Source organism: Helianthus annuus, chromosome 4, assembly GCF_002127325.2.
Source record: "Helianthus annuus cultivar XRQ/B chromosome 4, HanXRQr2.0-SUNRISE, whole genome shotgun sequence".
Classification (NCBI taxonomy): domain Eukaryota; kingdom Viridiplantae; phylum Streptophyta; class Magnoliopsida; order Asterales; family Asteraceae; genus Helianthus; species Helianthus annuus.
In genome coordinates this window covers 48,149,270-48,221,358 of record NC_035436.2, presented here as the reverse complement: position 1 = coordinate 48,221,358, position 72,089 = coordinate 48,149,270, and the positions used below count along the sequence as shown (strand labels likewise).

At 36.1% G+C, this 72,089-nt stretch overlaps 1 protein-coding gene and 1 long non-coding RNA gene across 2 annotated transcripts; one reads left to right on the top strand and one right to left on the bottom strand.

The window, feature by feature from the left end:
* Positions 1–28,968: 28,968 nt before the first annotated feature.
* LOC110934576 (ethylene-responsive transcription factor ERF021) lies at positions 28,969–29,906 on the bottom strand. The gene has a single exon (XM_022177526.2). The coding sequence runs from the start codon at positions 29,895–29,897 to the stop codon at positions 29,121–29,123; it is 777 nt and encodes a 258-aa protein (XP_022033218.1). The 5' UTR covers positions 29,898–29,906; the 3' UTR covers positions 28,969–29,120.
* Positions 29,907–34,750: 4,844 nt separating this feature from the next.
* On the top strand, positions 34,751–35,508 carry LOC118491269. The gene is made up of 3 exons (XR_004891036.1): positions 34,751–34,906; positions 35,057–35,363; positions 35,437–35,508. It is a non-coding gene; the product is annotated as an uncharacterized LOC118491269 (long non-coding RNA).
* Positions 35,509–72,089: the final 36,581 nt, after the last annotated feature.

Here is a 72,089-nt window from a genome sequence, read left to right as displayed (position 1 = left end):
ATATAGTACATGATTTCATTTATGCTTTGCTATGTATGTTGACTGAGCATGCTAGCACATTGATTTCATAAACATTTTTGCTTCATATGTTTACTCAGCATATGGGCGCATTGATTTTACTGAGCATGCTAGCACATTGATTTACATAACATTTTTGCTTCGTATGTTTACTTAGCGTACTTAGTACATTATTTTCACATAACATGCTTATATTTGGTATGACATTTGGTTTGTTTAACGAAACTAAAATACGTTCATTAACACTGATCATGCCGCTCGATAGTATGTAGTGGTACCATAGGAATTGACAACTCCCATTCCTGGAATCCTAGGTTTGTTTGGACGTAAGGAATGACAGAATCCGAAAACATTTTGATAAAACTTTAACTTGTTAAGGGTTTGTCCTTCAGTCTCAAGGCTTGGATGTATACGATAAACATTACCGCATAAATGTTTGTATCAGTAAAGTAGTGATTTTGCAAAACATAACTTTTGACTTAAACTATGATTTATTCAAATACATTGTTTTGTACATTTTACCTATGGGATTGAGTAAATACTTTTTATTCACCATACATAACATTTGATTACACATTGACATTATACATATGGTTTGAGTAGATACTTTTTACTTGCCATACATAACATTAGATTATACAAGACATGATTTACATTTGACATTATACGTTGTTTACACATAAACATTTTGACATTGGTTTAAACAAGACATTTTGGTGGTTATTTGGTAAGTGATTTATATAACGAGGCGTGTGTAATATGATAAAAGCATGGTGGATACGCCGCTGGTACTTCCTATATATAAGTGCTTTTATGATATTACACATCGTAGCATTATCTGAACCACTTCAATTTATACAAAGACATGATACATTACTTACAAGACATAGTTTTACAAAAGACATTTTCTATACAGAACCGTTTTTACTTGGTTATTTATTTAACCATGCCTTTTCTTTTATATCATCTGATTTCCTTATCGACTTTCGTATGATTTATAAAAGAAAACATTTTTATAAGGTTCATGACTACTTTTTGTTAAACATTTCTTTTAACTTACAAGTCATGAATCCTGCATCAACAAAACCTATGTATCTCACATGCATTTTTATGCTGACGTACCTATTTTCACATGTGTTTTCAGGAGCTAATGCATGATATGGATCGTGACACACTTAGGCGGACTCGGGCCTTAGTGACTTAAAAGATGCAAGACTAGTTTAACCTATGTTATGTTTCCTTTGTTTTAAGACAATGTAATCTCTTTATTTCAAATAAAACAAAACTTTAAATACCATGGTTGTGAAACAATAATTCTGTCACTCCACTCCCCAACGTTTCCGCCGCGGTTTGTTGATTTACGCGGTCGGGATGTGACAACAGCCACGAGGATAAGCAATTAAGTAGATCATATAACAAACTATTTCACCTTTACAAGTCTTGAACACAAATCTACCATGTCAGCAATTTCAGACCAAAACTACTAAACAAGGATTATAAACTGCGTTCAAGAACATGTAATCAACACTATATAATTCGTTAGAACCCTTACGTGCAAGAAAGCATTCCTAATCAAAATAAGATATATCTTGTATAAAACCAATACCCTGGTCCGGTTTCATGGTGTAAACAAGTCTACAAACAAGTGATTAATCAAGAAATAGTTACCATCCCACTAACCACAGATTCATTATCCAAGATAATCAAACATAATCAAGAACTCAACATCAATGAACATTCATTATATAATCATGAAGATTCAACATAAAAAGTACTAAAGATTCATACAAACAAGATTACAACATAAAGATTATTCAAGAAACAAGTTCATTACTACTATTACATAAACTAACATCAGCTCAATACTTGAATAATGATCAAAATACATGTATAAGAACAAGGAATCGAACCATAAACAAGCAAGGAATTGATGGGTTGGATCGGTTATGCTTCCATTCGGTCTTGAAGCTTCAAAGTGGTCTGATCAGGACTGCTTCAGAACCCATAAATCGCCCAGAAACATGGAGAAAAACCCAACATTTTGATTAGTAGCAAATGCTGCTATTTATAGGCAATTTTCAGTTTGGCACGGCCATGCCGTTGGATCGCACGGTCGTACACTGGCACGTTGTCAGGTGACGTCATGTCTCCGATTCGGAGTCAGACAAGTGGACTAGTGGACAAGTTTTCTCGGTCACCAAATTGGCATGGTCATGCTAATGGTCGCACGGTAGTGGGAGGTCATCAAAATCGTGATAAGAAAGTATGGTCCAGGTGGTGCACGGGTGTGCGGTTGGCTCGTACGGGAGTGCCGTTGGCTTGCACGGGGGTGCGGTTGAGATGCACGGCCGTGCGTACCGAGTAATCAGTGGCACACGCTCCTGCACTGGCAGTGCTTCCTGTATGTCCGGCTAGGAGGATCTAGTCGCCTAATCCTTGTATACAAACCAACCCGGTTGTGCGGAATCCAACCGGAAAGGCAAACCGAGATAGAACACGCAAATACACGACACGCAATATTCACCGATTAACACCTCTGTATTAATACGTATGAAAGGTTCGGTTACAAGCTCAATGTTTACAGATATATTCTATAAACTCTCTGAAACTCTCGTGTGTGTGTGCTCTCTGTTCTCTATGTGTTTTCTATGTTTTCTGTCTAACCACAGACTATTTATAGCACTACACACTACGAAACAGATCAGACTTGGCGAATCACAAATCAGCTCGACGAAACAAGACTAATATTGACGAAATTGGATCATGTTTGACGAAACAAAGTTGTTTCGTCAAGATCCTTTTTGTTTCGCCAAACTTGGGCTTGGGCCCAGTAGGTGTTTCGCCAAAACAAGCCTTAGCCCATGCATTGTTTTCTGATTGGCCCAAAGACTTGACACATGCACATCCATGAATTCCAACTTGTTTCTAATATGTGAAGTTTAGTCAAAGTCTTGACATCATCATGACATCATCATGATGATGTGTCAAGCGGGAAGCGTTCTCGGCTCTCCGTGCTTCGCGTGTCGAACTCTGGGGCGCACGACGGAGGAATGTCGTGACGTCGGGCTTGAGCCGAACCTAACCGAGTCGAACCGAGCCAAGTCGAACCGAGTCGAGTCGCGACCACATAATATGTATCAACAAACTCCCCCTTGGACGCTACTCGTGAGGTTCATCTTCCATGTCTTCCATGTCGGAGGATCTTCAATGTCTTCACGTCTTGAAAGTAGAAAGTGTATCAACAAACTACCCGTATCATGTAGGAAGTGCGTTGACAAACTCCCCCTTAACATAAGCTCCCCCTTGAGTTATGCTCGTGAATGACTTGATCTTTATAGCTTGAGATCCTTGTGGTGTTTGTAACACCTCGAAAAAATTTCGTCCAATAATGTCTTGACACATGTCATAAGGTTCCGTTATGTGAAAACATACTTTAGAGGGACTAAAAGTGACAAACAGTGAAAACTATGGAACGTAAGGGTCCAAAGTGTCAACAATGGATAAATAGACTCTATGATAACCCTACATAATGTTTATAACCTTAAACGGATGGTTCATGGATCATACGACGTGGAAATTGCACAAAAGTGAAGTATTGCAAACTATAGGGGCCAAAAGTGTCAACATGTTTAATTTATACCTCTGAGTGAACTTTTGGCAGACCCGAAGCTTTGTATAGCTAAAATATACTCACTAGAATATGTGGTAAAAATTTCATGAAGTTTCGTCAACGTATGAGAAAGTTATGGCCAAAACCGTACTTAAGGGACTAAAAGCGTCAACGTCGAATTTCATGGCTTTTCGGTTGAGCGCAAAGTTATCCGAGGGCATTACCATGTTGGTAAAAGTCCTAAGGTTCTTAGAAACCAAGTTTGGGGGTTTACGGGTCGAGAAAAGTAGCCGAAACATCGCGTACAAGTTCAGGGGTCAAAGCTGTCAATGTTTGAAACTTGTTTGGCTGAACCAGGGGTCAGGCGACCCGCCTGGGAAAGCCCAAGCGGGCCGTGTGGGTTGCCCAGCGACAGAATTCGCAAAAATGGATAGTTTGGCCCGAATTTGATGTTGGTAACAGCTGGTGGCACCTCCAATTGAACCAATAACATTCCTTGCATGGCTACTACAACAGTAACCTCGAATTTATGGCTTTAAATCAGATTTTGATCATAATTCTTGGACATTCACAAAGTAAACAAGGAGCTCTCTATCAAGAACCTTCAAGGCAAGCTTTCTGGAGATAATCTGATCAACAAGGCCGACTTCTAGTGTTCTCTAAACACCTATAGGACTCTTGTAAGCCTTCAATTCGTTCTATAATCCGTTTTTGCTTTGATTATTGATAAAAGTCAAACTGGGTGTTCATAACCTTTGACTTTCTGATTAAACGGATTTCTTTCAGTCATTTCTCGAATTGAAACTTGTTATAGATTGGTATTTATGTGGGAAACAAACCCTCTAAAGGGTACTCTCTGATTCCCACTACATGCATGCTAAATGTTGAGTCAAACCTATTTCTAAAAAGTCAACAGAAGCGATTTTTGTGAAAAATAACATGAATATTGATATAGATGACATGCAATCTGATTGATCATCATAAATAACTTGTAATACATATAAGAATGTGTTTTAATCATCATCAACTCGACAATCTATAGTATAGACACGAATCGGAACCGAAAGTCTTGTAAAACGATTATTCCGTAGACTATCGATTCGGATTCGTACATGCATGTTCGAGATCTGTATTGGAAAGTATTTTTGACTATTTTTATTTTAGTTAAACTTTCTGGAATTTTCTTTGATTGAGTCTATGCTTAGCCGATTCGAATGCATGCTTCCGATTTATGCATAAAGTTGACTATTTTGCCCTTTTTGATTTAAAACGGGATTTTTGGAAAAGTGAAAGGATAGAAATCTTTATTTCTAATATATGAACTTGCACCGAAAATTTTGGATCAGTTGGTGGTCCAGATTGTGAGTTATGGCCATTAGCGTAAAACTATATTATAAATTTACATAAACGGTCCTTTTCGCGTAGAACCCGTTTCTGGCCACGTTTTGATACGAAACTCTTTACCAACAGAAGTAATATAATATTCTTGGAATTTTGATGATTTTTAATTAATTTTTGGCTGAACGGATCCTAGATCGCCTAGTTATTTCGGGTTATGTCGGTTTTGACCGTTTAAGCCATAAAATGAGTTTTACACATCCTTTTGACCCGAAACCTTTTTCTACTGATTTTATATGATGAATAAACTATTTTAAGTATTCTGGAAATATAAAAATCTCAGATTTAATTTGAAAACCCGAAAACGCCCTTAAATCGCATATTTAGCGTTTTAAGCGCATAGTAAGCGTTATACTTGTTTTAAACATATAAGACCTATACCTACGGATGTGTTTAGCGTATTTTCATATAAAAACAGTAAGTATAAGTATATAAACTCAGACTTCCAGTTTTGGCACTTTTAGCCCTTGTGAAATTACTAAAATACCCCTACGGTGCATAGTTTGATTTTAAAATGATAAATTTGATATATGGGTCATACCCTACTGATATAATATGTTATATTAAGTATATTTACTGTATGAACCAGACCCGAAACTCAGATTTCTAATTTTACTCTTTTATTATCTTTTAAATGACCAAAATGCCCTTCTAAGGCATAAATTGGGTTTAAAATTATTCCGGGCAATATAGAACATAACTTACTGATATAATATCATATTTTAAGCATATTATCTCAGGGAACTTGCATTTGAATCATTTGTCTACCCGTATCGCCCTTTTCGCGTTCGGTTCGGTTTACGTAACTAGTTTGCGTAAATTGACCGAAACGGGTCAAACGATATCATTTTTGTTTCAAAATCCAGAATGTATCTAGTATACCCATATTATACAAGTATTCAAACTTGTCGGGCCTAAATCACATTCTATCCGGTCTTTCGCTTAATCGTGCGTAAACCGCATCATTCCTAAAACTAACCGGTCAAAGCTTAGGCTTAAAATAAAAGGCCGTTAGGAATCTAATAGGTTAATTATAAACCTTTGTTCCAGATTAGGAGGCCCGGTAAAAGCTACCAACACTTATCATTTGTGACTTATACTTGCTCAGGTAAATACATTTTGACTTATTTCCCTATACGGGCTTGGGGTACGGTATTTAAAATACCGCTTGATCGGGCGCACAAGTCCTGCGCCTTATAGGTGTACAGTCTTGAATAGCTTGTGCGACTTCGTTTAAACAGTTTTGTCTTACTTAAAGGCTTGGGGGGTTATTGACCGTGTCCCGGATATCCTTGGCATTATCTTACGAGATGGCCACGACCAGAGCACGGGGTGTAGGCGTACACCCGACGTGTATAACTCTTTAATGTGGTGTGTCATTTAATCTCTAGCCCGGACAGCAGATCCCGGGCCACCAGAGATACAAGTGCATGTAATTCGTTCACAAGTTTATATTATATAATTATCCCAAGTTAATAAAAATATTTATGCCTTGTGCATTTAAATCAATTTTCAATCATTTTCAAAATGAGTCAGTCGATTTGTATTTACCAGTGTAAACTGACGTATTTTTCCCAAAAGGTTAAGTGCAGGTACTATACGGAAATAGGCTGGTTGTTTCCTAAGAGCGTCCACTATAGTCTCGCAAGCTTGGACGACAAATATCTGTTGAACTATTTTTATCTTATTTTATTTGATCCGCCTGTGGATCCATTTCAACTACTGTGATAATTATTATTACACTTTATTTAAAAGTTGAAATGTTTCTATTCTGCTTCCGCTGTGCATTATCATATTGTGTTGATTGTCTATGACGATGCCAACTACGTCATTGTACCCCACACCGGGCCCACCGGTGACACGTGGAAATCGGGGTGTGACAGGTTGGTATCAGAGCCAACGCTGAGTGAATTAAACACTATCCTAATGTGTTTAATCTCAGTTACACAATTGCACATTCCTCGATTTTCGAGTCTAGACAAAGAACTTAGGAAATGTTCAACATTTCGTTTAATTTATTTTTATTATTTTGCATTGTCTTATATATTTTGTTGTGCAACTTGTTTGACTTTTGACAGGATCACTATGCCGCCACGAATGAGAGGTCGAGGAGGATTTGCTACAACCCACGACCATGAGGCAGGGCCCTCACATAGGCGAGCTCCATCCGCCACGCACAACACAGCCGCCAACGACCTTTGGAGGTCTTTCGCCGAGCCTGCTAGACACTCGGTGTCCGCCAGCACTTCACCGTCATTACCCCACTCGTTTGGGCCCCACTCGGAGAATGGGCCCCATGGTTCGCATGGATCCTACATACCTTTGCAGCAGTCACCGCACCAGTATCCAGCGCCAGTCTACCAGGGTTTGTATAATCCTGATGCTTTTGGGAATGAGCCAGTGGGTCATAACCCACTTGGACAGGAGGACCACTTTTCTGGTGGTCACGAGATGGACGTCGACGAGGATACGGACCCCTCGCTACCACCATCAGGTACGCCTAACCATCCGATTGAGATATCGGATGGGTCGCCATTTAGGGGATCACCCTACAATGGTGGGGACAGCTTTCAGGAGAGATTTAAGCAGCATGATTGGTATTTCACCCCCAGCCACAACTCTCCGATGCTTCAGTCTCACCAGGTTTCACCGGTGCACTCGCAGCACCACTCGCAGCAGCTTCAGCAGCAGCCGCCTCTACCGCAGGACCTATCTGAGGCCCTGTGGCGTGACGTGATCACTCCGTCACCACCGCCGCCACCAGTCTTACCTCCTCCGCCTCAGAGGCCTAGGAGGAATGCGCGCATGTCTACGCGCGGAGGGATTCGCATAGGCACCCCTCCACATGTTAGTAGCAGCCGCTACACGTCTCTTCCCGGGGAGTCCGAGACAGGGGAGTCTCAGCATCCCGTATCGGAGGTTACTTCTGTACCGATCCCGCCTCTGCCGCCGCAGAACTATGGAGAGCCGATTCCGGCTTATGCTAGTGCCGCTCAGTTCAACCCGTTCGAGCATGTATTCCCTCAGGGTTATGATTACACGGGAGACCCTTACTGGCAAGCTGTGAACTACAGCTCGCTTCCACCCAGTGGTCCATTGGGAGACACTTGGACTGCTGGGCAGTCTACTTTTGGTTACCCTCCGGGTTACCAGCAGCCACCGCAGCCGCAGCCGTACCAGCCGCCGCAGCCGCAGCACTTCCAGCCACCGCCACCGGCGCCTATGATGTCGCCGCCGCAGGTTCAGGAGATCCTGCATGGGATTGATAGCATGCGACGGGAGTTGCAAAATGATCGCCGTCACAACCGTGGCATGTTCAAGAAGGTATTTGACCTGCTCAAGGGTAAGAACAAGAGGGATCATTGAATCCTTCGATTATTGTCTCATGTACTCATGTCCCTGCGTGGACATCTATCCTTGTACTCTACCCCTACGTGGGTATATCTATCTTATTCTACCCCTGCGAGGGTATGCTGTTCTGTTGACCCCTGCGTGGGTTTGCTTTATTTTATTTTTGTTATTGATATTACTTGTTTAGCCCCTGCGCGGGCATGTTATTCATGTTATCCATGTTATTTCAAAGTCCCGTTTAGGGCAAATATGTACTGGTATTTAGTTGAAATTTGAGATGGTTAATTTAAATTTCTCATTTTATTTATATGCATGAATATAATATTAAAATAATGGAAAATATCAATTTTATTGATTTGCCCTTTTATAAGAATCTTAGTAAGGTATAACCTAGCTTGAATGCCTTATTAACAGGCCTGGCTGTGATGGTAAAACCTGGTTGAAAAGATTCAACTCCCTGTTAACATCTGAAAACATGTTAACATTCTTGACTAAGCGTGATTCGTAAAATCACCCACGTCACCCTTTTAATAAATTATCTACAGATTCTATCTGTATACAAGTCTATTAATGACTTGATACCTACGGGTTATGACTATGTCATATAGTGGCAGTTGTGGTTTATGACTCCCTGCCAAGAAATGAATTATCTACAGATTATATCTGTACACAAGTCTGTTTATGACTTGATACCTACGGGTTATAACTATGTTATATAATGACAGTTGTGGTTTATGACTCTCTGTCTAGTAAAGGATTATTTGTTTAATTATACAATTTATAATCCTATAAAAATCTAAATTTATAATTTAGTAATTGTCCGTTGTGACTAGGCCTATGGTGCCAATATATATATTTCATTCCTTGACTGCTAATAAGAGCCTGAATGAAATTTATTAAATTAACTGCTAAGGTTTTTGATACCATGGTTAATAAATCATCTAGGACGATAATACTGTTATGTTCTAAATTAGACCTTGTCCTTTATTGTAGCTTAAAGCTACGATGGCCAAATCGGAAGAAACCAACAGTCATTCTGGGGAACACTCAGATAATGCAAAGATTCACGTTACCGGTGCAGAATTGCAAGCACTGATAGATAATGCTGTCGCCAAGGCTATGGATCGGCAGTTCAAGGAATCTAGTGGTACTCGGAGTAGGACCCGAACAGAAACGCACGCAAAGCCCAAGACTCATTCTGAGGCTCATAGTAAGCCACCCTCTAAGAAGAGTGAGCCGAAGAAAGCTGAGGATGATAATCACTCCTCCAACCACAGCAGCGTCCCAAAGCAGGAGATTAAGCTGAAACATGACACGTACAGCAGGTCCTGTACGTACAAGTATTTTGTATCTTGCAAGCCCAGAGATTTCACTGGGGAAAAGGGAGCCGTCGATTGTATGACGTGGATTGACGAGATGGATACTGTGGTTGATATCAGCGGGTGTGCTGATAGGGACGTCGTGAAGTACGTGTCCCAGTCATTTAAGGGAGATGCGCTAGCATGGTGGAAGTCACTCCTACAAGCTGCCGGTAAGGCCACACTGTACGGTTTGTCATGGGAACAGTTTGTGGCCCTGATTAAAGAGAACTTCTGTCCGCAGCACGAGGTCGAGCGAATCGAATCGGATTTTGTATCCTTAGTTATGAAGAACCTCGATTGTCAAGCGTATCTTACTACGTTCAACACGTTGTCTCGTTTAGTGCCTTACTTGGTGACCCCGGAGCCGCGTAGGATTGCTTGATTTATTGGGGGTCTGGCACCGGAGATAAAGGCGAGTGTTAAAGCTTCAAGACCTACAACATTTAGATCCGTAGCTGATCTATCCCTCTCCCTCACTCAAGACGTGGTTAGATTAAGAGCCATGAAGAGCTCTGAGGAGAACAAACGGAAACGTGAGGATGACACCTCACGAAGATCTGAAAAGCGACATAGAGGGAACAACGACCACAGGAAAGGGTCGGGGTCTAGGAAAAGTGATCATCAGTCGGGTGAGAAACCCAGATGCAAGATCTGCAGGAGGCACCACTTTGGGAGGTGTCGGTTAGAAACAAAATCCCAGTCTTCGGAGAAACGATGTGGAATCTGCAAGTCCACAGATCATAAAGCTGTGGATTGCAAGAAAATGAAGGATGCAACTTGTTTCGGTTGCAACGAAAAAGGTCACATTCGGCCCAACTGCCCAAAGTTTGCAAGGAAGGCCGAGGAAGGGAAGAAGACTAATGCGAGAGTCTTCAGAATGGACGCAAAGGAAGCAGTCCTTGACGATAACGTCATTACCGGTACGTTTCTTGTAAATGATGTTTTTGCTAGAGTCTTGTTTGATTCAGGAGCTGATAAGTCGTTTGTAGATGATAAGTTTTGTAAATTGTTGAACCTTCCTGTTAAAACCTTAAGCATGAAATATGAGGTGGAATTAGCCGATGGAACCATAGAAACCGCCTCAACTGTTTTAGATGGATGTGTTATATCCATTAGGAATCATTCCTTCCCGTTATCCTTGCTTCCCTTTAAGTTAGCTGGATTCGACATAGTGATAGGCATGGATTGGTTGTCGAGTAACCAAGCCCAGATTCTGTGCAATAGAAAGCAAGTAATAGTTAAGACTCCGTCTGGTGAGTCACTTACTATTCAAGGAGATACCCAGCATGGATTGCCGGAGCAAGTGTCCATGCTCAAAGCATCCAGATGCATGCAGAAGGGATGTGTCATTTATATGGCACAAGTTACCATTGATGAGCCGAAGCCGAAGATTGAAGATATTCCTGTTATTTCGGAATATCCTGAAGTGTTTCCTGAAGAGCTACCCGGGTTGCCACCGGATAGGCAAGTAGAGTTTCGGATAGATATCATACCAGGTGCAGCACCTGTAGCAAGAGCACCATACCGATTGGCACCAACGGAGATGAAGGAGTTGAGGACGCAGTTGGATGAGCTTTTAGCTAAAGGTTTTATTAGACCTAGCTCGTCTCCTTGGGGAGCGCCAATCTTGTTCGTTAAGAAGAAGGATGGTTCGATGCGTCTGTGCATCGATTATCGTGAGCTTAACAAGGTCACTATCAAGAATAGATATCCGTTACCCAGGATCGACGATCTGTTCGATCAGTTGCAAGGAGCAAGTTACTTCTCCAAGATTGACCTAAGGTCAGGTTATCATCAGTTGAAAGTCAAAGAAGAAGATGTGCACAAGACAGCGTTTAGGACTCGTTATGGACATTACGAGTTCCTAGTGATGCCGTTTGGGCTCACTAACGCACTAGCCGCGTTCATGGACCTCATGAATCGCGTCTGTAAACCCTATTTAGATAAGTTCGTTATCGTCTTTATTGATGACATTCTTATCTACTCGAAGAGCCAAGCTGATCATGAGAAACACCTTCGTTGTATTCTCAAACTTTTGCATCAAGAGAAGCTTTATGCCAAATTCTCGAAGTGTGAATTTTGGCTTCGAGAAGTCCAGTTCCTTGGACATGTAGTAAGCGAGCGTGGTATCCAAGTAGATCCCGCTAAAGTAGAAGCAGTCATGAACTGGCAGGAGCCGAAAACTCCTACCGAGATCCGCAGTTTCCTCGGTTTGGCTGGATATTATAGGAGATTCATCGAGAACTTTTCAAGGATTGCTGCGCCCCTAACCTCATTAACCCGTAAGAAGATTAAGTTTGATTGGGGCCCTAAGCAGCAGGAATCCTTTGACATTCTGAAGCAGAAGCTGAGCAATGCGCCAGTATTGACGTTGCCCGATGGTATAGATGAATTTGTGGTGTATTGTGATGCATCACATACTGGCATGGGCTGTGTACTCATGAAGAAAGGCAAAGTCATTGCCTACGCTTCTCGACAGCTAAAGGTGCACGAGAAGAACTACACCACCCACGATTTGGAATTGGGTGCGGTTGTATTTGCATTGAAGCTATGGAGACATTACTTGTATGGAACCAAGTGTATAATCTATTCGGATCACAAGAGTCTTCAACATCTGTTCAATCAGAAGGAATTGAACATGCGTCAAAGGCGATGGGTGGAAACTCTCAATGACTATGACTGTGAGATACGATACCATCCAGGAAAGGCAAATGTGGTTGCCGACGCCTTAAGCAGGAAGGAAAGGGTTAAACCGATCAGAATCAATGCCAAGCGCATTGAAATAAGGAATAACTTGAATGAAAGGGTGTTAGCTGCACAGAAGGAAGCTGTGCTGGAAGCTAACTATCCTGCGGAAAAGTTGGGAGTAACTGAGGAGCAGTTATCCCACGACAAAGATGGAGTGCTACGCCTAAACGGACGAATATGGGTTCCAGTATATGGAGGACTTCGGGATGTTATCCTCCAGGAAGCCCACAGCTCTAAATATTCCGTTCATCCTGGAGCAGATAAGATGTACCAGGATTTGAAATCAAACTACTGGTGGATTGGTTTGAAAAAGTCCGTGGCCGAGTATGTGGCCAAATGTTTGACTTGTGCGCAAGTCAAGGCTGAGCATCAGAAGCCGTCAGGTTTGCTTCAGCAACCTGAAATTCCCAAGTGGAAATGGGAAATGGTGACAATGGATTTTATCACCAAGTTGCCAAAGACGAAAAAGGGAAATGATACCATATGGGTCATAGTAGACAGACTGACTAAGTCAGCTCATTTTCTACCCATCAAAGAGACGTATAGCTCAGATATGTTAGCTCAATTATACGTCGATAAGATAGTAGCGCTACATGGTATACCTATATCTATTATCTCTGATAGAGATACTAGATATACGTCACATTTTTGGAAGAGTTTCCAACAGTCGTTGGGCACTCGTTTGAATTTTAGTACGGCTTACCATCCTCAGACCGATGGTCAGAGTGAGCGTACTATTCAAACTTTGGAAGACATGCTTCGAGCATGCGCGATCGACTAAGGTGGTAGTTGGGATAAGAACTTACCACTGATTGAATTCTCCTACAACAACAGCTACCATTCCAGCATAAAGGCTGCGCCTTTTGAGGCCCTATACGGTAGGAAGTGTAGATCGCCCATTTGTTGGGCAGAAGTTGGAGATGTCCAGTTGTCTGGACCAGATATCGTCTTTGAGACGACAGACAAGATCGTTCAGATCCGTGATCGTTTGAAAGCTGCCAGGGATAGGCAGAAAAGTTATGCGGATCCTAAGCGCAAAGATTTTCACTTTGATGTGGGTGAAAAAGTGTTGCTTAAGGTATCACCTTGGAAAGGTGTAATGCGATTTGGAAAGAAAGGCAAGCTAAGCCCGAGGTACATAGGACCTTTCGAGATAATCGAACGTGTCGGGGCAGTCGCTTATAGGTTAAACTTGCCTGAAGAGCTTAGTGCTATTCATAATGTGTTCCATATCTGTAACTTGAAGAAGTGTTTCGCTGACGATTCACTGGTTATACCGCATACAGATATACACATAGACGAAAGTCTAAAGTTTGTTGAAAAACCTTTGTCGATTGAGGATCGACAGGTAAAGAAGCTTCGAAGGAAGCACGTGCCTATTGTTAAGGTCAAGTGGGATGCCCGTAGAGGTCCCGAATACACGTGGGAAGTGGAATCCACGATGAAAGAAAAATATCCCCATTTGTTTGAATAAATCTCGGGGTCGAGATTTCTTTTAAGGGGGTGAGGATGTAACACCTCGAAAAAATTTCATCCAATAATGTCTTGACACATGTCATAAGGTTCCGTTATGTGAAAACATACTTTAGAGGGACTAAAAGTGACAAACAGTGAAAACTATGGAACGTAAGGGTCCAAAGTGTCAACAATGGATAAATAGACTCTATGATAACCCTACATAATGTTTATAACCTTAAACAGATGGTTCATGGATCATACGACGCGGAAATTGCACAAAAGTGAAGTATTGCAAACTATAGGGGCCAAAAGTGTCAACATGTTTAATTTATACCTCTGAGTGAACTTTTGGCAGACCCGAAGCTTTGTATAGCTAAAATATACTCACTAGAATATGTGGTAAAAATTTCATGAAGTTTCGTCAACGTATGAGAAAGTTATGGCCAAAACCGTACTTAAGGGACTAAAAGCGTCAACGTCGAATTTCATGGCTTTTCGGTTGAGCGCAAAGTTATCCGAGGGCATTACCATGTTGGTAAAAGTCCTAAGGTTCTTAGAAACCAAGTTTGGGGGTTTACGGGTCGAGAAAAGTAGCCGAAACATCGCGTACAAGTTCAGGGGTCAAAGCTGTCAATGTTTGAAACTTGTTTGGCTGAACCAGGGGTCAGGCGACCCGCCTGGGAAAGCCCAAGCGGGCCGCGTGGGTTGCCCAGCGACAGAATTCGCAAAAATGGATAGTTTGGCCCGAATTTGATGTTGGTAACAGCTGGTGGCACCTCCAATTGAACCAATAACATTCCTTGCATGGCTACTACAACAGTAACCTCGAATTTATGGCTTTAAATCAGATTTTGATCATAATTCTTGGACATTCACAAAGTAAACAAGGAGCTCTCTATCAAGAACCTTCAAGGCAAGCTTTCTGGAGATAATCTGATCAACAAGGCCGACTTCTAGTGTTCTCTAAACACCTATAGGACTCTTGTAAGCCTTCAATTCGTTCTATAATCCGTTTTTGCTTTGATTATTGATAAAAGTCAAACTGGGTGTTCATAACCTTTGACTTTCTGATTAAACGGATTTCTTTCAGTCATTTCTCGAATTGAAACTTGTTATAGATTGGTATTTATGTGGGAAACAAACCCTCTAAAGGGTACTCTCTGATTCCCACTACATGCATGCTAAATGTCGAGTCAAACCTATTTCTAAAAAGTCAACAGAAGCGATTTTTGTGAAAAATAACATGAATATTGATATAGATGACATGCAATCTGATTGATCATCATAAATAACTTGTAATACATATAAGAATGTGTTTTAATCATCATCAACTCGACAATCTATAGTATAGACACGAATCGGAACCGAAAGTCTTGTAAAACGATTATTCCGTAGACTATCGATTCGGATTCGTACATGCATGTTCGAGATCTGTATTGGAAAGTATTTTTGACTATTTTTATTTTAGTTAAACTTTCTGGAATTTTCTTTGATTGAGTCTATGCTTAGCCGATTCGAATGCATGCTTCCGATTTATGCATAAAGTTGACTATTTTGCCCTTTTTGATTTAAAACGGGATTTTTGGAAAAGTGAAAGGATAGAAATCTTTATTTCTAATATATGAACTTGCACCGAAAATTTCGGATCAGTTGGTGGTCCAGATTGTGAGTTATGGCCATTAGCGTAAAACTATATTATAAATTTACATAAACGGTCCTTTTCGCGTAGAACCCGTTTCTGGCCACGTTTTGATACGAAACTCTTTACCAACAAAAGTAATATAATATTCTGGGAATTTTGATGATTTTTAATTAATTTTTGGCTGAACGGATCCTAGATCGCCTAGTTATTTCGGGTTATGTCGGTTTTGACCGTTTAAGCCATAAAATGAGTTTTACACATCCTTTTGACCCGAAACCTTTTTCTACTGATTTTATATGATGAATAAACTATTTTAAGTATTCTGGAAATATAAAAATCTCAGATTTAATTTGAAAACCCGAAAACGCCCTTAAATCGCATATTTAGCGTTTTAAGCGCATAGTAAGCGTTATACTTGTTTTAAACATATAAGACCTATACCTACGGATGTGTTTAGCGTATTTTCATATAAAAACAGTAAGTATAAGTATATAAACTCAGACTTCCAGTTTTGGCACTTTTAGCCCTTGTGAAATTACTAAAATACCCCTACGGTGCATAGTTTGATTTTAAAATGATAAATTTGATATATGGGTCATACCCTACTGATATAATATGTTATATTAAGTATATTTACTGTATGAACCAGACCCGAAACTCAGATTTCTAATTTTACTCTTTTATTATCTTTTAAATGACCAAAATGCCCTTCTAAGGCATAAATTGGGTTTAAAATTATTCCGGGCAATATAGAACATAACTTACTGATATAATATCATATTTTAAGCATATTATCTCAGGGAACTTGCATTTGAATCATTTGTCTACCCGTATCGCCCTTTTCGCGTTCGGTTCGGTTTACGTAACTAGTTTGCGTAAATTGACCGAAACGGGTCAAACGATATCATTTTTGTTTCAAAATCCAGAATGTATCTAGTATACCCATATTATACAAGTATTCAAACTTGTCGGGCCTAAATCACATTCTATCCGGTCTTTCGCTTAATCGTGCGTAAACCGCATCATTCCTAAAACTAACCGGTCAAAGCTTAGGCTTAAAAATAAAAGGCCGTTAGGAATCTAATAGGTTAATTATAAACCTTTGTTCCAGATTAGGAGGCCCGGTAAAAGCTACCAACACTTATCATTTGTGACTTATACTTGCTCAGGTAAATACATTTTGACTTATTTCCCTATACGGGCTTGGGGTACGGTATTTAAAATACCGCTTGATCGGGCGCACAAGTCCTGCGCCTTATAGGTGTACAGTCTTGAATAGCTTGTGCGACTTCGTTTAAACAGTTTTGTCTTACTTAAAGGCTTTGGGGGGTTATTGACCGTGTCCCGGATATCCTTGACATTATCTTACGAGATGGCCACGACCAGAGCACGGGGTGTAGGCGTACACCCGACGTGTATAACTCTTTAATGTGGTGTGTCATTTAATCTCTAGCCCGGACAGCAGATCCCGGGCCACCAGAGATACAAGTGCATGTAATTCGTTCACAAGTTTATATTATATAATTATCCCAAGTTAATAAAAATATTTATGCCTTGTGCATTTAAATCAATTTTCAATCATTTTCAAAATGAGTCAGTCGATTTGTATTTACCAGTGTAAACTGACGTATTTTTCCCAAAAGGTTAAGTGCAGGTACTATACGGAAATAGGCTGGTTGTTTCCTAAGAGCGTCCACTATAGTCTCGCAAGCTTGGACGACAAATATCTGTTGAACTATTTTTATCTTATTTTATTTGATCCGCCTGTGGATCCATTTCAACTACTGTGATAATTATTATTACACTTTATTTAAAAGTTGAAATGTTTCTATTCTGCTTCCGCTGTGCATTATCATATTGTGTTGATTGTCTATGACGATGCCAACTACGTCACTGTACCCCACACCGGGCCCACCGGTGACACGTGGAAATCGGGGTGTGACAGTGTTGATGATGGTCAGCGGCAACTCGATCATCTTCATCATTGGAGTGCCTTCACGTCGTGTCTTCATTCCGAAGCTTTGTCATCGACCATGTTCTCCTTGCCTTTAGAATCTGCACATGCAAGAAATCTAAACGCGTAATGAGAACAACTGCTTGGAGTATAGTTAGTATAAACAAATGACACACGTATGACCATGTTTCAATCAAACACCGTCCGACAGCTTGAAAGTTTAATAAATTTGTCAATTTTAGATTCTAACTTTCAAAAACTTGCAAATTTCGACCGTTTATGAAGATTTAGTCAATTCGGTTTTCAATCAGGTTTCAGGTAACGAAGACTCGAGATCCAACATCGTACTATCGAAAATAAAATAGAAATAAAATCTTTTTGGCTTTTATAAAGTTTATGTTAAAACACACCTAAAATCTTTTTGGTATTTTTGAATATTTCGAAATGTAAAGACTGAAAGCAGTAAATAAATATTTACAGACATTCTTTTTGCGAGTTTCGAGGGTAAGAGAATCATATCAGTGTACGGTCATGCCATAACGCTCTTGTTGTTCAGTTAGTTAACATTAAGATAAGCATCCTATAACAATTATCGGTATTGTTGTCCACTAAAGCTCAACTTATCAGATGTAATCATGGCGAGGGGATACGTTAAGGTATGATTTATACTTACCGACCGGTGTTCATCCACATCACGACACATTCCCGTATCAAGGTATGCACGAGGGTTCATCTTACCGGTGAGTATACTGATTATCATCTGTTTGACCGTATATGATGTGAGATTCTCACTTATTTTGTTTTGAAAACAAGCCCTATGTGATAGAATCACTTATTGATGAGGAACTTGATTTTCATATGCATGAGGGCACAGGAGCAAGTCCGTGAACAGGTCAGTACTTCCGTACAGCAGAGAGACGAACTTGACTCCCGGATAAATGTGATATTTTATCACTTATTTGATTGGACATGTGATTGTTTATCACTTATTAAGGTCGAATGCAATATGTACACGTATGTATAGTATCATGGAAGATCTAGACTTGCGTCCCTGTTATTTTTCGGTAAAAGATACAACCATGATACCCAGATGATAAGCAGCATAAAGACCGAATATCTCAGAACCTTGGCAATCTCTCAAAGGAAATTTCAGTACTAAGACCATATGCCAATGAATGGTTCCCACCTGGTCTTCAGTCGGTTTAAGATTTATATCACCCTGCACACTTTAAAATGATTGTGAGCCTACCGATACATCTTATATAGAGCTGCTTATCGTTTTTTAGTTTAGGTTTAAAGAGGTTTGGATAGACCACTGATGTACTATCATTTTCTCTTTTGCTCGCTAGGAAACTTATTTTTGCTTTTCTATTGTTTTTGTGTTTTTAAAATTTTTCGATGTTTTTGGATTTTCAAATTTTGGATTTACTCCACCTAAAATCAATAAACTAAGATAAATTTAAAACTCAAAGGTATTTACAAAAATGATTTTCCGATGTTGGTTTTACTCTTGCTTGGCCTTAATGCCGTTTACCAATAATAAAAAAGTCAAATCTTGATTTGTTAAATGCTTTGGTAAAAAGGTCGGCACGTTGGTCATCGGTGTGGACCTTAACAACATTGACGAGTTTCATAGTGAAACAATCACGTGTGAGGTAATATTCGAGATCAACGTGTCAGGCCAAGGAGTGCTGTATGAGATGATATAATTCATAAAGCAGCTTAAATATCGACAAGCATAGGAGAGATTAGAAATTCAAAACCGTATCCTGCAACTGCTTCGTGCATTGCAAGGAACCTGAGCACTCTCCCAAACTGGATATCCACCCGGTGTGGACTTCAAAGTCGATTTTGTAGCTACTGAAAAATCTCTTCACAGCAACACGATCAAAAACCTTTGGTTCCGTCTGGTCTTACACATTGCACCAGCGAAGGTCTCTGTCTTCCTCTTGTGAAGTAGTGTGTGGTTGTTCAATCCACGACAAGACATTCGCACATCCAGTGTAGTGCGTTCAACAAACACATTTTCTTTAATCACACCGCGAAGAAATATACACTATACGTCCATTTTGTTGATCTTGAACTTCAGACGTTCTGCAGGTGCGTACATTTCATTGGAATCTTTCCTGAGGACCCGATCAAAAACCATAACAACCAAATTTTGGCACGTTCTTCATTTGGTCGAATTTTGCAACTTCATTCAACCACATTCTTTCACCAAAATATTCTTCTTCTTTTTCTTTTTCTTTCCTCTCTCTCCATCAATGGCAAGAACATTCTCCTAGTTTGTAACAATATTTCGGAGCCTTATGTCGCCAATCTTGTGCATGGACGCTCCACTATCAACAATCCTAAGACTATCAATAGTTCCTCCTGGAACATCCTGCACACTCATTTAGAGATTAGTTGGAGAGGGGGACCCAAGCCTTCACAGACTTGGGTCGTCCGTCTTCATCGAGAATTGTAACATCCATTTCCCGATGATTCGGAATTGATATGGCTCCCCCTGAAACAGTTACCGATTTTGGTTTCCAAATCTGTTTCTGTTTTTCATGTTTAACATCCGATTTAACAGATTTTGTTTGGACAACCTCCGGTTTTTAACGCCTTTTCAACTTCCTTGACCTGTTGGCGTTTCTGTTTCTTCTCCCTTTCTTTTACAAGACGGGGATCTTGTTTTACAGAAACAGATCGCTTACGGTCAGTTTGGTCATGGGGAACATCAACTTTGCCTTTTTGTTTATGAAGATATGGACAATTTCGAATTACATGTCCAATTGTACCGCATTCAAAACATGATCTTCGTTCAACAAACCCCGAAGTATCATGTGGTCGTCTTGCCGATGATGATGAACTTTGTGATCCCGAGGTACTAGGTTTCGAACTGTTTGATTCATTTCTTTTCAACACGGTTGCTTTCTTATTAGATTTGTTTTCAAACGTTTCAATTTTGTCCGTTCCCTTTGATTTCACAAAGTTCACATTCTTGTTCTTTTTCTGATTCGACTTCTTTTCACCTTGAGCCGTTGGTTTTCCTTTGGGTTTGGCATGATTTTGCTGTTTTTGCACTGTTGGTAATTTCTTATTGCCAAATTGTTTCCGAATTTCGGTCTTTGGAATAGGAGGACATTGTGTAACTGTAACATGTGGTCCTGTCTTTCCCAAAAACTTACTTGTCGAATTTTCAAAGACTTTACTGATTAAGGATTGATTAACATTCTTAATAGGAAAATCTTTGTCTGAATAAATTTTATCATCACCAACAAGAGTGTACAGCAAATTCACACTCTCCGACTCTTATGCAGATGAGGACTTGATTGCAACAGTCTTAGCGGGTTTTGCAGGAGGATCACATAGAATATGATTCTCAAGAGGTTTGTCCTCTTCTTTGATTTCCGCATCAGACTTTGCTACATCAGTATCATCGGATTCATCATCAGAAGAATCAGCATCCTCAATAATGACTGGAGGATCCTGATTCAGTTCAGCAGAAGATACACATGTATCTGCTGATACGTCTGAATCTGATGATACTTCTTTCTTGTATCTGAGTCCTGTTGCAAATTCCTTAACATCTAGAGGAACAGATGGTTCAAAGAAAACTCTATCTTCCTCGTCAGGCATAGCATCATAATTGTGTCTCACTGGTGGTGGACATTTCTTGTAACCTATGCATGTGACATCCCGTTTCTCTTTCTGAATTCCGAATCATCAAATAACTGTCTAGCTTAAGCTGGATCGCCTCACTTTCAGTTTTAACACAAGCCATTTCCTTTTGCATTACCTCAAGGCGAGTTATATACAAATTTATATCAGTTTGTTTTCTGGAAACCATTTTTGTCAGCTCGGTTTTATCTTTCTTTAGTTTTTCGATTACCGACTTAAATTCTTTTTCATGGTTTTCATAAAACATGTTGGCTTCTGTGCACTTAGAAAGATCCACGGTCAACTTCTGGTTGTGGATGAATGTCACATCATACTTCTCTTGCAAAGCCTCGTGTTTGCTTCGCAATTCACACCACTTATCATTTAATGAAACATGTTTGTCTTGCAAGTCAAACAAACTAGCTTGTAAAGCATCATGTTTGCCTTGCAACTCAGACATGTTTGCTTCTAAATCAGCACATTTAACACGCAAACTATCACAGTTATCACAATTAACAGCAGTGGGTTCATCGACACATACCTGACTTGATGAACTGTCGACATTCGCCATAAAGGCTGAATGAAGAGAAGACGAAGAATAAGCAGCTTGATCCACCAAAATAGATCTTCTGTTTGTTCCTGCTGCAGCTTCCTTCAAAAGCTCATCAATATCTGCATCGACTGACGCACTTGATGTCTCACCCACATGATCATCGCCTGAACTCGAGGATTCTTCATCTGAACTTCTACTGTAACCAGAAGAGTCTTCATCCTCAGAAGATTCACCACCATTGGCGGAAGATTCTCCACCACTGGCGTGATTTAAATCCTTCACAACTTCAGCAAAACATGTTGTTCCATCTGGAGCATCACCACTCAACTGGATTGACCAATCACAACCTTCATCTACTTGAACCACAAGTGCCTGGTTGGCATTTGATGATCCTGCCTGACTTTGGTTGTTGACAGGTATCAACGTACGCTCATTGTTCCTGTTTTGATTCTGCTGGTTGCCTTGGTTTCTGAAAGGATTCTGGTTCCCATGCTGTGCTGGGTTTGTGCATTCCCTTTTGAAGTGACCCCGTTCACCACAGTTAAAGCACTTTACAGCTTGTTTATCGAACCCATACTTGGTGTCTTTCTTGCTTTCCAAGCTGGTTCTGCCAGTTCTTTCCATGAAATCCTTTGCCCTCCTCACAGCACTAGCAAAGGCCCACTTGATGTCCATCATCTCCATCTCTTCCTTGTCAATCTGCTGATAGTCTTCCTGTGTCAGATTAATGGTCCCAATCTGACCTTCCACTAACCCACAGTACGCGCTCACTAAGGTGTTAAGCAGCTCCATGTGTTCCTTTGCTACTTCCACACTGACCTTTGAAAAGCTTGAAGTGTCGAGCCGTACTGTATTTGGCTTAGATTGCTGACCAGCAGATGATGTACTTCCATAACATGCCTGTTGTTGAGCAGGAAGTGGATTCCCATACAAGTCTGTGGTGGGAGCTGGCTTAACAGGAACTTGTATCTGATTGCCATACAAATCGGTGCTTGTGACAAACGCCGTTTGAAGTGGAGCATGTGAACCGGGTCTTGCAGACGAAGAACTGGAAGTTCCATAATACATCTCAGGATTGCATGGCACAATGGATTTTGCAGAAGAAGTACTCGAAGTTCCATAATACATTTCAGGATTGTGTGGCACAATAGGTCTTGCAGAAGAAGTACTGGAAGTTCCATAATACATTTCAGGATTTTGTGGTACTGGAACTCTTTTTGCTTTTAAGGTTTCCTCCTGATCCTTGTTCTCTAAAAGCTGCACGAAGTCGTTGATGTTTGTAGTAGCCAAAACTCCGTTATACTTCAAAATCTCCAAGAAACTATTCCATTGGGGAGGCAACGCATCAGCAAACTTCTTCACCACCTCTGCTGGAGTTGTTACTACCCCAAAATTACCCAACTCAGTAAGCAAATGATTAAACCGACTTGTCATGTCTCCCAACGATTCCTTATCCATACATGTGAAGCCATCGAATTCTTTCTTGAGTAGATCATGTCGCAGTTGACGTGTTGCTTCATTTCCTACCCCTCTGGTCTTCAACGCATCCCACAGTTTCTTCGTTGTCTTGAAACTGACAAACTGATGGTAAATATCTTTGCTTAACGCCTGAGTAAGAATGGCGTATGCTTTCTTTTCCAGATCATACGTCTTCTTTTGATCTTCAGGAAGATCGGCAAACGTAGCAGCAGATGAAGCGGCAACCTCTATCGCTTGATCGAAATCTGTGGTGAAACGTAACCACAATTCTGTATTTTGCCCAAGCACGTATGTTTTGAACCTCTCTGCCCATCCTGGATATTCATTTAAGTGCATCAACTTTGGAGGTCGATTCAAACTTCCGGTTTCGCTTTTGCTCAATAAGATACTTTGAATGCTCAGAGTTTGATTTGATACTAATGCCCATTGACCGGTAGATATGGCATTGGCTTGTGAAGATGTCGATACGGGAGATTCGGCCCATGAGGGAGATAAACTTGTATTTGTATACTTTTCGCCATCCGGAGCCGGAGTACCCCACCATGAGGGAGATGAACTTGTATTTCTATACTTTCCCCCATCCGGAGCCGGAGTACCCCACCAACTTGGATTCATGTTTGATCACGAAAAATGATTACCTGAAAGTCACACCTCAAACAAACAGTTAAACAACACTTACAAACCTTCTGTTTAAATTTAACAAAGTGTTTCGACAAAACAATTTTCTACGAAACAGAAATTGTTTTGTTATTTTTTTACGAAACAAATTTTGGTTACTTTTGGGCTCCTAGACGAAACAAGCCCACTAAAATTGTTCGGTGAAACACATGTTTTGTGAATATGGGTTTGGTGAAACAGAAAAATCACTTTGGGCCTTCTAATTGAAGCAGGCCCACTCAACGAAACAAATTTCAGAATTACAATGACGAAACTGAAACTTGATTCGTCAAATATTAAATCCCAAACTTGGCGAAATGAAATTTTTTAAATTCTTGTGCCTTTACAGTTCACGAAACAAAATGAATTTTTTTTTTGTTTGGATTTTGACAGAGTGAATTTAATACTTGGTATTGGAACCCTTTGACGAAACTGACAAGTCCAAAATTGTTGACGAAATAGAATTTTTTTGTTGGGCTTCTCTTTTGGGCTTTAACTTGGCGAAACAAGAATGAGGCCCAATCAATGTGTTTCGTCAATTTGATGAAAGGAATTTTCTGTTTCGTCGTTACCCTTTTTGGCGAATCAGACTTGTTTCGTCAAATGTCTGATTCGTCGAAAAAGATGTCAGGGGTTGGTGAACTATTTGAGCTTTATCCTTTTCTGACACACAACAGGCCTACTTTCAGCTCAAGACATACCCATTTCACCAAACAGGTAAGGTTTGGATTATTTTAATCCTTTTTCAACTTCCAACACACAAACACTTTCACAAGTGATATTTCAAAGATCTAAAAGTTGTTTTAACGAAGAACACTTTGAATGTCACAAGAACACAATGAACTTTCCGGCAAAACTATGAGTTTTCCGGTGACCCGAAACTATCCGAAAACGTGATTTTGCTTGCAATGTTTAATAAAAACCAATATTTAGCATGTGGACATGAGTTTAACAAGGTTTTTAACAAAACACAAAGCAAAAGCACAAGATTAAACCCGATTTTAAAATTGTTTTTCCAGAAAAATATGAATTTTTAAGACCTGAAAAACACAAGAACACCTCGGTTTTAACAAGGAGAAGAGCCAAGGCTCTGATACCACTTATAGGTTCGGCTAGGAGGATCTAGTCGCCTAATCCTTGTATACAAACCAACCCGGTTGTGCGGAATCCAACCGGAAAGGCAAACCGAGATAGAACACGCAAATACACGACACGCAATATTCACCAATTAACACCTCTGTATTAATACGTATGAAAGGTTCGGTTACAAGCTCAATGTTTACAGATATATTCTATAAACTCTCTAAAACTCTCGTGTGTGTGCTCTCTGTTCTCTATGTGTTCTCTATGTTTTCTGTCTAACCACAGACTATTTATAGCACTACACACTACGAAACAGATCAGACTTGGCAAATCACAAATCAGCTCGACGAAATAAGACTAATATTGACGAAATTGGATCATGTGTGACGAAACAAAGTTGTTTCGTCAAGATCCTTTTTGTTTCGCCAAACTTGGGCTTGGGCCCAGTAGGTGTTTCGCCAAAACAAGCCTTAGCCCATGCATTGTTTTCTGATTGGCCCAAAGACTTGACACATGCACGTCCATGAATTCCAACTTGTTTCTAATATGTGAAGTTTAGTCAAAGTCTTGACATCATCATGACATCATCATGATGAGGTTCATGATGATGTGTCAAGCGGGAAGCGTTCTCGGCTCTCCGTGCTTCGCGTGTCGAACTCTGGGGCGCACGACGGAGGAATGTCGTGACGTCGGGCTTGAGCCGAACCTAACCGAGTCGAACCGAGCCAAGTCGAACCGAGTCGAGTTGCGACCACATAATATGTATCAACACTTCCGGGGCCGTAGGTCACGCACGGTTTCGGTAAAAAACGCTTAAAACGGAGTAAATTGTGGGATAAAAACATGTATAATTTAACGTATATCAGTATTACAATTCATAACGTGATAAAAGCTTAACAAACAATCGGTATTATAATTCATAATGTGATAAAAGCTTATCAAACAAACATGAACAATGCCACGTTACATTCGGTATTACAATCCATAACGTCTAAACTTAATATGAGTCCAAACTCCAAAATTATAGTGAACTGTCAACTATATAATAGGCGTAACAAGTAGACTAATTCATTACACATGCAAATATTCTCACCATATTCGATACTATCTTAAATATAAATGTCGGTGGCAAAAACCACGGACCACTACTAGATTTAAATGTTAACATTCTGCAAAACTCAAAGGTGGGCGCTTGGTTATGTGTGATGGTTGAGTTTGGAAATCGTCAAGCTTGGATTTATTTTTCAAGTTTTCTCCTTTTCTTTTTGTTTTGTTTCTTATATATATATAGAAAAAGTATACCGTACATTACGGCTTAAGTACTTCACGTACGACAACGTGCGTGATTTGTTTTATAACATGCGCGATTAATGTTTTTAATATGCGTGATTATTGTGTTTCAACATGCGTGATTTTGGATTTTTGAGTTATAACGTGCGTGATTTTAAAATGAATGTGCGTAATTACCTGTCGTATGTGATGTACGTTAGGACGTAATGTACGTTAACCTTCCTCTATATATATATATATATATAAAACGGGATCAGGAGAGAACGGTGAAAAGTGTGAGAACGGTGAGAACGGATCCTGGCCCAACACGTGGCTGGGAGCGCTAATTGTTATGCCGGGGTACGATTGTCATTGTCCACTTCCCGCTAAACAATGGCGTTTTGATTCCTTTGCCCAAAAATAATTAAATATATATGGCATTTTTATCTTTATGCTAGTTTACATTGCGTTTTTTTAAAGTGTATTTTTTACGAATGACGTTTGTGTTTTAATGGCGTTTTCATCTTTATGCTTGTCTTTTCATGGCGTTTTTTTAAAAAGTATTTTTTTTTACGAATGACGTTCATGTTTTAATGGCGTTTTATTGATTTCATATAGATTTGGCGTTTTTGTGTTTTCTACTTGTCTTAATTTAGTTTTTTTAACCCTTTTTTTTAATGTTGTTTATGTTTTAAATGGTTACTCTTTGTTAATTTTTCTAATCATGGCGTTTTATTTGATTTGCCCAAATACCATAGTAGATCACACAACAAAACATGTAAATGTAATAATCAAAAGAGTAAAACATATTTTGGCGTTTTGGCAACAAAGTATGAAAGTGTGTTTTTACATCACGAAAAGTAACATTTGTGTACCATGTCCTCTTGTTGTCTTCTTTCGTTGCTCATTCGTTTTTTGGCGTTTTGGAGCAGATGACTCTTCCCTTTCCCCCTTGTAGAAACTGCAAATTTTTGTTAAAATTAGAACGCCAAAGCAGCATAAACTAGCCCAATGTAAATCAAAGTTAACTCACTATGTTTTTTTCCTCTGGATCTCGTTTAATCTTTCGACGCCATAGTTTTTGTTGTTTCGCGTTTTCTAGGGTTTTCACATTTTACGTTGGTTTTGGGGAGCTTTTTCTAGGAAGTATATATGTTTCCGTCAGGCTTTGATGTGTTTTGTATATGGAGATTTACATTTTTGCCCTTATGGAAGCGCTCCACACTAATAAAAGTGATGTTATTTACGAAAATGCCACCGCGTCATGTAGTCCATAGATTGTTTTGATCTGACGGTTCCTAATCGTTCTCACCGTTCTCACACTTTTAGTCGTTCTCTCTAAATCCTGACCCCATATATATATATATATATATATATATATATGGCGTCATGTAGTCCATAGATTGTTTTGATCTGACGGTTCCTAATCGTTCTCACCGTTCTCACACTTTTAGTCGTTCTCTCTAAATCCTGACCCCATATATATATATATATATATATATATATATATATATATATATATATATATATATATATATATATATATATATATAGTGAAAGTGTAAAATACAATATCCCTTAACGTACAATATGTACGATATTGTGAAATGCATGTTATAAAAAAACATGTTGGAAATCGCATGGTGGTTTTTTTTTTTATGAAATCGCATGTTTTTTTTTATGAAATCGCATTTTGTTTTATTTTTGTAACAATTCCGCATGTTGGTAAATATGATATAATTGCATGTTGGTATATAAAGCAATTTCGCATGTTGGTTTTTCAGCACAAATCGCATGTTCAAAAGTGAAATCGCACAAGATCGGACGGCTGAGATGATCGCGTACATATTGTACGATAAGGGCATTTGTACGTTAACCTAACCCTATATGTATATATATATATATGTGTATATATGTGTATATATATTAGTTTAAATTACTTTATTTAAATTATTAGGTCGCGTACATATTGTACGATAAGGGCATTAGTACGTTAATCTAACCCTATATATATTAGTTTAAATTACTTTATTTAAATTATTAGGTCTCAACGTGCGTTTAAAAAAAGGTCCAATTCGTGTTTCGTAACAATCGTTTCTCCAATTCAAATTTTCCGTGACTTTCAAATTTTTTATCCTAAATTTCGGTTTCCATAACATAAGTTACTAAACTTCATACGTTTCTTTCTAATTGCCTAGCGATGTTGATTTCACAACCGTAATCCGGTTCCCGACAACGATGATGTTGCTTTTGAAGTTTGAGAACGTGACCTTTAACACGTTAATGTCGACGTAAGACCCCACCGGAACGCATGAGAGGTAATTAGTGTCTTTCGTTTAAAATACTTTTTAAAATTTATAAAGCCGTAGCGTGTGAGGAATAATATGGTTTTAATATGTTTTCATATAAATTCAAGTTTGTCTACGTTTCAACGTAATCTTGGTGTACGCTTTCGTGCTTTATTTTGTATGTTTCCTACGTATGAATCGGGTAGCATATAATAAGTTATGACTTGACAGTATAAACTCGAGTTAGTCTGGTCGCAAATAACACGTCATGATTGTAAGGTGTAAATTTTATTTACTTTACGTTTTGATCTAACTGCAATGCTTATATAAGTTATATTGAGTTCAACAGGATACGTACGCAACACAATTTTTCATATGTTAAAATAGGCACCACGTACTAGTTATATATCTTAAAATAGGCACCACACTTGTATCATACCCTATGTAACATATCAGAACACATATCATGTGATCATATCTATATATTTATATTAACTTTCTATTCCCTTTCTATCATATAAATACTACTATAACTATTTGAGTATGTTTTGTGCCACGTGCACCGACGAACTAGAAACCAATCTTTTCCGACGATTAAATGCATGATCATCGGTAACAGATAATCACACCATTAAGATGGTTCAATTCAATGCCAATTGTATCATCGAATGCCGATGCACTGATCCCAGGATCAATCGCTTGCGATTGATAGTCCATCGTCGAAGCCGCCTCCGTCCACAAACCGGAGTCGTCGAACTCCGGCAAGTTAGTGTTCAGGTTAAAGTTCAGGTTGCCGGTTGATGATTTCTCGATGTCAACGTCATTTTCTCCGGTGACTTCACCGTAGTTTCCAACGGCGTACCCGTTAAGATCCGGGATCTCCGGTATCATTGCGGTTTCGACTTTGATCATTTGTGGTTGCTGATGCATGTAAATTTGCATCTGCCGTTCGAACTCTTGTTGCTTTTTCATTTGCTGGACTGCGCGGTGGTACCGGGCCTCTTTCGCCGCCTCCGTGAGAGCTGGTGGAGGCGGCGGAGCGTTGTCAATCTCCTCAGGGAGATTGACATGGGCATCGGGTCCGTAAAGCCTCCTGGCAGCCGCGTCATACGCTATCGCAGCTTCCCGTGCGGAACTGAAAGTTCCGAGCCAGACGCGGCTGCCGCGGTTGGGCTCACGAATCTCCGACACCCATTTGCCCCATGTCCGTTGGCGGACGCCTTTGTAAGTGCACGAGGCGTTCTCCGGACCGCCTTTGCCTCTCATGCATCCTTTTCTTGAACTCGCCTGAGTCGCAGTTTTCTGGTCTTGTTTCCTCCGGCCGCCGCTACCACCACCACCACCATTGCCATTGTTTCCGGCATTGATCACAGAACTCCACATTGTTATCACTTGGGTGTGGTTGTATAAAAAATCAGAAGGAAATGAAGATGAATTTATAGGGCACAAGTGGAGTGGTGGATACGTGTGTTTGTGTGTGTGAAAGGGCACGTGTCTTTGTGGAAAGAGAGTGACATGGCAAAGTTTGGTGTGGACACGTGTATTTAGGGTTTTGACATGTTTTTGATGATCACACCACTTTCTATATTTAGAAGAGAAGAGATAGAATTTAACCTACTTTCATAGTTCAGTGTTTCTCCTTCTTGTTTTCAGACTTCAGGGTCAATTATGTCATTTCATTGGTAGAAAGTTATATTCTTGGCCAACAATGGAATATAATTGTATGGTATATTTACTAGTCAAACCGGTTAAGTCGAATTTACAACCAAAACAAGTCATAATTTTAAAATATTAAAATATTATATAGAATTTAATATGTTCGTTAAATTTAAAAGTTTAAGAAAAATATATTGTTATTTAATAAAAGAAAAACAAAATACCAATTAAAGAGATTTTTCAAGATGGATTATTTCATTTAGCTATCTTAGCTATACAAAATATATGAAACAAAAATGGCCGTAGGCTATCTAGAAATTCTCATAGCTATATAAAAGATGTTGGTGCTCCTTTAGTTGAGTTCAAAGTTCGAGTGATGTCGAATACGGATTTTGTATATTTTAAGACGTTCAAAAAACATCTAGAAATATAATGCAATATATCTATTTAGTGGGTAAACAGTAAACTATCCCAAATTCAATAGTTCAAAAATAATGTTCATATAGAAACCTATTTAGTGGGTAAACAATAAACAGTATTTGATTAAATTTTTATATAAAAACCTTCTAACACAATAAGGGTGGAAGGAGTGCAATCGGGAACGACTCGGAGATGGGTTTTATTGATCAGGGTACGGCCGTCGGTGTTTGTGCGGTGAGCGGGGAGGGTTGTAGTCGGTGAGTATTTACCGAATAGAAAAGATCCGTTAAAGGGTGAGGTGACCGTTAGAAATATAGCCATTACCCTTTTTTTATATAAAAAAAATTACAACTTCTCTTCTCCATCCAACACCATTTTTCACTTCTATTCAACCTAAATCCTTTCTTTTACATTCAAAAAATTTAACCCTATTTTCTAAATAATGGCGAATGACATACCACCGCTATTCATTCCATTTGATATTAGTGAAAACGATAATTCTTCCTCAAGCGATAGTAGGTTACTTTTTTCCAAAATCTTATTAAGGAAGCCGTCGCACTGGAAGACACGGGTACTTCGAGAAAAAGGAAAGCTATCCGTCGAGATCAAGAGAAAGGTCACGAAACCCTTATTGCAGATTGTTTTGTCGAGGAGCCTAAATTCAACGAAGATTTTTTCGTCATAGGTTTCGTTTGTCAAAAAGGTTGTTTTTAAAAATTGTGAGTGACGTGCAATCGAATAACTCGTGGTTTCAAGAGGGCGTGGATGGGAGAATGAAGAATAGTGTTTACACCGATGCAAAAAGTTACGTCGGCGTTCAGCAACTTGCAACTGGTAACCCTCCAGACGAGAACGACGAGTATTTAGGCCGAAAGGACTTCCCGTGAGTGTCTAGATTATTTTTGCAAAACGGTATGTAATTTATACGCTTCCGAGTTCATATGTAGACCAACTAGCCACGACGTTGCGCTCTTGTATCAAGCTCATGAGGATAAACATCACCTTCCTGGGATGTTGGGTAGTCTTGATTGTACACATTTTGTTTGGAGAATGTGTCCAACAGAGTTGCGGGGCCATATATGAGGGGGGATCACAGATACCCGATAATTATGCTTGAAGCGGTGGACTCTCAATGGCATGTTTTTTTGTGGTCCACCAGGTTCACAAAACGACATCAACGTGCTCCAACAATCTCCGTTATTTCTTACTCAACAAAATTGAACTGCACCAAAATGCTCATTTTACTTGAAGAACCACTTGTACAAGCGTGGACACTATCTTACCGATGGAATCTACCCTACTGGTCCGGGTTTGTGAAATCATTTCCGTATCCTTATTGTGAAAGAAAAGAAGTTCAAGAGGCAACACGAGACGGCAAGAAAAGACGTGGAACGGGCTTTTGGTGTTTATAAGGCAAAATGGGTGGTACTTAATCGACTGATGCTATGAATGTAAAAAGATTAGGAATGTCATATATGTGTGCATTATTATGCATAACATGATTCTAAAAGACGACGGAAACACGATTGCACCGGTACATATTCGGGATCCTCTAGTCGAGCTCATTTTCGATAATACTGTTTATAATGAGTTCATTGATGAAGATACGTATTATAGACTAAAATATGATCTTGTGGAGTATCTTGGAGAACAAGATTTACCCCACCGTTTAGCGGATTCCGACGACGAATAGTTAAATTAGCTTTAGTTTTAAAATGTCTTTTTATATTTTAATGTCCTTTTATTTATTTCCGTATCCTCACATTGTAATATTTTATTAATTAAATGTACTTTTATTTGTATATAATATGTTTTATTTATTAATGCATAATTTCTAGAAATAAAAAATATACAAAAAAAAAGAAATAGATTCCAGTAAGAATGCTTCATTTTACTATTTGATATATATATATATCTATACTACTTTAATAAACATATGTGAAGGACAAAATGGTAATTGAACAAGGTGTTGAAAAAACACTTAATGCACAATGTACAACTGTTAAGGCACAAGAAAACACAAACCCTTTTACCCTTTACAAGGGTATACATCTGCCGTCCAATTGTTAAACTTTCTCACACGGATCAAGATCGGGACCGTCCATTTGACTTCACACGGATCACCATATGCTTTCTCTCTCAATGCTCACACATCTCACAAAACAACATCAGATCTTCTCTCTCTCTTCTCTCTCTCTTCTCTCTCTCTTCTCTCTCTTCTCGGCGATCTAGGGTTTCATGAGATCTATCACCAGATCCGTTTGAATCTATCACCAGATCCGTTTGATGAGCAGATCAAGGGTTTTATGAGATGTTCTGGCAAGGGATCCACAGATTTGAACAAGGGATCCGTTTTATCTGGCAAGGGATCCACAGATTTGAACAAGGGATCCGTTTGATGTTCTGATAAGTTGCTTTATCTTTAATCTTGATGTAGATTTGTTAGTAGATATCTTACCATGTTCTTTTGTGATTCTTACTTTTCAGGTGAAGCGGTTGACGGATGTTTGAAGGACGAAATCTGAGGTTTACGAAGGATTTTCTCATGTGTTTTGTGATGAATCGACTCAGGTTAGGTTCTAAATGTTGATTTATCTTTAATCTTGATGTAGATTTGTTAGTAGATGCGGTTATTTCAAATTAGGTTGAAAGTTTTGTGATATTTGAATTTGTATTTTTGGTGATGATAGTTAGCTTAATTTCAGATATGACATAGTGAAAGGATAAATTGTTTTTGTAGTTTTGATTTTACTTTGTTCTGTTATATTTTGATCTTTTCCTTCATTTTTGGGACTGATAAGTGTCATGGTTGTGTGATAATTATGATATTTAGGTCATTTAGATATGGAATAGTGAAAAGATAGATTGTAATGTATTTTTTATTTTAGTTTGTTCTGTGGGATGCTCGATGAGCAGATCTAGGGTTTCATGAGATGTATCACAAGCTTTATCTGGCAAGGGATCCACAGATTTGAACAAGGGATCCGTTTGATGTTCTGATAAGTTGCAATGAGTGTTATATATCTTACCATGTTCTTTTGTGATTCTTATCTTTAATCTTGATGTAGATTTGTTAGTAGATGCGCTTATTTCAAATTAGGTTGAAAGTTTTGTGATATTTGAATTTGTATTTTTGGTGATGATAGTTAGCTTAATTTCAGATATGACATAGTGAAAGGATAAATTGTTTTTGTAGTTTTGATTTTACTTTGTTCTGTTATATTTTGATCTTTTCCTTCATTTTTTGGGACTGATAAGTATCATGGTTTTGTGATAATTATGATATTTAGGTCATTTAGATATGGAATAGTGAAAAGATAGATTGTAATGTATTTTTGATTTTAGTTTGTTCTGTGGGATGCTCGATGAGCAGATCTAGGGTTTCATGAGATGTATCACAAGCTTTATCTGGCAAGGGATCCACAGATTTGAACAAGGGATCCGTTTGATGTTCTGATAAGTTGCAATGAGTGTTATATATCTTACCATGTTCTTTTGTGATTCTTACTTTTCAGGTGAAGCGGTTGACGGATGTTCGAAGGACGAAATCTGAGGTTTACGAAGGATTTTCGCATGTGTTTTGTGATGAATCGACTCAGGTATGTCACTCGCAACTCGCAAGGAAACCTTTTTTTAGGATCTGAATTTAATTAGTTATACCTTTGGTTAACGACTGTCACGATCACTATTATTACAGAACAAGCTCACTCCGATCTTCTGGCTGCCGGAGAAAGTGTATCTGCTTGGAGAGTCTCGGAATTGGCTTTGGCGACGCTGAACGCTGCTTCATTCGAATCGATGGGGGCTTCATATGCAGAATGTTCCCTCACTTAGTGGTCTCATGCTCACTCAAGCAGAGGTAAAGTAAAGTTTATCATCATTCATCAATTTTCTTTTCTTTTTTTTTATAAGCTAACTATCATCACCAAAAATACAAATTCAAATATCACAAAACTTTCAACCTAATTTGAAATAAGCGCATCTACTAACAAATCTACATCAAGATTAAAGATAAGAATCACAAAAGAACATGGTAAGATATATAACACTCATTGCAACTTATCAGAACATCAAACGGATCCCTTGTTCAAATCTGTGGATCCCTTGCCAAATAAAGGTTTTTATATTTGCAACTTGACAAAATGTGATTTATATTAAATTTATTTTAAGTTAATAGTGTACTGGTTATAACTAATATCAAATCTTTACTAATACTTGATTTCTTTTTATGATGGTTGACTTTGCGAGAACTAACGGAGCATTAGTGTCAAGAATGGGCTGAGATTCGAATTCAGTCGGTTTTTCGCTCTTTTTTGGTAATTTCTAAGCCTTGAATATTAATTTTTAACATGCTATGCTACTGAGAGAATATAAACTTGACTATATTTTGTGTTTTATGATGTGTTTTGTTATTTTTATGCTTTTTGTTTTTTAACTGATCTTAACCCATTTGACTTATGCTACAGACAAAAAGGGATCAAGATCGGGACCGTCCATTTGACTTCACACGGATCACCATATGCTTTCTCTCTCAATGCTCACACATCTCACAAAAAGGGATGCCAAAAGCAGGGAAGTACAATCTACAGGAAAAAGCAACACTTTACTTTTGTGTGAAAGACAGCTTGCTTGCTGCAGTCTCTATAATATATCAACACTCTTCCATACACTGTTTGAAAGACAGCACTGCTAGCTTCAGTCTCTATAAATAATCCAGAGATATCTACACTCTACTCACACTTTACAAACTCTCAACTACACTCAACTGAAATTGTAAGTTTATCTCAGTTGAATAATCCTACTTTCAAAACATCAACTTAACAACTTCTATTTACTTCGATTTCAGAATATATCAACTCTTTGCATTCGGAGGGTATGATGCATAAGCTGAGCCTGTGAGGGTATGATGCATAAGCTGAGCCTGTGAGGCTATGATGCATAAGCTGAGCCTGTCGTCTCTATGATGCATAAGCTGAGCTTGTGTTCTTAATATGTCTGAACTGAAACTGTTAAGGCTATGATGCATAAGCTGAGCCTGTGAGGTTACATATGTGTTTCTTGTGCTTAAAACAGCTGTACATCATGCTTTAAAGGTTGTTTAAGTTTAGTGGAAAAATACTCTTGTACATCATGCTTTAAAGCGGGGTTACATAACACAATAGACTGTGATGATGATTGTATTTTGAGGGTACATAGAAGATCCGAGTAGCATCTTGGCGGGGCAATATCCAGGTTGCATAGTTCTCACTTTGCAACCGTGTGTTGCAGCCATGGCTTTACCCGTAGTTGTGTTCATCTCTCAATTACATGTCTGAGTCTTCCAGTTGTAAAAGTATTATCACAGATTCACAGATCTAAAAGTACATGTCTGATCCGTGTGATAAAGTTAAAAAAATGGTAATTGAACAAGGTGTTGAAAAAACACTTAATGCACAATGTACAACTGTTAAGGCACAAGAAAACACAAACCCTTTTACCCTTTACAAGGGTATACATCTGCCGTCCAATTGTTAAACTTTCTCACACGGATCAAGATCGGGACCGTCCATTTGACTTCACACGGATCACCATATGCTTTCTCTCTCAATGCTCACACATCTCACAAAACAACATCAGATCTTCTCTCTCTCTGGCAAGGGATCCGTTTTATCTGGCAAGGGATCCACAGATTTGAACAAGGGATCCGTTTGATGTTCTGATAAGTTGCTTTATCTTTAATCTTGATGTAGATTTGTTAGTAGATATCTTACCATGTTCTTTTGTGATTCTTACTTTTCAGGTGAAGCGGTTGACGGATGTTCGAAGGACGAAATCTGAGGTTTACGAAGGATTTTCTCATGTGTTTTGTGATGAATCGACTCAGGTTAGGTTCTAAATGTTGATTTATCTTTAATCTTGATGTAGATTTGTTAGTAGATGCGGTTATTTCAAATTAGGTTGAAAGTTTTGTGATATTTGAATTTGTATTTTTGGTGATGATAGTTAGCTTAATTTCAGATATGACATAGTGAAAGGATAAATTGTTTTTGTAGTTTTGATTTTACTTTGTTCTGTTATATTTTGATCTTTTCCTTCATTTTTGGGAATGATAAGTGTCATGGTTGTGTGATAATTATGATATTTAGGTCATGCTTTAAAGGTTGTTTAAGTTTAGTGGAAAAATACTCTTGTACATCATGCTTTAAAGCGAGGTTACATAACACAATAGACTGTGATGATGATTGTATTTTGAGGGTACATAGAAGATCCGAGTAGCATCTTGGCGGGGCAATATCCAGGTTGCATAGTTCTCACTTTGCAACCTTGTGTTGCAGCCATGGCTTTACCCGTAGTTGTGTTCATCTCTCAATTACATGTCTGAGTCTTCCAGTTGAGTGTAGTTGAGAGTTTGTAAAGTGTGAGTAGAGTGTAGATATCCCTGAATTATTTATAGAGACTGAAGCAAGCATGCTGTCTTTCAAGCATGCTGTCTTTCAAACAGTGTATGGAAGAGTGTTGATATATTATAGAGACTGCAGCAAGCAAGCTGTCTTTCACACAAAAGTAAAGTGTTGCTTTTTCCTGTAGATTGTACTTCCCTGCTTTTGGCATCCCTTTTTGTGAGATGTGATGTTGTTTTGTGAGATGTGTGAGCATTGAGAGAAAGCTGAACTGAAACTGTTTGAGGCTGTAAAGTGTGAGTAGAGTGTAGATATCCCTGAATTATTTATAGAGACTTAAAGGTTGTTTAAGTTTCGTGGTAAATTACTCTTGTTGTGTACTCCGGATTTTGTGTTCTTAATCTGTCTGAACTGAAAGTGTTTGAGGCTGTGATGCGAAAGCTGAGCTTGTGTTCTTAATCTGTCTGAACTAAAAGTGTTGAGTCTATGATGCATAAGCTGACCTTGTGTTCTTAATCTGTCTGAACTAAAAGTGTTTTGAGGCTGTGATGCAAAAACTGAGCCTGTGTAATCTATCCAACAACTCAAGCAAATGTTTTCTTTGCATTTTAGGGGGAACATGGGTGCTTCTCTCCCAGGGCATACAAAACATAGGTTATTGGCGGCAGCTCGCCATATTTAACATATAAAAAAACTTTATATGTTAAATTTGGCGGACTGCCGCCAATGACCTGTGTCTTGTATGCCCTGTGGAGAGATCCACCGATTCGAGGCAAACGGCTCACTTATAAAAAGAGTTAATGCCTGATTTGCCAAATGATATCCTTAATAAACATATGTGAAGGACAAGATGGTAATTGAACAAGGTGTTGAAAAAACACTTAATGCACAATGTACAACTCTTAAGGAATAAGAAAACACAAACCCTTTTACCCTTTACAAGGTTATACATCTTCCGTCCAAATGTTCTTAATCTGTCTGAACTGAAAGTGTTTGAGGCTGTGATGCGAAAGCTGAGCTTGTGTTCTTAATCTGTCTGAACTAAAAGTGTTGAGTCTATGATGCATAAGCTGACCTTGTGTTCTTAATCTGTCTGAACTAAAAGTGTTTTGAGGCTGTGATGCAAAAACTGAGCCTGTGTAATCTATCTGAACTGAAAGTGTTTTGAGGCTGTGATGCAAAAACTGAGCCTGTGTAATCTATCCAACAACTCAAGCAAATGTTTTCTTTGCATTTTAGGGGGAACATGGGTGCATCTCTCCACAGGGCATACAAGACACAGGTTATTGGCGGCAGCTCGCCATATTTAACATATAAAAAAACTTTATATGTTAAATTTGGCGGGCTTCCGCCAATGACCTGTGTCATGTATGTCCTGTGGAGAGATGCACCCATCTTCCCCCTAAAAAACATAGAAAACATTTGCTTGAGTTGTTGGACCGAGCGAACCTTGCATAATGCGTCAAGGGAAACTATTGGTCGAGCGAGACATTTGTTCAGGTATCCTTATTTCATGATAAAATGATTATGAATAGCTGTGCATAAACTAATCGCAAGTTTGTTTGGTATATGCAGGGTAAAAGGGAACAGCAGTGTTCAGCACTGTGTCATTCTTGCTTGGTGCCATCACCTCAGTTGTCTCTGGCTTACCATCCGTGTACTTTACTAAAATTTGATCGGTGCAGTGAGCATGCGAGCGCAACAAGTGCAGCCGCAGCGGCGCGGTGAGGGCAGCCGCAACGAGCGCAGCGGCATGGTTAATAAAAAAATAAAAAAACTGCCACCTCTAAGTAGATATGTATCAGAACGTACAAATTCATATTTATTGTTTTGTTTATGCGTTTAATCGTTTGATTAACGACTCGATTGATTTGTTTGTAACCATTTGTCTGGAAACGAACTTATTTATCTTACTTTAATTTTTGTATTAAGCATCATCTATCGCGCCTTTGCTGACTGACTTTTATAGATCACTACTTTAGGGAGAATGAACAATTATCCAAATATGGAGATACTAAATCTGCTCGAGGTATGATGCTGGTTGAACTTAAGAAACTAATTGAAGGAAATCCTTTATTTTGTGACAAATTTCAGTTCCAAACCTTAGGAATTCAAGATTAAGGACTCTTACAAACCTAAGACTGTTTGGGAAATTTTTGACTATGTTTTGTACATCTTACAATATAGTAGTTAATGTTAGTTATTTGTGAATTTGTATCACAATTTGAACCAACAAAAGCCTAGGTAGTCCGTCTATTTCAGGTAACATAACTAGAATCAAACAATTTTCTTTGTTTTCTCCTGAGTCGCACAATAACCACCAAACGCCATCACGAAACCACCAATCGCCGCAAATTGCTGATTCTCGCCGCTGAAGAAGGCCTCAACCGACCATCACATTCTGCTACACTACCACCATCGTCGTCACAAGCCACATTGGAAACTACATCCCCGTAGATAGCCCTAAACTCACCAACCTAAGTGATACCACTCCCGCCGCATCGCGCGGGTAAGTGACTAGTATATATATATATATATAGGAGAGGGTTAAAATGAGAAGAAATTTTTTGTAAGAATAAAAAAAAGAAATTTCAACCAATAATAATGCTTCATTTTAGTACTTCATTTAATTTTTGTATTTAATATTGATATAATGGTATATTGGTAAACTTAGATGGATCATTAATTGTTAGTCTTCCTTTTTCATAGCTAACTACATCAAATTTGTAATTTATTTTAAAAAAAATATATATTTTCAAAAAAAAATATATATATAATTTAAAGTGTAACATAAATTATGAGGTCTGTAGAATGAATTACGAACTGTGTAGAATAATTTTCAATATGTGTAGAATAAATTTCAAACGTGAAGGATAAATTTTGATGTGTGTAAGCAAAAATTTAAGTGCGGAGGATGATAGCGTTTATGACTAATTAATTAGTTAAAGGTAATTAATAATAAATGAGTTGAGAGAAAAACTATTTAATGTTTTACATTTGTACCATTTGTTCTTTTTCTTCTTAATTTAATTTTCTTTTCAAATGAACATTCCCATATATATATATATATATATATATATATATATAATTTGCAACGTATCTATGCATTATGATTTGTAACATAATGCTTATTGGGTTGTATCCACTAAAGACAAATTTGTATTTTATTTAAATACTATAAATAATTTTGCGATTTAACACAACGCAACGTGCATGTGTGGTTAAACGTTTTTACGTCGTTTATTTTTTCCATTTGATAGGTTCATTGTAACGCTTGAGTCCTAAATCGACTTAGTAATTTTTTTATTTTTTTACGTTTCGTTTTATTTATTCACACTAACACAAAGACAAATTTGTATTTCATTTAAATACTATAAATAATTTTGCGACTTAGCACGACGCAACGTGCGTGTGTGGTTAAATGTTTTTACGTCGTCTACTTTTTCCATTTGACAGGTTCATCGTAACGCTCGGGTCCTACATCGACTTAGTTATTTTTTTATGTTTTATGTTTCGGTGGAATTTCTTCGCATTAACACGCTGCAACTTCAATATTGGTGGTCACTGGTAGTAGTGTGACATTATGTTTGCTCCCACCGCAACACAGTGTGCTTAATACTAGTTTTCATATAAAAACCTTCTAACACAATTATTATTTTATTATAAAATAACGAAATGGTTTTGTGGAGGTCTACAAGTGAGAAAACGAAGACCCTTGTCTATAGATTGACCTCAGCAACTTTGAATTTTGACTATGCCTTAAATGCAATTTTCTATTTATATGATTGGACCGCCAAATATTGCTTATTATAGCAATCGACGTATGAGCCTCATTTAATTGTACACATAGTAGGTTTTGCCCCGCCCACGTTACGGGGCACTAAAATGAATATTTCTCTCTCATAACATCATAACATGTACGACTATGTTTCTGTTACTTGTACATGCTACTCATAACACGATCTCAAAAAAAAATGCATCGAGTCAACTAATTAAAACAAAACACTACCATACGTTTGTTAAAAAAAAACTAAAAGATAGAAAAACTAAAATTTTAAACTAGGGGTAAAATTGTAATTTTTCAGGACAAATGAGAGTGTGCCAGACAGCCATCTGACACAAATAAAAATTACACCGAGTCAACCAATTAAAACAAAATACTACCATAGTTTTGTAAAAAAAAATCTAAAACGATGGTATAACTGTAATTTTACACCGGTGAGAAAATCGTAATTTTACAGGGAAAGAAAACAAAAACGATGGTAAAACTGTAAATTTAAACTGGGGGCAAAATCGTAATTTGGTTGGGCGGAAAAAAAAAACAAAACCAATGGCAAAACTGTAAATTTAAACAGGGCAAAATTGTTATTTGGTTGGACTAATTGTGAACTGTCAGGCAACTGCCTGGCACTATTTCCCTCCATGGAAAATATATTGTATATAAATATCTATACTTTCTATAAAAGAAGAAATCCCAATGACATAAGAAAAACTGATGTGTCAGCAGGAGAGCATGTCCAACAAGGCTTTTCTTATGTCATTATTATATCATAAAGCCTAATATATAAATCACTTTAAAATACATTTAATGTTCTATCAAACCACTGCCTTGTGTATTTTCAAATGTTAAAGGTCTGGCCCACATTCCAAAGGGCAAACCACTGCCCATCTACGAGAAAGTAGCAGTTGGTTCCTTTGGCAAACGTATACTTAGCAGCAGCAGTTGTTGTTATCTTCCGTAATGCTTTTAGATCAGCAGATGTTTAACGCTAATTACCGGGAAATTCAAATTCAAATATGCATAGGAATAAGTAATTAGCAATTAATGCATGTCACTCAAAAACTCCTGTCAATCGTCCTTCTTATATAAGGCTTTTCTTCTCATTTCCCTCTTCATATTTCATCACGCTTTCATCTTCTCTGATTTTGAAATTTGAAATTTAATCACAATCCGAATTCCGAATTAGAAGCATGACAATATCAGTTGACAGTAATAATCTTAGTTTTGTTAACGATTTGAATCCTGGGAAGGATATGTGGAACATGAAGGCGAGAATTCTTCGAAAATGGAATCAGGGTTACAAGATGGAGATCATCTTCATTGATGAGAAGGTAATTTGTATCTCTGCTTTTCCGTTTTATTATTATTTTAGAAAATGTAGTGTTGTATGCTAAGAAGATACTTTCTTTAAATGTTCTTCAGGGTGCTAAGATTCAAGCAGGTATTAAGAGTCATCTGATACCTGTTTTTGATGGACAGCTGCAAGAAGATGCTGTTGTGATTCTATCGAAATTTGTGTTGGTGAGAATAAAGACTTATATAAAGTAGTAGTGCAGCCTTATAAAATCAACTTTTATAGATGCACAATTGTTACTCCTATGAGAGATTGGCAAGGTGTTGAGTATGGTTTCAATTTCAGAGCTTATGAAGATATTCTTCAAGGAGAGGCATTAAACGCTTTGAGTGTTGGTAGTGTATATTTTTGTAATCATGTCTTGCTTATATAATATTAGAGAGTTTTACTTATATTCTTGTATAATGTGATCATATAGATGTTGCTGGATCTGTGATTTGTTATGGAGATCTTGAAATATTTGATCGACCTCCAAAGGAGACTAAGAAGATGAATTTCGAGATTGAAGATTTGGAGTAAATTGTTGTTTATATGTTCAGTTATGTACTGATCATTAAATGTATTTAATGATGTTAATAAATAAGATGAAGAATGGTTGTATTTAATGTGGGATCATCGTAATGGTAATAAATGAGATTTATAGTGTTTGTATGTAATGCTGAATCATGGTAATAAATGAGGTCTACAGTTTATTCTTAGTGAATATGGTAGTTAATTTATGGCTCATTTGCTACTTTAATAAATGTTATAGCTTTCCTGATTGATTTTCTGTTTTTATTCATTCAATGTTGTTTTGATATGAATATTCTTTTCATGTTGGGGTAAGGTTTTGTGGTGTACTGTGTGGAATGATTATGCTCTGCAGATTAAGGACTTCATTTCTAAAATCCCACCTCATGAGCATGTGATGGTTGTTATACAACATGGAAAGTGTAAGGAATGGAAAGGTATTTTTGTTACTTTCTGCAAATCATAACTATACTGTTTATTTCTGGCAATATAAAGACAGGTATACATTAAATATCTATATACTTTTCCATGTAGGTGAATATAATGTTCAAAGTGATAAGTTTGCAACACGAATTTCTTTGAATGAAGAAATTGATGAAGTTGATGAGCTAAGGAGGAGGTAATTTCTCAATGTAATTTCTATTGTATATAGATGTTCAAGTCAAATACTTGGTTTCATGTAATTTGTATACTAATTCTAATCATTTGGGGTATTCAAAAGGCATATACTGAAGTTTGGACAAGGGAGTGGTTCTACTTCTCAAACGATACTATCGTCTCAGAGTGTTTTTCCATTACATAAAGAATTTGTAACTGAAGGTGTGAAGAAACATGTTGATGAGATTAGCGAAATAGAAAAGGTTTCACATCTTTGTATATAGTTTGGTTATTTGTTTGGTTTGTCACCTGCGTGTTTTTACAGGAAGTGTCTTGTGTTTTTACAGGAAATGTCTTGTGTTGTGGTTGCGACAATTAAGATTGTGCAAGAAGAGTATGGTTGGTTTTATGCTGCCTGTCGTAAGTGTTTCAAGAAGGTGATGAGTAAAAGTGAATACTTGCAGAATGTTGAAAATGTTTCAGATGATATTCTTCGATTGCTTGCGACTTCTTTGGTTTGTATCAGATGTCATACTGAATGTACATCGATCACCACAAAGTAAGCAATGATGATTATTTAGCGTTATATTTATATAAGTAACATTCTAAGACTGATATTTGAATACAGTTTTGCAGTTTACTTAGTTAGTTGTGTATATTTCAGGTTCAAGGTGCAAGTGCGGGTGCAGGATGAGAGTGGTATTGTTTCTTTTGTTATGTTTGATAGAGATATTCAGAAGCTTCTTGGATTAGCGGCGAGTGACATAAAAGAGAGGCAGGTTAAGGCCAATGATACTGGATTCCCTCATGAGATATTTCGATTGGTTGATAGGAAGGCTGCTTTTAAGATTGATGTTTCACAGTTCAATCTTAAAAATGACTATCGTGTTTATACTATGCAAAAAACATGTGATGATCCAGTAATAATTGCTGAGTTGGTTGGTGGAGATGGTAATGGTGATGAAAATACTGATGAGGTAGCATATAAAATTACTCTTTCAATCTATTTATTTTTCTTTTGAGTTTTAAACACTGGATTCTGTACTTTTTTATATGATATCATATATTATGATCCTTTAGGTTACTCAAGAGGTAGCCGACGTTAAAGACGTTAACCTTTCAGACTCTTCCCAGGTGTCTGCTGAACGAACTTCAAGGGTGAGTATTTATTTTTAAAGTATGTTTAGTACGTTTAAAAAGAGTTCATTATTTTATTAAATGAGATCAATAGTTGTTTTGTGATCTGTTGCAAGGATGTTGTCTCTGTTACGGCCGACTCTTCAGCCGTTGAAGTTGAAAAGGATTCTAGATCAAGTCCCAATGGAAAGCGGATGGCTCGAGATGCTGATGTTGTCAACGTTGGTGAGCTATCTACTACTGTGAGAAGAACCCGGAAGAAGCTGACTAAGGTTAACATCTAGATGCTTATGAAAAACAATTCTTATGAGAGATAAGTAGAAACCATTTATTTTTGAAGAATCCTTGTGGTTTTTATTTATGTCTGTTAACTGTTGTTTTAACAAACTGTGGTTGAAAGTTTGGTTTGTAAGGGCTACGATGATGAAAATGATATGTAATGTCTATGGTTTGAATATCAAGTAAGGTTAACCTTTTGTTTGTTATATAATATAATATTGTTATTATACATTATATACATTTTTGGTGATATTGTTGGACTGAATAAGTAGTGGGGTTGTATATTATTGTTAGATTGGTGAATGAAAATTTAATCAATTGGTTAGTCGGAAAACTGTTGGGGTCTGAGATACATTAACATCTGTAAGAGGCTAAGCACTGTTATAGTGTGCAAACATCTGTTAACCCCTAAGCACTGTTAAAAGATCTGTTAAAGGCTACGCACTGTTATATCGTGCTTCAACAGACCTTATGAGCTGTTAATCATCATCTGTTAAAGATCTTATATTATAGATCTTCTGTTGAATTGTGTAATATCTGTTGGTGAACAGCAGGACTTAGGTTCATCATATATTTTACTTCATCGGCAGAGGTTCTCTTTAGCAGACCTTTGCTTCAGCAGTCTTTGTCTTAACAGACCTTTTGGTTCATCAGCAGAGTTTGTTTGGCTATTGATGGACTGGATAAGTAGTAAGGTTGTATATTATTGTAAGATTGATGAATGAAAATTTAATCAATTGGTTAGTCGGAAAATTGTTGGGGTCTGAGATACATTAACATCTATTAGAGGCTAAGCACTGTTATAGCGTGCTAACATCTGTTAACCCCTACGCACTGTTAAAGATCTGTTAAAGGCTAAGCACTATTATAGCGTGCTTCGACAGACCTTATCAGCTGTTGATCATCATCTGTTAAAGATCTTATATTATAGATCTTCTGTTGAATTGTGTAATATCTGTTGGTGAACAGCAGGACTTAGGTTCATCATACATTTTACTTCATCAGTGGAGGTTCTCTTTAGCAGACCTTTGCTTCAGCAGTCTTTGTCTTAACAGACCTTTTGGTTCATCAGCAGAGTTTATTTGGCTATTTATGGACTGGATAAGTAGTAGGGTTGTATATTATTGTTAGATTGATGAATGAAAATTTAATCAATTGGTTAGTCGGAAAACTGTTGGGGTCTGAGATACATTAACATCTGTTAGAGGCTAAGCATTGTTATAGCGTGCTAACATCTGTTAACCCCTAAGCACTGTTAAAGATCTGTTAAAGGCTAAGCAATGTTATAGTGTGCTTCAACAGACCTTATGAGCTGTTGATCATCATCTGTTAAAGATCTTATATTATAGATCTTCTGTTGAATTGTGTAATATCTGTTGGTGCACAGCAGAACTTAGGTTAATCATACATTTTGCTTCATCAGCAGAGGTAAAACCACAAAGTTTTGGAAGTATATGCTAAGACTACATAACTTCATTCTTAAGTTAGTTTCCAAACAAGAAATTTGTCCATCAAACATGTCAACTAAAACATAAATTATACAAGGCTGAAAAGGTGTTCAAAGATCATGTCAACAAACTTCAAAGTGTATTTTTTTCTCCTCTTACACTTTTTTCTTCGACTGTCTCAAACCTCAGCTTTTTCCCCACAGATATTCCCGTTTCATCCATGATATGCTGCCAGTCTGTATGCATCACTAAATGGTTGTTGTCGTCAGGTCTTTTAGGATCTCTCCTAACAACCAGCTGTACCAAAAACTTCACATGACCAAATGACAGCATAGCTCTACGGTAATCATTTAGCTGGTGTTCTCAAACAAAGTTCCTCAGTATTGCCTATAAAGGAAAATTCTTTCTTAAGTTATTCATTCAAAACATCATATACTTTAAGTAATAACAGATAGATCCAAGATTATAAGTAAAATCAACCATATTAAAAGTAGATATGTAAATACCAAGCTGTGTGTCTCTAAAACATGGTATTCAAACTGTTTTTTATAATGTGGACGCCTTTTGCGGTGTTGGTGATTGGTACGGCTGCAGTGATGTTTTGTCTCCTCGTGAAGTGCAATCCCATCTTTGTTAAAAACCTTCACAGTGAAGTTAAAGTCGTCTTCAGGAGTACTTCCCATCCATTGAAACAGCAGTTGGCAGCTTTCCTCAATGTCATTTTCGAAGCAAAAGTTGTCCATCATGGTACCATAAAACCAGCAGCTAATCCCTTTTTGTTTTCAGGAGAGAAAATATAATGCACATCAACTTTACTACTCTGCTTTGGTCCATGTACTTTGGCAACCAAATTATCAATTTTTAATCTCCTTTGCGACAACAGCTTCAGCAAATCGTGTGGTAAATGCTATAATTTTCATATATTTTAGAAATGTCATATTAGATTTTATATAGGATACAAAATATAAATTAAAAGTTTTTCTAACAGTCCAAAAGATACACTGGTAAGATATAAAAATAAGTAGCAGTTTTTAACCTGCTTGCAGTATGTTTCTTCTTCAGCCTGTATCAAGCATCCATGAACATAATCTCTGTTCGAGCCATCTTTTCTAATCTCCAATCCCTCATTGTTCAAAACATTTATCTCAAATTTTGCTTCCTTCAATTTTTTTAAACACAGCTTGTCTATGTTATTATTTCTATAAGTTTAAACAAACCAGGTCCATTCTGGCCCGTTTATCCTCTTACTTTTATGACTGATACTCTGTACTGCAATCTTATACTTAAAACCTGTATAATCAACCAACTTTATCACTTCACACTTTCTTGGTAATTGGTTAGCCATTATCTTTGGAAGTACCTATGTATATAAAATACACAACATTTAATATATCTTTAATTTTATAAACACAGTTTTTAGCATACAATTGTGATTTGAGCTAATTTGTTCTAAGAATATAGCTTACCAATCCCTTATTTAAGTCTGCCAATTAAGAGACGTTGATAATTATCATAAACTCCATCTGAAAGTAAAAAATACAATAACAGTTAAATACTAAAATATAAAATCAATTGTATCTGAAAAGCATTCTATTTAAGGTATAAAAAAAATATCCAACACCCTGTAGGACCAAACTTATATGTTGTGTACTTCAATATGGTCCCTACAACCAACATTATGAATCTAACACTGTGTAAGATCAAATTTTTGTTCTTGTATAATAAAAAAATATTATATGGCAATAAAGTTTTCAAATATCCATGTTTGTGTCAACTTCAAACTTCAGTTTTTTAGCAGACAAGGCTATATTCACTTACAAATCAGACATATGAGTACTATAAACTGATTGCAGAATATTTTATCAAAATTAATATTGATAGAACAAATGTATCAATACTACATGGCAGTTCATATAATAATTCTAAAACCATTGTAAAATTTACAACGAAATATTTATGAAACAATAATATTTCAGATTGTTATTTAAATGGAATGAATCAAAATGTAACTAAATAGGTTGATATAAATCTTATTATAAAATAAAGAAAATAAGTTCATATAAGTTTATCTATTTTAACATCAGTAGATTATGATTTTGATGTTTATATAATTTGAAATGAGAAAACTGAAAGGAACATGTCAAAGCATACCTATAAAATACACAAGAGAACAAAAAAATACCTGATCTAAAACTTTAAACTTCTGATCGTCAAGTCTGAGGAAGAAGAAACTGTAGAGTTTTTTCGCCGGAGAAGAAGAGGTGAGATTGTATTGGGATTGTTGAAAATAAGATATTTATCTATTAACTTGTAATAGTTTATTTATTTAACTTATAATAATCTTTAATTTCGGGATTTAAAAACTATTTTTAATTATATAAATATAAATATATTAAATTAATAGATAAGTTTTTCGTATTTAAAATTTTAAATTTATATTCAAACAGTGGTTATTGCTGTGCAAAAATTGCGATGTTTTAATGTAAAAGGGGGTAAAGTATAAATTTTACAAAATTTAATTTCAACCAACCAGTGTAAATGTAACATCTGTATTAACTCCATTTAATATACTTTTCATCTCCATTATTGAATATAAGCTCCAGAAAACATATTCGGAAGTTTTCTCAAATAACTTTCTTATCAAAATCGGCAAGGTACTATTGCGTAATATAAATTACACGCTATAAAATCAAATATTGTTTCTTTGAATTTATTGTTTGTATTATATATGTTAGATTAATCATTATTTGATGTTATGAGTATGTGTTTGTCACTGACGGCGTTTCATATTCTCTCTTGAAGCAAATAATAGTTGTTGTGGTATTTTTATTGATTAAGTACTGCATTAACTTAAATGAAGTTACTGATAGCATTCTCTGTCACAATTTGTGCATGCATCTTCATGATGTTGTCTTCTCCATTTTTTTTATTTTTATAAATCAACCATATAATTTTTGGTTGATGCTCATTTGCTTAATTGTTATGAGAGATGATGATTTTCGTTTTGTGCTTTGTTTTTATAATACCTTAAGTGTGTGAATATACCACTTGATTTTTATAATAACTTGTAAGTTTAAATTGTTTATTGCAGATATGAATCTATCCAATCAAACACCATCCTTTTTACAATTCCTTAATGAAGATGATTTTATATTTTTGGTATGTTTTTTAACTTTCTTGCTACTATTAGGATTCTACGTTAATTTTTGATGTAAGATGTTTGTTAACTACTGTTGCAGAATATACAACTTGATTTTCAGACTCTGTTGTGGGGCAAGGAGGTCCCGTATGGGCGAATTGTAGAGTTACTTGATGGTGACAAATCATGGTTAGTACGAGTAAGGAAGAGAGATGATCATTGTATATTTACGGATGGATGGACAAAGTTTGTTAGAGATTGTTGTTTGAAAACGAAAAATGTTGTATTGGTGAAAGCTATTGGACGTTTGTCGTTCGTTGTCTCATGTTTTAAAGAAAAAGTGTAGGAGAACTCTTACATTTCAGCAAATATTAGCCCTGAAGTTGGCATGACTGTAAGTAACGATATATTATTTTGTTACTTACTCTAAATATTTTATGCTATCTCAACAGCTTGCTAACATCTATTTGCCCTATTAACGTCTGTTGACTTATAATCTTAACATCTGTTGACTAACCTTTTTAACTTCTGTTGACTAAGTCTTTTAACCTTGGTTGACTAACATCTGATATTTAAGATCTGTCCACGTTGCAACCTCTGCTGGACATAATGGATGACAGTTGTTACGAAACCTCTGTTGGATAGCAACAGAGGTATGTAATAGTTGATAGCCAAACAGTGGTTAGGTTGTGTGTAAATACTGTAACTACTGTTGACTAACCCTGTTGAGTAATTCTCATTTTAACTTTTGTTGACTAATCCGTTGTAACTTCTGTTGCTCATTAGTTCATATCAAATTTGTAAGTCTGCGCTAAATATTCCTTTGCTTCTTCTATAGCTAATTTCTGACAAATTTTGGAAACAATTCTATGGTAAAAATTACGAGTATCGGATGGCAACTATCTATGTTGGCGAAAGGTTTTGGAATGTGATGATGAAAGGATGGACTGATGGATGCAGATTTACTGATGGATGGTCAAAGTTGATTGAAGAAGTTCCCATACCAGTTGAATCTTGGTTGGTTTTCACCATGATTGCATCTAAAACGTTTGAGCTTTCCGTTTTCCATTCCGAGACTGGAACTAAGGTTTCCTTCAAGAAAGCTGATGTGGTTGTTTTGGATGATTCAGTTTATGGAGATGATGGGTTTGATTTATTGGCTGCAGTATAAAATTTTGATGATATAATACATTGTTTGATAACATGACGGTGATAAGTAACTTTTATTATATTATGCTAATAACTTTTGAAATCTCATTTTGTAGGCTAAACACAAACAGCTTCTGGATTCCGGGGAAGTTGCTTTGGATAATGAGGATGCTGGAGCTTCGGTTGGTAATTCTAAGCAGCGTACGAGTTTTGAGGATATTTTTAATGTATATATACACATGTAATATTTATATATTATTATGATTTAAAATATGGTTTCTTATATATGATCCTTCTTATAAATATAGTTTGTTGATGATGGACTATTTGATTCAAAGATTGCGTGTCTGGTTGATGAGTCAGATGTTAAAAATGCTGTAAATTTATAATTTTCTACGCATATATTTTATTGTATTATAAGTATAAGAAGGTTTTTTTAAATTTTTTTGTAGCCTGAAGATCATTCTGTAAAAATAGCTGATGATGTTAACGATCGTCAACTACAGTCTAATGATTTTCCTGTTCGTGACATTTCTGCCTCTTCAAGTGTTGTATCTAATGTAAGTGTTTATTAGTTTTATACTGTCTGTTTTATTATTGTCTCAATATATTGATATTCTTCTGTATGATTGAGTCTTAAACTTCAAAGTTGAGTTGAGAAGATAGTTTGTGTTGATAAAGAAAGTTATAAAATTTCAAGAATTTAGAGTTGTTATATTCTAAATTAATTTACTTAGGTGGAAAAGATGCGCAAACTTCATGGCAAGACAATTGTAGAGGATAATAAAACTGTTGATAGACCATGTAAAGTTCGAAAGGTTCGTTTAGTATCATCCACTTCAGAATCAGTCTTACACTTCACCACACATGCTGAAGACAGCCTTGTAAGCTTTTGCAGTCGTTGCTTTGTTTCGTTATTTCAACAATTTCAGTTATATATCAATATTTTATAAAATTCACTATTCAATTTTCTGTTTTTAGCAACTGCCATCAGATGTATCTTCTGCGTTGAATTTGCATACTGATAATCCTAAGCTTATCAAGATCCAGAATCTCAAATGTGAAGTCCAGGAGCTGTTTACAACATCTCAAAAAAAACCAATACTGGATTCAACTATGCTATTGTTGGATGGTCTTCTTATCTGAGATCTTGCAATATTGCTTTTGGTGATGAACTTTCGTTAGAGTTTCACAAGTCTACTCAATTGCTGAAGTTAAAAAAAGTTGTGCATATCATGACAAAGATAAAGTCCTCTTAGTTTCATGTCATGATTGTTTGTGGTTGTACATTTGGTTCGTTGCTGGTACTAATTTTGCTTCTTAGACATGTTCTATATGTAGTTATGTCTATAAACAAGTTTCATTGTCAATGGGTGGGTGCTACTTTTTTTTGTGGATAGCACAATGGAAATACTCATATGTATCTTATATATTAATTGATGATGCATGTCTATAGTTGTCTTTTAGCAATAATAGATAACACGATTTGGTATAATATCTATACACATATGTATATGTTCTATCAGTATGTGTTATGCATGGTTTTTTAACACATGTTGGTAATAAAATTATTCTCTTAATATCTGTTTACTAACCTTTGTAGTTTCTGTTGACTGACCTTTTTAACATGGGTTGACTAACATCTAATAGTTACTATCTATCCATCTGGCAAGCTCTGTTGGAGATAATGGATGACAGTTCTTATTAAAGTCTGTTGGAAAGCAACAGAAATTTTTAAAAGTTAATAGACAATAGTGGTTTGTTATCAACATAATGGAATTACTGTTGAATAAACCTATTGATCATTAATTTATATCAATTTTGTAAGTGTGCACTAATTATTTTTTTACTCTCTGTCAATATGTGTTATGCATGGTTTTCTAAGAAACGACCCGTGTTTGCACACGGGTCTTACCGCTAGTAAATATAAATAGATACACACTAGTGCGTTTATCTCAGAATAAAAAATATAATAAAACTACAAAAATCTTATAATATACTTATATATGCAATTGAATGTAATACATATAAGACGGTTATAACAATCCCATTTTCGTTCTTTCACTTGGTAGAGGCATTGCCTTTTAAAGGAGAGGTCCCAAGTTCAACCCTACACATTGGCGATTAATTTAGGATTATTAGTGTAATAGAGTAAGAGTAAACGTTATCATTCAATTTTTTTCTTATTTTACTTTGATAATATTTTTTTAACGCCTAACTCACACATCATCATAAATTCATAATCTTACACTTAAATCTACAAATATGTTCACTATGGGAGTTGAACCCAAACTACTAGAAAACTGCCAAATTTGTAGGAAATTGTTCTTCCCTATAGTTTGCTAAAAAAATATATGTGTGAAATAATGTTGTCGGTAATCAGGTTTGCTACAAAATGACAAAATTTGCTACAAATTTTCGACAAAAAACTCTCGTCGCAAAGGTTGCGACAAAATGCCGACAAACCATATTTGATGTTTTTCTGACAATTCTTATACAATTTTGCCTTCTTTAATTTAATTTTATTATATTTATTCAAAAATAATAATAATATTAAGAAAAAAATAATATATGAATACAAATAATTTTTTATACAAATTTCCTAAAATTAAGTATCCTTCTTTAAAAATTTGCGACAAATTTCCCAGAGTTGAAAAGATTTTTTAGTGATGCGACAAAATTCCTACAACTTAAAAATTAACTGATTTTTTATTTTCCGACAAAATACAAGATTTTTTTATTTCTTTCCACAATTTTCCAACAAAGTACGATATACGATAACTTCTTTTCCTACAAATTTCTGAAAAACAGTTATTATTTTGTTTCTTGACAATTTAACCAAAAAAAACAATTCATTTTTTTAAATTTATTTGATAATAGTCCGACGAATAATTAAATAAAAAGAATAATATAATATTATTAAAAATTAACAAAAACTAAATTATTAATAAAAAGTTAATAACGACATATACAACATAAACATTTTTACAAAACCAACATTTTTTGACATGGATCTAAATAATACACAAGAAACTCCGCCTGAGTACCGGAACGATCTAATTTTGTCACATTGTCTTCTAATTGGTTGTGCATTCGTTTTTCCCTTTGATCTTTTTCAACCCGCTCATGGTGCTCTCTCTTTACGCTCAACCCGATTATGTTTCAGTTCTTCAAAGTCACCATACAATTAAAAAAAATATGAAATCATATTACAAACACACATACATATGCTCAAAATAGTTACGAGTCAAAATGAGTTGTGCTCAAAATAGAGACACTTTTTTAGCACAACGTTGGATTATGAGCCATGAATAACATGAGTTGTGCTTACTTTTTGTCCTTAAAATGATTCATTAGTACTTTGGAAGGCATGTCTAACTATGCTACCAAATCATATCTTAAATGTTTTTTAAGTGAATTCTTTTTACCACTTTAAGCTACCCAAGTTTTGTTCTACACATATAAACTAAACCCTAGTGTTCAATTACCTTAGAGCTTTGCCAACATTAAACACAAATACTTAATGTAACATTTGAAGAAATCAAATACACACACCACCTCTACAACAAACTATTGTGTTTTAATTAAACATGTTTACTATCAAGTTAACTCGACCTCTACAAAATTTCACCCATAAAATCATAGGCTAGAACAAATAGAGATTAAAAAAATTCACAAGACATTAAAATATAAACAGTCAATGTCACCTGGTATGTGAATGTAAGCCAAGCAACAACATACACATAGAAAAACACGATGTTAACATCAGTGGCTCTGCAAACATGACATTTGGTGGAAATCATAGTAAACCTGGAAAAAAAAGGTCTGAAAGATGGTTAACGGACATGAAAATTATATTATGGTGGATCGCAATGTCCATAAAGTCCAACTTTTTATAGGGGATTCCCCATGTCTTAACAAATAAGTAAGTATTAGATTTAAAAAAAATAAAAAATAAAAACTTAATGCGCAAGCAGATTCTAATAACTTGGAAAAGAGAGTTGTGCTCAGGAACTACGTTTTCCTTCTCCAAAACCACCACCGGTCTTCCAACAGTGTCCAGGTAGGAATAACTTGTCTTCAAATAATAAGAATGGGTAAATTTAGATCAGACTCAAGCTATAATCACATTTTATTGTTTTCCAACTGTTAAAAAATAAATCATAGAACAAATTAAGCCACCTCTACACGGTGTTCCACAAAAAAAAAAAAAAAAAAAAAAAAAAAAAAAACATTACAGATTTTTTTTTTAGGTAGCACAACCTCAAATAGGCCTTCTACTTGTTAACAAAACAATGAAGAACAGTGAGGGTCACTTAAAATTAAAAATATATACACATGTGTACATACAATATTTGTACCTTGTTTGTTATTTTGTTAGCTAGTGTTTCAACAATTGGACATCCAATTACCATTATGACAATATGATTTTTTAATCAAGATCTAGACCTAATAGACCCATGGGCTGAATTGTTGATGAACTTCATCTACAAGCTGGTCACGGAGGACTTTAATAGGCACTTGAAATGAAGCGATTATATGTTAGGATTGTAACATCCGTCAAAAACGGATCTTAGAAAAACTGAAAGTTTTTGAAAATCGAAACCGAACCATTTGTAAACCGAGTTCTTACGTAGACCAACTAGCCACGACGTTGCGCTCTTGTATCAAGCTCATGAGGATAAACATCACCTTCCTGGGATGCTGGGTAGTCTTGATTGTGCACATTTTGTTTGGAGAATGTGTCCAATAGAGTTGCGGGGCCAATATATGAGGGGGATCACAGGTACCCAACAGTTATGCTTGAAGCGGTGGACTCTCAAGATTTTTGGATTTGGCATGCTTTTTGTGGTTCACTAGGTTCACAAAACGAAATCAACGTGCTCCAACAATCTCAATTATTTCTTACTCAACAAAATGGAACTGCACCCAAATGCCCATTTTACGTGAACAACCACTTGTACAAGCGTGAATACTATCTTACCAATGGAATCTACCCTACTGGTTCGTGTTTGTGAAATCATTTCCATATCCTCATTGTGAAAGAAAAGAAGTTCAAGAGGCAACACGAGGCGGCAAGAAAAGACGTGGAACGGGCTTTTGGTGTTTAAAAAGCAACATGGGGTGTACTTAATCGACCGATGCATGCTATGAGTGTTAAAAGATTAGGAATGTCATATATACGTGCATTATTATGCATAACATGATTCTAAAAGACGACGGAAACGCGATTGCACCGGTACATATTCGGGTCCATTTTCAATAATACTGTTTATAACGAGCTCATTGATGAAGATACGCATTATAGAATAAAATATGATCTTGTGGAGCATCTTGGAGAACAAGATTTACCCCACCTTTTGACGGATTCCAACGACGAATAGTTAACTTAGTTTTAGTTTTAAAATGTCTTTTTATGTTTTAATGTCATTTTATTTATTTCCGTATCCTCACATTGTAAAATTTTATTAATTAAATGTACTTTTATTTTGTTTACAGTATGTTTTATTTATTAATGCATAATTTCTAGAAATGAAAAAATATACAAAAAAAGAAATAGATTTTAGATTCCCCATGTGTTTGAGCACCCTTAGTGACTGAATGCAAAATGGAAAATGAAGTCGAGACTTAACATGACATGACATTATTGGCCAGAAAATAAGTTTACCACACCCCATTTAGAAAGCATTCCTTCCACCCTTATTATTTTATCAGAAAATAACGAAATACTATTTAATAATAAGAACTTGATTAAATTATATATATATATATATATATAGGGGGCTGCTAGAATGAGAACCACCCCGAGTTGTAAGAACCGCAAGAACCACACCATCCGGGTCGCCGTTTACCACAATTTTTTTTACAACTAGATGTGTAAATTATAAACACATCCGTAAAAAAAAAAATTTAAACGCCCCCCCCCCCTCCCCGAGGGGGTAGTTTTTTACACCACAAGTTTGGTGTTTTTAATTTTTTTTCTTTTTTCTTTTTTTTTTTCACCAAACTTGTGGTGTAAAAAACTACCCCCTCGGGGAGGCGTTTAAATTTTTTTTTTACGGATGTGTTTATAATTCACACATCTAGTTGTAAAAAAAAATCATGGTAAACGGCGACCCGGATGGTGTGGTTCTCGCGGTTCTTACAACTCGGGGTGGTTCTCATTCTAGCGGCTCCCTATATATATATAGGGAGAAAATCATGCGAGAACCACCTCTTATTGTGAGAACCGCAAGAACCAATGTGAACACACCAAAAATGCCTAAAAATCAAACAAAATTTTTTTATGAATTTTTTAATATTTTTTATAAAAAAACCGCTACTTTTCGAAGCAAAAAAAAACAATTTTTAATTTTAAAAAAAAAAAAATTTTTTTGGCTTCTAAAAGTAGCGATTTTAACATGAAAAATATTAAAAAAAATTCAAAATAAATTTTTTAGATTTTTTTTATTTTTTTAGATTTTTTTTAGATTTTTTTAGGTTTTTTGGAGGTTTAGTTTTTAGCATTTTAGCTTGCGGGGTAGGGGGTGGGGGTGGGGGGGGGGGGGGTTAGGTTTTTGGGGGGTGGGGGAGGGGGGTTTAGGTTTGTGGGGGGAAGCAAAAAAAAACAATTTTTAATTTTAAAAAAAAAAAAATTTTGGCTTCTAAAAGTAGCGATTTTAACATGAAAAATATTAAAAAAATTCAAAATAAATTTTTTAGATTTTTTTTATTTTTTTAGATTTTTTTTAGATTTTTTTAGGTTTTTTGGAGGTTTAGTTTTTAGCATTTTAGCTTGCGGGGTAGGGGGTGGGGGTGGGGGGGGGTTAGGTTTTTGGGGGTGGGGGAGGGGGGTTTAGGTTTGTGGGGGGGGGGGGGTTTAGGTTTTTTTTTTTTTTTTTTGGGGGGGGGGGTTTAGGTTTTTTGGGGGGGAGGGGGTGGGGGTTCGGTTTTTTAGGTTTTTTTTAGTTTTTTTTTTAGCTATTTTAGGTTGTGTTCACATTGGTTCTCACAATAAGGGTGGTTCTCGCATGAGCCCCTCCCTATATATATATATATATATATATATATATAATTGCGCTAAAATAAGAACCACCTCGAGTTGTAAGAACCGCGAGAACCACACCATCCGGGTCTCCGTTTACCATGATTTTTTTTTTTACAACTAGATGTGTGTATTATAAACACAACCGTAAAAAAAAATTTTAAACGCCGCGGCCGAGGGGGTAGTTTTTTACACCACAAGTTTGATGTAAAGAAAAAAGAAAAAAATAATAAAAACACCAAACTTGTGGTGTAAAAAACTACCCCTCGGCCGCAGCGTTTAAATTTTTTTTTTACGGCTGTGTTTATAATACACACATCTAGTTGTAAAAAAAAATCATGGTAAACGGCGACCCGGATGGTGTGGTTCTCGCGGTTCTTACAACTCGGGGTGGTTCTCATTCTAGCAGCCCCCTATATATATATAATTTGCAACGTATATATGCATTATGATTTGTAAGATAATGCTTAGTGGGTTGTATCCACTAAAGACAAATTTGCATTTTATTTAAATACTATAAATAATTTTGCGATTTAACACAACACAACGTGCATGTGTGGTTAAACATTTTTACGTCGTTTATTTTTTTTCTATTTGACAGGTTCATCGTAACACTTTGCAACTTCAATGTTGATAGTCGCTGGTAGTAGTGTGACATTAATGTTCGTCCCCACGACAACACGGGGTGCTTAATACTAGTTTTCATATAAAAACCTTCTAACACAATTATTATTTTATTATAAAATAACGAAATGGTTTTGTGGAGGTGTACAAGTAAAAGAGTTAAGGTGGGAGTGAGAAAACGAAGACCCTTGTCTGTAGATTGACCTCAGCAACTTTGAATTTTGACTATGCTTGAATGCAATTTTCTATTTATATGGTTGGACCGCCAAATATTGCTTATTATAGCAATGGACGTATGAGCCTCATTTAATTGTACACATACTAGGTTTTGCCTCACCCACGTTACGGGGCATTAAGCCGAATATTTCTCTCTCATAACATGTACGTCTATATTTCTGTTACTTGTACATGCTACACATAACACGATCTCAAAAAAAAAAAAAAAGCATCGAGTCAACTAATTAAAAACAAAACACTACCATACGTTTGTTAAAAAAAATTAAAATATAGAAAAACTAAAATTTTAAACTAGAGGCAAAATTGTAATTTTTCAGGACAAATGAGAGTGTGCCACACAGCCATCTGACACAAATAAAAATTACACCGAGTCAACCAATTAAAACAAAACACTACCATAGTTTTGTAAAAAAAAAATCTAAAACGATGGTATAACTGTAATTTTACACCGGTGAGAAAATCGTAATTTTACAGGGAAAGAAAACAAAAACGATGGTAAAACTGTAAATTTAAATTAGGGGCAAAATCGTAATTTGGATGGGTGGGAAAAAAACAAAACCAACGGCAAAACTATAAATTTAAACAGGGCAAAATTGTTATTTGGTTTAGACCAATGGTGAAGTGTCAGGCAACTGCCTGACACTATTCCCCTCCATGGAAAATGTATTATATATAAATATAAATATAAATATAAATAGAGACACACTAGTACGTTTATCTCAGAATAAAAAATATACTAGAACTACAAAAATCATATATATATATATATATATATATATATATATATATATATATATATATATATGCAATTGAATGTAATACATATAAGACAGTTATAACAATCCCATTTTCGTTCTCTCACTTGGTAGAGGCATTGCTTTTTATAGGAGATGTCCCAAGTTCAACTCTATACATAGGCGATTAATTTAGGATTATTAGTGTAACAGAGTAGGAGTAAACGTTGTCATTCAATTTTTTTTTATTTTACTTTGATAATATTTTTTTAACGCTTAACTCACACATCATCGTAAATTCATAATCTTACACTTAAATCTACAAATATGGGAGTTGAACCCACACTACTAGAAAACTGTCAAATTTGTAGGAAATTGTTCTTATCTACAGTTTGCTACAAAAATATATGTGTGAAATAAAGTTGTCGGTAATCAGGCTTGTTACAAAATGACAAAATTTGCTACAAATTTTTGACAAAAAAACTCTTGTCGCAAAGCTTGCGACAAAATGCCGACAAAACATATTTGATGTTTTTCTGACAATTCTTCTACAGTTTTGCCTTTTTTATTTTATTTTATTATATTTTGTTATATTTATTTTTAAAAAAATTAATAATATTAAGAAAAAAAATAATATATGAATACAAATAATTTTTTGCTATAAATTTCCTACAAATTAAGTATCCTTCTTTAAAAATTTGCGACCAATTTCCCATAGTTGAAAAGTTTTTTTTAGTGATGCGGCAAAATTCCTACAACTTAAAAATTAAATGATTTTTATTTTCCAACAATATACAAGAATTTTTTTTTTCGACAGTTTTCCAACAAAGTACGATATACGATAACTTCTTTTCCTACAAATTTTCGACAAACATTTATTATTTTGTTTCTTGACAATTTTACCACAAAAAAAACAATTCATTTTTTTAACTTTATTTGATAATAGTTTGACGAATAATTAAATAAAAAGAATAATAGAATATTATTAAAAATTAACAAAAACAAATTTATTAATAAAAATTCAAAAATAACGACATACACAACATAAAAATTTTTACCAAACCAACAATTTTTGACATGGATCCAACTAATACACAAAAAATTCAGCCTGAGTACCGGAACGATCTAATTTTGTCACAATGTCACTGGTCGTACATTCGTTTTTCCCTTTGATCTTTTTCAACCCGCTCACGGTGCTCCCTCTTTACGCTCGACCCGATTATGTTTCACTTCTTCAAAGCCACTATACAATTAAAAAAATATGAAATCATATTACAAACACACATACATGTGCTCAAAATAGGTACGAGTCAAAACGAGTTGTGCTCAAAATAGATATAGACACTTTTTTAGCACAACGTTGGATTATGAGCCACGAATGACATGAGTTGTGGTTAATTTTTGTCCTTAAAATAATTCATGAGTACTTTGGAAGGCATATCTAACTATGCTACCAAATCATATCTTAAATATTTTTTTAAGTGAATTCTTTTTACCACTTTAAGCTACCCAAGTTTTGTTCTACACATATAAACTAAACCCTAGTGTTCAATTACCTTAGAGCTTTGTCAACATTAAACACAAGTACTTAATGTAACATTTGAAGCAATCAAATACACACCACCTCTAAAACAAACTATTGTGTTTTAATTAAACATGTTTACTATCAAAGTTAACTCGACCTCTACAGAATTTATTTACACACGTGACAAATCACCCATAAAATCATAGGCTAGAACAAATAGAGATTAAAAAAAAAAAATTCACAAGACATTAAAATATAAGCAAGCAATGTTACCCGGTATGTGAATGTAAGCCAAGGCAACAACATACACATAGAAAAACACGATGTTAACATTAATGGCTCTGCAAACATGACATTTGGTGGAAATCATAGTAAACCTGCAAAAAAACAAGGTCTGAAAGATGGTTAACAGACATGAAAATTATATTATGTTGGACCACAATGTCCATAAAATCCAACTTTTTATAGGGGATTCCCCATGTCTTAACAAATAAATAAGTATTAGAGTTAAAAAAAAACCTTAATGCGCGACGGGAGGAGACCTCGGCGTCTCGCGGGGCGTGACAACTTATACTTGCCAGAAACACAATTGTGTCACGTGTCCCGACGTCTGGCGAAGCGACATGCCACCCGGCCACCCTAGCCGTAGCTAGGGGGTCTCTCGCGGGGTGCGACTCGATCAGGGGGAGGGGACGCGCGGCACGAGGGCCTCCGAATTCACCTCTACAGAATTTTTTTTTCGACAGTTTTCCAACAAAGTACGATATACGATAACTTCTTTTCCTACAAATTTTCGACAAACATTTATTATTTTGTTTCTTGACAATTTTACCACAAAAAAAAAAACAATTCATTTTTTTAACTTTATTTGATAATAGTTTGACGAATAATTAAATAAAAAGAATAATAGAATATTATTAAAAATTAACAAAAACAAATTTATTAATAAAAATTCAAAAATAACGACATACACAACATAAAAATTTTTACCAAACCAACAATTTTTGACATGGATCCAACTAATACACAAAAAATTCAGCCTGAGTACCGGAACGATCTAATTTTGTCACAATGTCACTGGTCGTACATTCGTTTTTCCCTTTGATCTTTTTCAACCCGCTCACGGTGCTCCCTCTTTACGCTCGACCCGATTATGTTTCACTTCTTCAAAGCCACTATACAATTAAAAAAATATGAAATCATATTACAAACACACATACATGTGCTCAAAATAGGTACGAGTCAAAACGAGTTGTGCTCAAAATAGATATAGACACTTTTTTAGCACAACGTTGGATTATGAGCCACGAATGACATGAGTTGTGGTTAATTTTTGTCCTTAAAATAATTCATGAGTACTTTGGAAGGCATATCTAACTATGCTACCAAATCATATCTTAAATATTTTTTTTAAGTGAATTCTTTTTACCACTTTAAGCTACCCAAGTTTTGTTCTACACATATAAACTAAACCCTAGTGTTCAATTACCTTAGAGCTTTGTCAACATTAAACACAAGTACTTAATGTACCATTTGAAGCAATCAAATACACACCACCTCTAAAACAAACTATTGTGTTTTAATTAAACATGTTTACTATCAAAGTTAACTCGACCTCTACAGAATTTATTTACACACGTGACAAATCACCCATAAAATCATAGGCTAGAACAAATAGAGATTAAAAAAAAAATTCACAAGACATTAAAATATAAACAAGCAATGTTACCCGGTATGTGAATGTAAGCTAAGGCAACAACATACACATAGAAAAACACGATGTTAACATCAATGGCTCTGCAAACATGACATTTGGTGGAAATCATAGTAAACCTGCAAAAAAACAAGGTCTGAAAGATGGTTAACAGACATGAAAATTATATTATGGTGGACCACAATGTCCATAAAATCCAACTTTTTATAGGGGATTCCCCATGTCTTAACAAATAAATAAGTATTAGAGTTAAAAAAAAAACCTTAATGCGCGACGGGGGGAAACCTCGGCGTCTCGCGGGGCGTGACAACTTATACTTGCCAGAAACACAATTGTGTCACGTGTCCCGACGTCTGGCGAAGCTACATGCCGCCCGGCCACCCTAGCCGTAGCTAGGGGGTCTCTCGCGGGGTGCGACTCGATCAGGGGGAGGGGACGCGCAGCACGAGGGCCTCCGAATTCACCTCTACAGAATTTTTTTTTTCGACAGTTTTCCAACAAAGTACGATATACGATAACTTCTTTTCCTACAAATTTTCGACAAACATTTATTATTTTGTTTCTTGACAATTTTACCACAAAAAAAAAAACAATTCATTTTTTTAACTTTATTTGATAATAGTTTGACGAATTATTAAATAAAAAGAATAATAGAATATTATTAAAAATTAACAAAAACAAATTTATTAATAAAAATTCAAAAATAACGACATACACAACATAAAAATTTTTACCAAACCAACAATTTTTGACATGGATCCAACTAATACACAAAAAATTCAGCCTGAGTACCGGAACGATCTAATTTTGTCACAATGTCACTGGTCGTACATTCGTTTTTCCCTTTGATCTTTTTCAACCCGCTCACGGTGCTCCCTCTTTACGCTCGACCCGATTATGTTTCACTTCTTCAAAGCCACTATACAATTAAAAAAATATGAAATCATATAACAAACACACATACATGTGCTCAAAATAGGTACGAGTCAAAACAAGTTGTGCTCAAAATAGATATAGACACTTTTTTAGCACAACGTTGGATTATGAGCCACGAATGACATGAGTTGTGGTTAATTTTTGTCCTTAAAATAATTCATGAGTACTTTGGAAGGCATATCTAACTATGCTACCAAATCATATCTTAAATATTTTTTTAAGTGAATTCTTTTTACCACTTTAAGCTACCCAAGTTTTGTTCTACACATATAAACTAAACCCTAGTGTTCAATTACCTTAGAGCTTTGTCAACATTAAACACAAGTACTTAATGTAACATTTGAAGCAATCAAATACACACCACCTCTAAAACAAACTATTGTGTTTTAATTAAACATGTTTACTATCAAAGTTAACTCGACCTCTACAGAATTTATTTACACACGTGACAAATCACCCATAAAATCATAGGCTAGAACAAATAGAGATTAAAAAAAAAATTCACAAGACATTAAAATATAAGCAAGCAATGTTACCCGGTATGTGAATGTAAGCCAAGGCAACAACATACACATAGAAAAACACGATGTTAACATCAATGGCTCTGCAAACATGACATTTGGTGGAAATCATAGTAAACCTGCAAAAAAACAAGGTCTGAAAGATGGTTAACAGACATGAAAATTATATTATGGTGGACCACAATGTCCATAAAATTTTTATAGGGGATTCCCCATGTCTTAACAAATAAATAAGTATTAGAGTTAAAAAAAAAAAAACCTTAATGCGCGACGGGGGGAGACCTCGGCGTCTCGCGGGGCGTGACAACTTATACTTGCCAGAAACACAATTGTGTCACGTGTCCCGACGTCTGGCGAAGCTACATGCCACTCGGCCACCCTAGCCGTAGCTAGGGGGTCTCTCGCGGGGTGCAACTCGATCAGGGGGAGGGGACGCGCGGCACGAGGGCCTCCGAATTCACCTATAAATTGAGCAGAGGCTGTATATTTCAAATCGTTCATCAAATCTCTTTCACAATCAACTTATGTAAGCGAAAATTTTAGTTAAAATACCCCTTAAAACACGAATCTCTGCCCCGTTGTAAGTATTTTAACCCCAGTCACTAATTCGTTACCCTACACGATTGATCTAGGGCCCTGTAACACATGTCAAGGCTCTGCCTGACTATGTTCGTTGGGGTTATGTCTCGTGTTGTTTGGCTAATGTGATTTGGGTTATCTTACTAACATGTGTGCATTGTATGTTTTTAATAGAAAATAATCAGGAGAATCAACAGGAAGCTATAAAAAACCTAAGTCTACAAAGTGAGTCATTCTCTTTTTCTACCAAACTGTTTTACAAAACCTCAAATATTTTCAGTTATACTTACAGTGATTGAGTTTTTGTATTCTACAATTGTTGCCGATATGTGGGGTTTTGTATACACTACTAGTCAAGCGTTACTATTGGACAAAGAGTTAGCCAAAGTAATATGACCACAGTCATGGAACTGCCAACATGACAAATACTGAATGAGTAAATTGATAGATATAAACATTGTAATCGTTCTCAATACTGTAAAGTTATAAAAAGCTTATTTTTTATTAAACTGGGATGCACTTGTCAAGATTTCTTGCTGATAAAATCTTTTTAAAACGTGTTTCGGGTAATGTAATGTGAAGCTATAAGAAGCCAGCTATGGAGCACTGAAGGCTTAAATAAAGTGGCTATAAAAGTTACCTAAATATAAGTTTATGTTTTCAACAACTAGGGTTTATCCCTATAAATGTTTTATGAATGAAACATGGGCTTTATCCTATTTGTTTAATATAAAAAGTTTGGTGTTTTAAAACTCTGAAATTATTTCCTAATTATGATCCTAATGTCTCATTTCTGCTGCCAAATTAATAAACACCGATACCACCAGCTGTTATTCGCGGCTCCCGCTCCCGGGGTAGGGGTCGGGGGTTGCGACAGAATTGTTGATGAACTTTATCTACAAGCTGTTCACGGAGGACTTTAATAGGCACTTAAAATGAAGCGATTATATGATAGGATTGTAACATCCGCCAAAAACGGATCTTAGAAAAACTGAACCCTTTTGAAAATCGAATCCGAACCATTTGTGTCACACCCCAACCAATGGCGGAAACATCGGGATGAGACAAAGTGTGAAGATTGCTAGAGACATCATAACGCTATTTGTGACAATATTTATTAAACTGATTTCATTACATAATTCATTTGTCAACATTACAAAGAAATCAAATAACATCAAGTTCAAGGGAAATACAATACAACATAATCAAAAATTGATACAACGATTAAACCTAAACGTCTATATGTGTATCTAGGCATCAAAGCTACTTCATTTCATAGCATCATCATCCTCAACCTGTAACATGTTTAAAATAACGTTCAATGCAAAAGCAAAGGCGAGTATACAAGTTTGGTACATACGTATCAAAAGAAAAGTTTAAACAATTCCATGTGGCAAGCTCTGGATACGAGATAAACTATAAAATTGGCATGTGTCAAACATATCAAACCAATAATAAAACGGAATATGCTCATGACATAACCACAAGTCTACGGGCGGGTCGTTAATCCTATAGCGCTACATATGTCATGGTTTGGCTCGTACGAAGTTAATGATAAGTCTAACACATAATGTCCTCAACCCAAGTTTAAAGTATCAAGTAATCAAATAAGCATGCGTGTAATAGGAATGTTTATGTATTATGATAAAGTTTGTGTGTAAGTTTGTAAATAACATGTTACACCCCAAAAAGTGGTAAACGAAAAAGGGGTTCAAGTATACTCAAAATATTGCATATGCTTTCCGATTATCCAATGTGACGAAGTTGATGAGGTTGGAAGGTTGAATGCGTAAGGGTTAAAGTTCAAGTATGTTTAGAGTCGAGATTCGGAATAAAACAATATGAAAATAACATATGAGAATAACATGTGAAAATAATCATCTAATACATATGATACTTGTTTTTGACACTATGTACTCCAAGGAGTTTATATGGTTTCATGAAACAAGGTTCCATTAGAATCGTAACAAGTTATCATACTATAGGATGATACAATCTAGTACTTGGACATATGAACACTAGTTCATCATCTAAGATTCGATTATTTGGATTAGGTGTTTATGTATTACATATATTATATACATATTATTAAGTCCAAAAGATTAATAGTTCAAGCATGAGGTAGAAGATTAACATCTTCATTTAGGTACCTCTAATGTCATAGAAATCATGTAGGAGGTAGGAAGAACAAGCTTCCATTTAGGTACCTCTTAAGTGTTCACCACTACACTTGATGTAAAAACAACCAAGGAGGGTCTTGAACTAATAACACTACAAGAATAAGAATCAACTATACTATGAGAAATCATCAAGGCATGTGGGGATTCTATGTTGGGCAACCCAAGTTGACCCATAATCTCACCTTCATCAAGCTTGAAGCTTGAACATGACTTGTGGGTTAAAACCCTAATTAAAACCGAAAGTATTTGAGGTTTATCCTCTTATTTTGTATGTCTCAACCTTGTTTTTGAGCTTAACCAACCATAAGATAGGTTGTAAGCATTAGGACATAGGTGTGAGATGAGTTAGACTCAAGTTTGATAAGTTTAAACAAGTTTTGAAAGAGTTTAAAACATAATAGAAAGTGTATGGACCTTTTTAGGGCAATTCAAGGTTTGATTTCTCCAAGGAGAGATCAAGGAATCAAACCCGATGATTATCCAAGCAAGTGGGAAGAAGAATCAAGTGATTTGGTTGAGTTTTGAGCAAGTTATGCCCACTTTTATAAAGAGGTATGAATCTGCCCGAATTTCTGATTTGCAAGAGTTTTGAGAGTGATTTAGGAGAGATTAGAGAGTGTTTGTAAAGTGTTTTGAGCTTGGAGGAGGTGGGTATTTATAGGGGATGTGTTTAGGGTTGATTAGAGGTGTTTAACGAAGATTTAGAGCTGATTGGAGGAGGTGAGAACTTGGGATTTCGTGCAAAATCGTGGAGATTTGAAGCTGCTGTCCCGCCAGACCCCCTTACGGACCGTAAGGGGTGTCTTTGCGGTCCGTAAAGCCCAAGCAGAAGCACAAAAATTTTTATTTCTTGTTTTAATGTTTTGCGAGATGTTCCAATGACATATATTACGTGTTTTATGCCCATTTTTGGATATTTAAGCATATTTAACATGTACAAGTGGTAATCCAAGTATCAAAAGAATAATATTAAGTATAAATCTCCTATGTAATCACGGTATTAAGTATGTATGTCACGTATTTATAAATTCGACGTATGTTGTAAGCGTCACGAATAAGTATCAAATTGTTTCACCATCAAATGTACAATTGTGTATGAAGTATGTATAACACGTATTTAAAGAAATGCAAGTTTTCATTCATGATTCGAGTCTCGTATTTTAAAATGATTGCGACGAAAGAATGATTACGAGAACGCAAGGTTTCTAAAAATAGAATTTCAAACAAAGGTTTCTAAATGTAGAAAGTATGGAAACGCAGGGCATTACAGTCTCCCCTCCTTTAGGAAATTTCGTCCCGAAATTTATTTAAGAGGTAGACTTAAAGAGTTTTGGTAAAAGTTTGAGACTTGAAATTTTGAAACGTTTTGAAAAGTACAAAATTTTGGGTGGATAAAAATAAGTTTGTAAAATGAGTTGTCTGGCTAAAATGGTTTTGGGGCATAAGCATGGGTGAATGTGTATAGGTAAAACGATTTTGAATAGCTAAATTTGGAGTTGTTTTATAAATGTGTTGTATTTACGAAGGAGGTCTTAATAAAATAGTTTGTAATCAATACGAGTGAGGTAGGTTGCATAGGGGGTTTTAAGGGTAGTGTAAAAACCACATGTAAAAATTGCTTTTGAGTGGAACGAGAAAGTTTGGTACTTTAAATAAAGTATTAACGGCCTACTAATATGTTCACCAGGAATAAGAATAGGGGGATGGTTTTAAAGGTACTGAGATAAGTTAGGATGCGATTGTTTGAACAAGCTTGGTTGTGAACGAGGTTTGTATGAAAGAAAAGGATAAAGGAGAATAATACGAGTATAGAATGAACGAATGACCCTTAAAGAGTGCAAGTATAAGAATAGCATAAGTGTTGGATAGATGAACGCAGTGTGTTAAGGATGAAGTCTCGTCATGGATAATCAGATATAATGCGTTTGTGAGTTGTCTAAAGTTGTATTAGGTCTAAATAGGTCTGTAAAACACTGAATTTCTCATGACACGTTTTTACGAAAGTTTGGTAACGTGGTGAAAACACTTATATATAGGAAGTACCAGCGGCATCTCTACTATGTTTTGATCACATTACGTCCGTTCCGTATTCGGTGCCATGTTACGTTCCGTGTCTTACAATACACAGTAGTACAATCTATGGTTCTCATACGCCTATCACTATAATCCCGTGTGCACCCGCGATTATATTGATCGTCGCGTGATCCGCATAGCTTGTACTAGTTGTGTATGAATTTGGGTAGGTATACAAAAAGTAAGAATGTGCGCGTATAAGAATAAAGTATGTAAGCAAGTCCATGCTTAAATATGTATAGGACCCACGTAAGCAAATCCCTCGGATTCCGCTCTCGTACGAGCATGAATGTATGAATCATGAGTATGTATGAAAGATAAGTATGAGTATAAGTGTAAGTTATGAATACGCATGCGAATGTATGTATAAACATATGACGTATGAGTATGATATGAACATGAGTATAAGCATAAATGTATTGTCATGGTTATGAGTAAGAGTATGAGCATAACGTGTATGAAAATGGGTATATATGCGAGTACAAACATGAGTATAAGTAGGATGTATGATTGTAAGCATGAATATGAATATTAGTGTAAACGTGAGTGTAAGTATAATTCTAAGAATATGAATATAAATTTGAATATAAGTGTAACATATGAGTGCAACGTAAAATGTATAAATCAAGACTATTAGTGTATGAGTTAATGATTTTATATATGGTATGAATTTAAATACGTATAAGATCAAGAGGTTTGAGTATAAAAGAAACAAAACTGAGTAGTACATGTGAAGTAGTCGTGAGGTATAAACTAGAACATGTGAAATGACGTGCATGTATAGTTGTTTGAGCAACGTTAAATTTTATCGAATCAAGATAGATTGAGTTTAGTTGGAGGGTAAAATATAGTTTGTACATGAAAAGGATAACATTACTCATTGGTTAAGCGTAACGTATTTCGTAATGAATGGAAATGCTACCTTTGTTTCAAGAGAGTTTACGTAAACCGAAGATGATCGATCTCCATGAAGCCTTCTTGCCCACGTGGTTTGTAAATGTGTGTAGGAAAAAGGTTTTCGATAAAAAGTAAGTTCGTTTCATCAAACAAGAAATTATGAATTTAGGAGGTTCTTGTGAAAACGTGGATCCTTAGAAAAGAAATTTAACAAAGGACTTAGTGATTGTTAAAAGTTTTAGCAAATGATTTGTTGATGTTGAAAGGAGTATTTGGTAAAACACTCATATAGCATCTACAAGATCCTATAAGTAATTGAGAAAGGTTGGTTTGAATTTGATTAAGAATGGAAGTCTCTAGTATGATGATATAACGTGTGCGTGTTTTAGTGATTAATTTGAATATGAAGTTCATGGGCAAGAGTTTCATTGGACCTACTAAATTGATAGGTAGCATTTCGTAAGGTTTTGAGGTTCGAGTAATAAAACGTTTTAAGACATGATTAGGAATCTCATGTATATGAGTTGGGTGAAAATAGATTGTAGAATAAGAAGTACGCTTAATAAAACAATGTATTTTGAAGTCGGTATAAGTAGGTATTTTGAATAATAATAAACATTTTAGGTATAAAATATGATCGAGTTTGCATAATAAGATATCTTGAAGTGACGTTTTGGTAACGATCACCTAGGTAAGGGAATCACCCCTAACTCGTTGGTGAGGTCGTTTTTAAGAAAAAAAAAAGGGAGTGGAGTTAATCGTCAAGGTAAGGAAATCATTCCTATCTCGATGATATGTCCCCACTCGTCGTTACAAGGAATACAAATTTAAATTATATGAAATCATGCATATGTATAAATGTGTGAAAAGGATTTAATATGTTGTACGTGTAATGAGTAAATATCGAAAGTAAATTCGAATTTGAAAGATTGCATCGTATAAAATAAATGGTAAAACACATGATTGATTAAAATTTAGGATGGTTCCAAAACGGAACTTTGACTAACCAAAGTGGTCGAAAAGTCTTTCGAATTTGAGGAGCATGCTTTGGCCTAATAGGTGAAATACTCTCGCCGATAAGTCGGTTAACGATATTTACTCTTCTGGTTACTACATGTCCCCAATTCAATTGAAATTTCGAGACTTGGCGGGATTCATGAAAATCAAGGAGTGGAACTAGTCGACAAGGTGCGGGTTTCACCCCTAACTTGGCGATTTAGTATCCTAAGTGTGGTTGGTACTCGTCAGGTCAAAATTTGATTTCAACACTTTGACGAGGGTCCACTAGAATTCAAAATTTGAATTTCTCCATCAAGGTGAGGATTTCCCTCCTAACTTGGTGGGGAATTTCGTGTAAGAAAAGAAAAGTAGAAGGATTGAGAGTCATTCACCAAATTGTGGGTTTCACGCCTATTTTGGTGAAGTCGTCTCGTTTGTGTATTATGTGTGTTTTTGGATTTAGAAATATTGAGTAAAATGCATGAGGGAAGTGTATGTCAAAGGAATACACAACATGTATAAACACGTAAGAGGGCATATCAAGAATGGTACATAAATAATGAAATGATAAATCAAGTATTAACACATAGAGAAATAGGTCAAGAATAATACGTAAAGGATCGAACAACGAAACAAGTATTAACACATAATAAGACAAGCATTAATGCATAAGAATAACATGTCGAATATTACCCACGAGTGATATACATGTTTAAAAGAGCATGAATAAGAAACAAATAAAGTATCATGTAGTAGTTCAAGCAAAACATACGAATAAGGCTCTAAAACTCTAGTCTAGGTAAAAGCATTCCTATTTTTCCTAATTCCCTATAGTTATGGCTCTGATACCAATCTGTCACACCCCAACCAATGGCGGAAATGTCAGGATGAGACGATGTGTGAAGATTGCTAGAGACATCATAACGCTATTTGTGACAATATTTATTAAACCGATTTCATTTCATAATTCATTTGTCAACATTACAAAGAAATCAAATAACATCAAGTTCAAGTGAAATACAATACAACATAATCAAAAATTGATACAACGATTAAACCTAAACGTCTATATGTGTATCTAGGCATCAACGCTACTTCATTTCATAGCATCATCATCCTCAACCTGTAACATGTTTAAAATAAAGTTCAATGCAAAAGCAAAGGTGAGTATACAAGTTTGGTACATACGTATCAAAAGAAAAGTTTAAACAATTCCATGTGGCAAGCTCTTGATACGAGATAAACTATAAAATTGGCATGTATCAAACATATCAAACCAATAATGAAACGGAATATGCTCATGACATAACCACAAGTCTACGGGCGGGTCGTTAATCCTATAGCGCTACATATGTCATGGTTTGGCTCGTACGAAGTTAATGATAAGTCTAACACATAATGTCCTCAACCCAAGTTTAAAGTATCAAGTAATCAAATAAGCATGCGTGTAATAGGAATGTTTATGTATTATGATAAAGTTTGTGTGCAAGTTTGTAAATAACATGTTACACCCCAAAAAGTGGTAAACGAAAAAGGGGCTCAAGTATACTCACAATATTGCATATGCTTTCCGATTATCCAATGTGACGAAGTTGATGAGGTTGGAAGGTTGAATGCGTAAGGGTTAAAGTTCAAGTATGTTTAGAGTCGAGATTCGGAATAAAACAATATGAAAATAACAT

Coding starts and splice junctions, on each gene's coding strand:
- LOC110934576 (XM_022177526.2), bottom strand. CDS start 29,897: ATGTGGAGTTCTGTGATCAATGCCGGAAACAATGGCAATGGTGGTGGT.